Below are 72089 nucleotides of genomic sequence, written 5' to 3' on the forward strand. Positions count from 1 at the left end.
CTGAAAGGTCCTTCCCAGACGGTGTTGTTGGGGCACACCGTCTCGGTCCCACAACCTTTGTCCTGTGTGGTTCTGCAGGGTTCAGAATTGTCCCCCATGTTGTTTAGCATCTACATGAAGCTGCTGAGAAAGATCATCCAGAGTTTTGGAGTTCAATGCCATCTGTATGCAGATGACGTCCAACTCTATTACTCCTTTCCACTTGCTGCTAAGGAGGCTGTTCAGGTCCTGAACTGGTGCCTGGCAGCTATGATGATCTGGATGAAGGCAAACAAACTGAAATTGAATCCAGGCAATTGTTTAATAGTTTTATGGTGTTATATGTTTTTACATATTTTATTGTTTTATATATATGATTTATTGTATTTTTATGTGTTGTATGTGCGGCATTGAATACTGCCATGTTGTGAGCCACTCCAAGTTCCCTTCAGGGTGAGGGGAGCAGGAGATAAATATAGAAAATAAATAAATCAATAAATAAATGTGAAATGTGATGCTGGAAAAGTATTCTACAGTTACAATGGATTGCAAAAAAGGACAAATGAATGGGACTCAGAGTTAATCAGCCAGAAAAAAGCACAATATAATGTTTTGCTGGATGTAACAAGGACTAACCAAATTTCAACATCCAACTGATCTGATGGCATAATCTTTCTCTGGCCATTTTGTTAAAAAAAAAGTTACATGTCAGATGGCTGAAACACAGGGAAAATGTTTACATCTTTAAGTGACAATGTCAAAAATATCTGTCTTGTGGGTCTAGTGTTTTACAACAAAGCATAACTCTGGCAAATTAAAATGTCTTGTCTGACTATATGAGGATTAAACAATAACAATGAATATCCACACACAGGCCAAAATAAAGATTATAGCAAACCAGATCTTACTCATATTGCCTTGGATTTCAGCCCAGTATCTGTTCCCAACCCATTGATTGATGCCTTAGATAAAATATTTTAGCTATAAACACACAGACGTTTGCCCTTTTATGGAGCCGTGAGTATTGACACTCACCTGTTTGTGAAATGAGTTAACTGTAAATTTCTCTCCCAGGCTCCCTGCTCTTGGCGTTCCTTGGAACTTGCTTATCTATTCATCCCAAGACATGGCACTTTGAGCTCATCCCATGCCTCACCCCTCTGCAGTAGATCAAGTTAAATACTCTATGCTCATTACTGCACTAAACTTTCCATTGATTTTGCTAAAAAGCAAACGGTAATTACTTTCCAGACAAAGATGGCTACCCATTAGTGGAAAGTTATAAATAACAATGCATAAATAAGACTGTGGCAGAAGACAAGAATTATTCCAGCAGAGAACATAACTATAGGCATTAAATGGAGGGAAGACAGAAGAGTATAAGTCAGGGTTCAGCTCTTGATTGTGATATAAAATAGATAAACATCTTACTAAGAAATTAAAGGCAGAAGGCCATGATTTGTTTTTTACCAAACAGAAATCCAAGTGTCAGCTGCAAGAACCTCATGCCCTCCAACTGTCTTGCTTTGGTAGGGACAACCCCAATTAATCCCCTGCCATCCTACTTTTTCAGCTACTTTTAAAATGTTTCTATTCCTCTCTCCTCTTCCCATTTTCTCCCTTGTCCTAGGTTTACTTCAATACGTGCATAATCCAACTCAGCAGGCAGAACATTTTCTCATGCAACAACAAAATAAGCAAAGGTTTACATCTTTGCCAAAAACAGAAACCACAAATCTGTTGTCAATGCTCCTGAGCATCAAGTAGGGAAGCCACATATATGCAGAAGCTTTTGTGAATTTCAGTCCCATTGGCAGACTTACTAACAATCTGGAACTGCTTCTCAGCCCATTGAACTTTTGAAAGCTGTTTATTCATTTCCAGCCTATGTAATAACAAGCCCAAAGAGAAATGTCATTTAGCTGGGTTTTGAAGCAGGACACAAGTTTTTGATCACTTGCCAACAGAACCTCTAAGAAGATGCATAGAAAAAAATACATTACTCTGTCCCAAATGCACAAGAGCTTGGAAATAATTACAGTATCTGTAATTTCTTTTCCCAGCAATGAAGGTATAACTTGTTCATTAGAGCTGACTATTGGGAAGAGCTGCCAATCCAAAACCAATGTGGCATTCCACTTCGAGCGAATGGAAGTCATTTGGCTAACATACTTCCAAATCTAGGATTGTTCTCTGTAATGTAGAACATATAATCACTCTAAGCCATGCTGGGAGACTTCAGTGTATAATGTGTATGTGTGTGTTTATGTTCAAGTCACCTCCATGCATTTTTGTAAACCTTGCTAAGGCAAAGAATACTCAGAGGTGGTTTTACCTGGTGTGAAAATTGGGATTTGACAGGTTTGGCACTTAAATGTAATAGAGTGTGAACAGAACCTTAGAAACATTTGCAGTCATTGAGAAACTGTTATTTTAAGAGGTTGGAAAAGCACAAGGTGAGAAACTGGTCATGTATCACCCATCTTGTCAGCCACTGTCCAATGATGAGCATCTGTAATCCTTGAGCAATCAAGTGTTGCTCACAGGAGTTGGAAGAGACATAATATGCTAGAAAAACAATGTAGGGAGAAGTGGGAGAGAATAAAAAGTGATAATTCTACCTTGCACAAAGGTGTCTGGATCTTATGGAAAAAATGAAAAACAAATGTCTGCTGTCTATTGCATTAACACACGGTCTTATAGCGTAATGTTTTCTGTATTATCAGAAGACCCCTAAGATGTTTCACCTGTGGACTTTATGGGTCATATTCCATGTACAAGCAGTGGTTGATGAAAAGATGAAGGAGAGGGAAACTGCGGTGGGTCTGGGGGTCTCTTGTGATACCCAAAGTCAAGCAAAATTTTAAAAAAAGAAAACCAGCACTAACCATGACTCACTCCTTGTTTTGAAAAATGTGATTTTTTTTATAGTTGCAAGATTCAAAACTGAAGACTTCTCTATAGCTATGAAGAAGAAAGCATTTCAGCAAATGTTGTTTGTTACTTGATTGTGAGACAAGCAATACTAGCAATTTCGTCTTCTGCATAATCATAGGAGCCCTCTCCAGTTATCATTCTGGAAAATCTATGATGTAAAAATCAAGGGGGTCCCAACAACCTATTAAAAAGGCAGATTATTTCTCCTGCAGTACAGAAAATATAATGGTGTTGGACTGCATGGCCCATGTGGTCTCTTCCAATTCTATGATTCTATGATTCTATTCTTGCCCCCAAAAGTGGTCCATGGAATCTGGAAGGGTTAGGGAACCACAAAAATAGCCTAGGGGCTGTACACAAATCAAGGGCCAGACTTTACTCATTGCTAGTTATGGACTACTATCTGCAACAAAGAAATGCTCAGTGTCAATATTTTCTAATTGGCTATATCTAAATATCTTAATGGCACTAGATCCTCCTACCTGATCTTAAAAACCATTCGGGGTCACTCAGGTTAAGACCTGAATGGGAAACTGCCAATGAATGTCAAGTGCTGTTGATTACATTCCAGAGGAAGGAACTGTTAAAACTATATCTGAAGATTCTTTGCCTAAGAAAACTTGATGAAATTTGTGGGATCTCCATAAATTGACAGTCACCATTCAATAACTGACACATAGTACTCTATCTAATACTTCCAGATAGAGTGCTTTGTGGGTGTCCATCAAGCTGTACTCACCAAGTAAAGACGCACTCGTATATAAAAGCGAGTGTGTACACCTCTAGGTTTACAAAAAGGTGACATGTGAGAAAATCCAATGAGGATTGCTCAGTATACATGGGATGTAAACTAGCTACCTCATCAGATGGGCTACTTGATCTGTCATACACCAATTTTCTGCCCTTTCAGAATGGAGCCCATTACATAAAGGCCAGGCTCCGTCCAGAAAGGAGAGAGCAAACAGCGTAAATCACTGCTGTGACAACACAGGAGCCTTCCCATGTCGCCTTACCAGCAATGGGGGGGAAGCCAGATGGTGACACTCTCCTTCTCCCCCATGGGATGGGGATAAAGGCAAGTCGTGTGATGTGGGGCGAGGAGCGATAGGTCCTTCACACCCCCTGCTGGGAGCCCACAGATTTGCCACAATGACTGGCGAATCCATGGGCTTTTGTGATAAGGTCCTGAGAGTTGAGGAGGGTGGGTTGAGAAAAATAAGTGATAGAGAGAGGAAATGGAATGGTGGGATTGGGGTCCTAAATGGATGTGCTCTATACTGTAACCTCTGGTGCAGGTACCATTGGTCCCAAATACCTAAAGGCAAGTGTGATTAACCTCTTTTCTTCTCAGGTTCAAATCCCGGGAGCGAAATGAACGCCTGCTGTTAGCCCCAGCTCCTGCCAACCTAGCAGTTCGAAAACATACCAATGTGAGTAGATCAATAGGTACTGCTTCGGCGGGAAGGTAACGGCGCTCCATACAGTCATGCCGGCCACATGACCTGGAGATGTCTATGGACAACGCCGGCTCTTCGGCTTAGAAATGGAGATGAGCATCAACCCCCTGAGTCAGTCACGACTGGACTTAACGTCAGGGGAAACCTTTACCTTTACCTTTTACCTTTCTTCTCTCTCTTGGTGATGCAAAATAGCCACCTTCTATGGCTACACTACACAAGCACCCAGCCTGATGGTTGCTGTACCCGCTTATGCTTTTTTAAAAGCAATTAAAATAATTTTAATAATCAAAATGATGAAAAGCCCTTTAAATAAGGAGGAACCAGCAAATAAGAGCATGCCTTCCTAAGGAATATGGATGACCTCACCAAAGGTTTTTATGGAATGGTCTTGGCTAATCCTCCAAAAGAGTTTCTCCAATTTGGATCCCTCCAGATGGACTCCAGATCACACAATCTCTTCCCATTGGTCATATTAACTGGGACTGATAAGGGCTGTAGTCCAAAACATCTGGAGGGCACCAGGTCAGGGAATGCTATTATGGTTAGCAAATTGCAGGCCAGCAATACATCCCCAGAGAGGAAGTTTTAGAAGTTGCAAAAGCAAATTGTAGTCAAGGGCGGTGACTTTTGCTCCGCATTAGGGAGCAGAAATATCTACTTGGCGTTGTCCCAAATGGAGAGGCCCAAATGGGGTTTCCATGAAGCCTGCAGGCTTACGGCAGCCCCTGGTCAAAAGCAGTCCTCTTAAATATCTACAGTAAATGCTACAGAACAAAACACCCATTTATTATTTGGCCAATGATTACTCCACTGAAGATGAATCTCCAACTTAATTTCTGAAGAGTAATCCCACCTGAATGCAATGGGACTTACTTCCAAATAGGAATGCACTCTATGTTCAATCAGAAACATAGCCCACTGGTGTTAATGGAAGCTACTGACCTGCAAATGTGCACAGCATTGGTGCCTTAGGTTTCATGTGCTGTTAAAATATAAAAATAAAATTGAGCACTGGGTAGGAGGTGGAGGTTAGTTAGGCAGGAAATAGTCTACATTTCATATATCTATATATAAAATATATGAGAGGCATAGGGGAGATAGATTGACTATCTACAGCCATTTAGTACTTGGTTGATTAATTCGCTAGTTAATGAGTTAAAAGCTGCACATTCAATCTGCTAAAATGTAATTGTTCAGCAAACCCAATTTTAAAATGATTTACACCCTTTGCAATATGTATCTGAGCTCCAATGCATTTAGATTAAGTTCCTGCTCATTTCCGGAAATCCATATTAAATTATCTTTATGTTCACTACCCGTTTTTAATCATCATGCGGCCCTGTCATTTCTATATTAATGCTCACATGGAGTTTGATGAGACTTAACTTTCAGATAAATGCCTTTCTCTCTTCTTCCTTTTGGTAGGTCTTGTGCAGAAATACGTCCAGATAGAGACTGCCCAGATCAGCTGGAGCTTTTTGCTATAGAACACTTCCACCCTAACTTGACAGCAAATTAATATTTTGTAAAAGGGAGTTTTGTTACTAGTTTCATTCTTTAGATCATATGTTGTGTATTTATGTTTACCATTTGTATTATTTTAAATTGTTGTATGGTTCTGTTTATTATGTGTATTGTATTGTATTGTTTTATCAAGTTGGAAACCGCCCTGAGTCCCCTGAGAAGATAGGGCGGTATATAAAGTTTATTATTTATTATTATTATTATTATTATTTATAATATGAAGGATAATGCTCTTCTATCGCCAAAATTCCCATGCAAAAACCTTATTTAGACATTTGGGAGCACATTCAAGTAGGTGGACTCTGGGCTGGAAATCGTTGCCTCCAAAATTCATCTTATTGTAAGGGCGTATCCACACTGTAGAATTAATGCAGTTTGACACTACTCTAACTGCCATGGTTCACCTCTATTTCATATGTGAATAAGGTAGACATATGAACACATGATTGGTTTCTGCCCTAAAATGTGTCCTAGAAAATATACATGGATATCAATACTGTATGCGGAATCCTGTTTATATCTTACTCACATGTAAATTCCCCTAGATAAGAAGTTAAACATTTTTGTCTAAAGGATAAGATTTACATTCGGTAATAATAATAATAATAATAATAATAATAATAATAATAATAATAATAATAATAATAATGATTATGCAAAAGGCCACCTTACTGGGATCTGCGCGCATCATCCGAAAATACATCACACAGTCCTAAACGCTTGGGAAGTGTTTGACTTGTGATTTTGTGATATGAAATCCAGCATATTTTTCTTGTTTGCTGTGTCATGCTATGTTGTTGCGTCAATAATAATAATAATAATAATAATAATAAACTTTATTTATACCCCACCACAGTCGGGGTGGCTCACAAAGCACTCAAGGTGCAAGATGCAAAATAGAAAAAGTGTAAAAACAATAACATAAAGCAATAAGCAGCCAACATAAAACATCACAACTTCACATTCCCCCCTGATTAAAACCGTGAAATACAGCCATTGCTGCAGGTAAAAACAACAACAATTGATCTCAGTCTTGTAAAGTGCTTGTTAAAGAATCTGAAGGTCCTCCTATATATTCGTAAAGAATCTAAACATGGTCAAAGGTGAGAGTGCAATTGTGCATGTGGTGCAAGTTCACATGCTGATGCATATTTTATTTGCGTATTTTTCATTTGCACCATTGGGTTACTCATTCAGTTGTGCATTTTGTTATGCAGATGGCTATGCATACAGTTATGTTGCCACGTCAGTTTACATTTGTGTCCACCCAGTGGATGTCTAGCAGTGCAATCTACACTGTAGAATAAATCCAGTTTGGCAACACTTTAATTGTCACAGCTCAATGCTATGGAATCCTGGGATTTGTAATTTGAGCAGGATTCTACTGCAGAGAAGCCTAAAGAACTTGTAAAACTACCAGTATTTTTAATGTAATATTGCAGGATATGGATCCCGCCCAACTTTAGAAATCTTTTGGTCTTTCAAACTGGAATGGGTTACAATATGTTTTTATTTAAAGATGCCAGTTATTGGCATCCTGATCCCTTTAATTTTCTACAAGGTAAATGGAGTAAAACATTTTCAGCCCTCCTGAAAATCCAGCACAATGTCTGATCTCCATTAATGTGAAAGAATCTCACTCTGGTTTGCATTACAGCCCTTAATTCACAACCCTATAATTTCTATTAAAGCGCCCCCACCCTGCCTGCCGCCTTTGCTGCCGCCACTTCCCATTTCACTTGTTAATCTTTTTTAGTTAAAGGTTTCCCATCTCCCTTTCTTTTCATACAAAGTGTCCTTTCAACGGGATGTCTCGGTCTGAAGAATGACAGGCCAAAGGGGCAACCGACGTAATAAGGCTTTGATTTCTTACAAGTAGCCCAGCGCAACCAAATGCAACCATGCCTATGAAACACGATCCTTTAAAAGGGGGAAAGGACAGCAAAAGTACTGAATTAGAGAAAGATGTATCAAATGTGTGCGTTCCTCTGTGTTTGTGTGTGATGTGTCTGCGCAGCGCTATTGCAAAAAGGAATTCAGTTTGCACTCTGAAGAAATGTGACTTTGAAATGTAATGAGTTCCAGTTGCTATTCCACTAACCCTAACATTAACTGGGGTAGTGGAATGACATCTGCAACTTTACAGTAATTGCAATAATGAGATGTCATTGTAACAGCAATATCTGAAGCGTCTCTCCAACTTTCTCAATGTTCCCAGTAAATAATTTGTGACTGTGTAGCAACCCTTGGTCCCCCATATCCATGGATTCCACCATCCATGATTTGAAAATATTCCCCAGCCCCCCAAATTTTCCCAAAACAAACCATTTTGTCATTGTATATAAGGGGAACCATTTTACTACCCTTTTGTCTGTAATGGGACTTTAGTCATGGATATTGGTATCCATGGATGTCCTTGCACCAGACTGAGCAAATACCAAATTTCACTGTATGTAAAAACTTCAAAATCATAAAAACCACATGTAAACATACCCAAGAACAAACTTACAGAACCTATCTTGCTTGTAACTTGGGGATTGACTATATAAATCCTTGACGTATCCATGGGTCATATCAAAATCCATAAGTTTGGCTCCAAAACCATAAATATGTCAATTGAAACAACTTGTTTTTACCCGCAGCTATGACAGCATTTTATGCATTTTAGTGTTTTACATTGTAATTATTAATTATGTATGAGTGTGGTTGTAATTCTGTGATTTTTATCATTTCAGATTTATGTATTATCTATACGTGGTACTTGGCTGTATTTTGTTGGCCACCCTGAGTCCCTTCGGAGAGATGGTGGCAGGGTAGAAATAAAATGTATTATTATTTATTATTATTATTATTATTATTATTATTATAAGTATGGAAGCAACTTATACATGACTATAGACCAGGAATGGGTAAACCTCATCCTTTCAGGTATTTTGGAGTTCAACTCCCACAATTGAACTTATTTATTATTATTATTATTATTATTATTATTATTATTATTATTATTATTGTATGACACAGCAAACAAGATAGATATGCTGGATTTCGTTTCACAAAACCACAAGTCGAACACTTCCCAAGTGTCTAGGACTGTGTGATGTATTTTCGGATGATGCGCGCAGATCCCAGTAGGGTGGCCTTTTGCAGTTGGCAGATCATAATTTTGTCAATGTCGATTGTTTCCAAATGCCGGCTGAGATCTTTTGGCACGGCACCCAGTGTGCCCATCACCACCGGGACCACCTGCACTGGTTTCTGCCAGAGTCTTTGAAGTTCAATCTTGAGGTCCTGATAGAGGCTGAGTTTTTCCTGTTGTTTTTTGTCAATGCGACTGTCACCTGGGATGGCAACATCAATAATACAAACCTTTTTCTTTTCCACAAGTGTGATGTCTGGTGTGTTGTGTTCCATAACTTTGTCAGTCTGGATTCGGAAGTCCCACAGTATCTTTGCGTGCTCATTTTCCAGTACTTTTGCAGGTTTGTGATCCCACCAGTTCTTTACTGCTGGGGGATGGTACTTGAGTTATAAGTTCCAATGAATCATTTGGGCCACATAGTTGTGGCTCTGTTTGTAGTCTGTCTGTGCGATTTTCTTACAGCAGCTGAGGATATGATCAGTTATTATTATTATTATTATTATTATTATTATTATTATTATTATTATTATCATCATCATCATCTATTTATTTACCATATTTGTACTCCACCCTTCTCAACCCTGAGGGGGACTCAGAGCAGTCTCACATATCGGCAACAATTCAATACCTTAAAATAATATACAATTGGTAAACATCGACATTAAAAACCAGAGAACTAATACATCTAAAATCAGTTACCTCAATTATTAAAATCACATAATCCAAAATTGTAATCCAGGGCCATTCCAAATGTTATTACACAGATTCTATGTTCATTTATTGTACTGCAGTTATTCTCCAAAAGCTTATTCCCATAGTCATGTTTTAACTTTCTTTCTGAAGCCTAGAAGAGAAGGAGCTGATCAAATATCACTGGGGAGGGAGTTCCACGGCTGAGGGGCAACCACTGACAAGGCGCTGTCTCTCATACCCACCTGCAAAGGAGGTGGGACCGAGAGCAGGGTCTCCACAGAAGATCTTAAGCTCCACGATGGTTCAGCTGGGCCGGAACTATTTAGGGCTTTATTCGCTAAAGCCAGCACTTTGAATTGTGCTCAGTAGCATACTGGCAGCCAGTAGAGCTGACATAACAGGGGAGTTGTATGCTTCCTGTACACTGCTCCAGTGAGAAACCTGGCTACCACCTGTCGGATCACTTGAAGCTTCTGAACAGTTTTCAAAGGCAACCCCACGTAGAGCACATTGCAGTAGTCTATTCCATGAGGCTGTTAGGAATTGTGGGAGTTGAAGTCCAAAACATCTGGAGGGCCAAAGTTTGCCCATGCCTGGTATAGACAGTAGTGAGACCACATACATAATTTTATGTAACCATAAAATTACCATAACTAAGATAGTTACATATAAAGTTATACTACAAAAGGGTTGTAATTAGCCCTCATGATTATCTCATAATTCTACTTGAGGCCAAAATAAGGAATTCATTATAAGCAATTCATTGTTTGCAACTAGTTAATTCCAACTGCTGGGTGCCACACTGTACGTTCAGAGAGGATTTTGCAAAAAGATCAAGCTTCTCGTGGCAAACATAATAAGGCAATAAATATGTCTGCAACTGCTTGTGGGTTGCATTATCAATATTTTTCTGCTTAAAATATTGATTAATTCCACATGCAAAGAGCGCAGCAGGCTTTCTTCTCACCGGCCGAGGTTTTTTTAGGAGTCCATTGATCCGCTTATGTTGTTGATAGAACAGGATTTCTGTTGTTCAAAGGAAATGAACTTCAAACACTGGGTTGCCTTGGATATCAGAGAAACAAGAAGGGGGGGAAAGGAGGTGCATTCGGGGCAATCTCTTCATGTTAGCATTTACAGGAGGGAAGTGGCAAAGAAAGGAGAAGCCTGGCTTTGTGTGAGCAATTTGTTTAGTGCTGGAGATAGCATGCTCCTAACTTTGCATATGTAAACATGCAAACAAGACAATGAAATTATCAACCCTTTGGTTACTAGGAGTGGAGGAATTGGCCTTTTTTCCTTTTAAAATCACAAATTCTTAGTGTATTTTTTTAAAAAGCCATATGAATGAAATTTCAATTTTGACACATGGAGTGTAGCTGCATCCATGTCTAGCTGCTGGGTGTCTCACTATCAACTTGATGGCCATTGTGTAAACAAAGGTTGGGGTTGGAGAGGACTTAGTCAGAGCCCAACATGACTCTTATGCAATTCTCAATCACTTGCACCAGCCAAATTCAGGAAGTGCCTTTATGGACATTATCATGTCTTTTTTATCAGCCTAAGATAAAAATTAAAGCCTTTCAGGGTGGAAAAGGATAGATGGTAACTCTAATCCGATACCACAAACATAGAGATCCAACAAACAGATTTTTAATCTCCAAAGTCTGAAAACCAGTGTCAACTGGTGGATTCTATGTCAGTGGGGCCATACAGTTGTAGTCCTCCAAACTTGAAAGGAGCTATCTAAGGTGCTGAATTCTATCTTGAAGTTTGAGTCCGCTTTTTGGATAGTTCATTTAAAGTTCAAACGAAAACCTGGAGCATATTAACTGCTTCACTGACACGGAAACAAGTGGCTGCCACTGATTTAAAGCCTTCAGTCTCCCTCAGTGACTGAATCTATCAACATTATTTATTTAATTATTTTTACAGGCAAAATGAAAAGTACAGGCAGTTCCCAAGTTACAAACAAGATAGGTTCTGTAGGTTTGTTTAATTTGTTTGTAAGTCGGAATAAGTGCATTGTTTAAGTGTAACTCCAGCCATATATATGCTTTGGATAGCATAAGATAAAGGTAAAGGTTTTCCCCTGACATTAAGGCTAGTCATGTCCGACTCTGGGGGTTGGTACTCATCTCCATTTCTAGGCTGAATTGCTGGTGTTGTTCATAGACACCCCCTAGGTCATGAGGCCAGCATGACTGCAAGGAGTGCCGTTACCTGCCTGCGGAAGCCGTACCTATGGATCTACTCACATTTGCATGTTTTCGAACTGCTAGGTTGGCAGAAGCTGGGGCTAATAGCGGGAGCTCACTCCGCTCCCTGGATTCAAACCGCCAACCTTTCGGTCAGCAAGTTCAGCAGCTCAGCTGTTTAACCCGCTGCGCCACCACAGGTTCCTTTGGATAGCATAGAAAAGGGTTAATACCCCTGTGGTTTTGTTTTGCTGTCTCTGCCGCTCTTCATAAGATTTCACCTTATTTTCTGTCTCTGTCAAGTGTTTGTAACTCAGGGACTGCCTGTAGTATCATTTATTTTTATAGCACCAACAAAAGTACATGACATTTTTTTACTAAACCTTCAGAGTTTTCAGATTCTAGGTTCTGTACATTGAATGTACGAAGAACCTGAGTAATTTGCATAAGAACTTAACAACAACAAACATTGCTGCAATGCTCCACTCAGTTTCATGTGACGGGCTATTTGCCTTCAAAACACACACCAGTTCTGTGCACAATATTTGTAATATCGGTACTATCTTAATTATGATCACTGATTGAAGATAGGTTTAGAATTATTGTTGGATGGGGAAATTCCTACTGGAAAAAAATTGTCAATGAGATGGCTCTTCTCGATTCCTTGAAATAGAGGACACTCCCATCCCCACCACTCTTCCAAGCAGACAAAAAGGGAAAGACTCAAACAACTGTCTGGCCAGAGGTGTACCTGTGGAATTAAAGGGCAGAGGGCAATTCCTCCAAATAATTCTGCCTCCTAATTAAATTTTAATTCAATCTCCAAATTTCTTGCACTGTGGATAGATGCTTTTTTTCATGTCTGGAGTGACTTGAGAAACTGCAAGTCGCTTCTGATGTGAGAGAATTGGCCATCTGCAAGGACGTTGCCCAGGGGATGCCCAAATGTTTTTGATGTTTTACCATCCTTGTGGGAGGCTTTTCTCATGTCCCCACATATGGAGCTGGAGCTGACAGAGGGAGCTCATCCACACTCTTCCCAGGTTCGAACCAGCAACCTTCAGGACTCTGATCCTTGTAGATATTCCCATGTTAATGTAGCCTGCCCTTTTTGTTTGGATGTCCAAATTGTATTTCTAAATGTGTTGTCGAAATGTGTATTTCTAAATGCTCCGCTGATGTTTGAAATCATTACAATGCTAGAAATATTGGGAGTGACATTTTCATGGGAAGGCAAAATCTTACTGCTCTCTATTTGCTCTCACCTAATAGTTGCATCTCTGACTTTGACAAACTAAACCCACTTGAGAAAATCTTGATTCCTCCTGTTGACCAACCCAAGTATGAGCCACAAAATTATAAAAGGGTTGTGGCATTAAATCCACTCCCATCCCCTTTACTTTTCCATAGCTATTTGTGCGCAAACCATTTTGCTGAACTGATTTCCCATCTGTTATTTGAAAGGGTGTCGCAAAATAGCACTAAGATCAGACTCTGAGCGTGGCTCGGAGTTCTCCTTGGGCTGCCAGGAAATGGCTCGAATTCCTGTTTGCGAATGGGAATCCCATCCCTGGAATCGTTAATTCCAGAGCAGCATTAAATCACAGGCTACCATCCCGTCTTTGGACAGCTGTGTCGATTGGTGTGCCCTCCCCCCCTGCTGCTGGGGCACTTTCAGAACTGCTGACGTCTGGACAGCAAGATTCATTGAGACAGTCACAGTGCTGCCGCCTCATTTGTCATCCCGCATTTCAGGTCCGTGGCCTTTTAAGGTTCCTCATCCTTAAATCAGTTTTATTTCCGTTTCCCCAGTCCCTCTCCTGAAGGCTTACAGCGGCCTTTCTGACATGGGAGGGATGATGCGGAAATCTGGAGGAAGGAAGGACCATAGATGTTAACAGGTCAGGGCAACATCTGCGTGGCACAACTTTACAGTATGTAGGGAACATCCAGGTTCCAGGTGCACCCAAGGCCTGAAATTCAGGAATCGTGCTTTAGGTCCATCTCATAAAACAGTTACTTCCTTTGCTTCTGACAAGGGAAGGTGCTTGGATGGACACCGGAGCACTGTCCAGCTATCACAGCTGTATCTTTTATCCTATTGCACCCTATTCTTTGTACATTGTGTTCACTCTCCCTCTCAACCCTTCAACATCTTAGAGTGAGGTCGATATTCCAGATGCTGCAGGTTGTTGAAGGGCCCCAACTCCCATCATCCTACCCTGCATGAACAGGAATGATCAAAGCTGTAGTCTGACCTCTTTTGTGCCATTGTTTTCCAGCTTCCTATTTCTTGCAGAAACAGGACTTGTTGTTAATGCTGGCAAGTTGATTTCAACTAATGGTAAACTATGAATGAGAGGCTCCCAAATTACCCTGTCATCAATAATCCTGCTCAGGTCTAATATGCTATTCCTCTTTTCCTATTGCTTTCTACCTTACCAAACCTTATTATCGTTTTAGTGAGTCATGTCTTCTCATGATATGGCCAAAGCATAACAGGCTTAGAGGGAGAAGTGAGGCTTGATTTGCTCCAAAACCCATTTATTTGACTTTCTAGCAGTCCACGATATCCACAGAACTCTTTTCTAGCCCCACATTTCAAATGAGTTGTTTTTCTTCCTATCAGCTTTCTTCACTGTCCAGATTTTATAACCACATTGAAATCTGAAATACGATGGCATAAACAATCCTTAGGAGCCCCCGGTTGCACAGTGGGTTAAACCACTGAGCTGCTGAACTTGCTAATCAAAAGGTTGGTGGTTCGAATCCAGGGAGTGGGGTGAGCTCCCGCTGTTAGCCCCAGCTTCTGCCAACCCAGTAGTTCGAAAACATGAAAGTGTGAGTAGATCAATAGGTACCACTCCAACGGGAACAGCACTCCATGCTGGCCACAAGACCTTGGAGGTGTCTATGGACAACTCTGGCTCTTTGGCTTAGAAATGGAGATGAGCACCAAACCCCAGAGTCAGACACGACTGGACTTAATGTCAAGGGAAAATCTTTACCTTTACTTAGACAATCCTAACTTTAGTGTTCGATTATATATCTTTACACTTCAAGATACTATCTTATTCCTTCCTAGTTTCCCTTCTAGATCCTAGTCTTTTTTCAGATTTCTTGACAGCACTCCATTTTAATTAATAATTGAGCCAAGATATGATTTTTTTTTCAAATATTTAATGTCTTCATCTGTAAACCATCTGTGGCCATTATTTTTGTTTTCTTCACATTCATCTGTAAACCTGCCATTATATTTTCTTTCTTGACTTCTTTCAGTAATTATTTCAACTCTTTGCTATTTTCTGCTGGTAGTAGGGTGCCATCTGCATGTCTTGAATTGTTGTTGATGTTCATTCCTCCAATGTTCATGCTTCCGTCCTCTGAGTCGAAACCTGCTTTACATATGATATGTTGAGTGTCAAACAGATGGGATGATATGCATCCTTGTTTGCTAATATTTTGAGTTAAAAAGTGGGACAATAACATCTTACTTATGTATTGATGTATGCATCTATTAATACACTCATATACTACTTGCTAGCAGAAATGTCTCCAGAAACTTCTTTCCATTGAAACAGTTGAATTTATTCTTCTTCTTTCTAAGATATTTTCCCAATGGAGGGGTTAGCATTGTAACTGTCATTGAATTTATCCTCCCTATAACATTTATTCTTGAATATTTTATCCAGAGATATCATTTTTAGGTAAAGGTAAAGGTTTTCCCCTGACATTAAGTCCAGTCGTGTCCAACACTGGGTTTGGTGCTCATCTCCATTTCTAAACCAAAGAGTCGGCATTGTCCATAGACACCTCCAAGGTAATGGGGCCGGCATGACTGCATGGAGTGCTGTTACCTTCCCACTGAGTAGTATTGATCTACCCACATTTGCATGCTTTTGAACTGCTAGGTTGGCAGAAGCTGGGGCTAACAGCGGGAGCTCAAATTACATTTTAATAAACAAACAACAGAAACAGAAATTGAATTATAGTTTCTAGTATATCTCAAATGAGTACAGGATGCCAGCCCATCTTTGATCAAACAAATACCCCCCAGAGCTACATATCCCATCATCCACAGGCAGTTCACATCACATGCTCTCCATACACCCTGCTGTTTCAATAGGGACAAGATTCAAGGGGTCCTCAGAGACAACCATGGGAGGAAAGGTGACCAGAAATATTGTCTGTGCTGCAGCACATGCAATTTCCCAGTTTATTTGTCACGTAGTACCTTGGCTCTCTTCAAGACACCTCGAAGAAAGAGATCATTGAAACTATGGCTGTGTTGGACACCTCTTTTTCCTCTGCATTAATCTTGAACTGCTTTGCCGTTCTTTTTCTTCTTTCTTCTCATCCAAATAGCCTGCTCTAAAAGTTTGTCCTCCATTTCAATACATCCTCTCTTAGAAGAGCCACCCAATAAAATTCCACTCTGAAGAGAAAGAAGCATAAATCAGAGGCATTGTGAGCCATTAATATGGGTCTCAGCCAACCAGTACCTTTTAATGATTAGCTATTATGAACTTTGGGGTCCCATTAAGGCAAGTTTTTCTACTCCAATCTGGACCTAATGGGTATTTTCATGGGGTCCCACTCCAACCTACGATACATCTACATTGTACAATTCATGCAGTGTGACATCACTTTATCTGACATGGCTCAATGCTATGTAATCACAGGAGTTGTGGTTTGGTGAAGCACCAGCACTTTGGCAGAGATGACTAAATATCTCACAAAACAACAACTGCCATGATTCGATAGCATTGAGACATGGCAGTTAAACTGGTGTCAAACCTGGTCTTTCTCTCTGTGAGTGAAGGATTGATCGGAAGAGGGGCCCAGGGAATGTGTATGGCCCTCCAGATGTTGCTGGACTCAGACTCCTATTGGCTCTCTCCTTGGCCAGGATGCTAGAAATTGCAGTCCAACAACATGTAGAAGGTCACACAATCCTCATCATGGAATGAGAAAGTATATTGTGCGTCCACCATCACAATCTCAGATCATGTGCTCCCATGTTAAGGAATAGCCGCTTAGTCCATCCTTTGGGTGGTTTTCAAAGACTGCCCTCAAAATGTACTTTGCGCAAGGTGAATCTAATAGGAGTCTGAAACGTGTGAATTATCGCCAGGCCGAACTTGGTAGGAAAGAAATTTCAAGGTTGATGAATCAAGAAAAGCTCTCCCAGTCTATTAAAAAGGAAACGCACCAGTTGGTTTGTATTTTCTCCTTTCTCCCTCTGGAGCCTTGCATCAGGAGCTTTGGAAAGTATCCTCTACCAAGGCATACGATCCCTCCTGCAATTTTCTCCCAAGCAATTAAGTGTTTGTAATAAAGTTTATCATATTACATCCTTATTACAATCCTATGACATTTCTGATGATGGAACGGAGGGCCTTAATATCCCTCATCTGATGGCTGAGTGCTTTTCCAGCCATTTTCAAATTAACTCAAACTCTAAATATTTAATTATCTTGCTGACTTCCAACAACAAGAACAAAAAGCTAGCAGCCTCAACTAAAATAGGTGCCATTGAGTTTTCAGACATAACTTCCGGCCTCCTGAGACAAGTTGTCTGTTGACAGTAGGTGGCTGTTGACTAGGGGAGGCTGCCAGAAGAAAGGAATAACATGTGCATAAAATAAAATGTGCACAAACTGCATATGTTCTTATTTGTGTGTGTATGTGGTTATGAATGCAAATTTGGAAGTAATATGTAATTTAAATAGAAGCACAACACACTTCTTACAATAGCAGGGAAGACTCTGAATCAGTTGTCTGTACTCTGTATGCCTGCCTGTCCAGTCTGCTGTGCTTAGAGTGTAGTCAAAGGCTATCCACTCCAAACCCGTGCCATGCAGGAATACACAGTCAAAGCACTCCTGACAGATGGCCATCCAGCTTCTGTTTAAAAACTTTCAGAGAAGGAAATTCCACACACCACAGCAGCATATTCCACTCTTGAACGGCTCTTACTATCTGTAAGTTCTTTCTAATGTTTAGGTAGAATCTCTTTTTATTGTTTGAATCAATTGCTCTGTCTTTCTAGATTCTGAAGCAGCAGAAAACAAGCTTACTCCATCTTCAACATGTCCTCTTTTCAAATATTTAACCATGGCTATCATGTCACCTCTTAACCTTCTCTTCTTCAGACTAAACATACCCACTCCCAAAAGTACTAGTGGGATATAAGGACAGTGTAGAAGGGCCCTAAGAGTCCTAGATTCCTTGTATTTATACGAAGCCAACTTGAGTTAAGCAACTTCAGGGCCCCTTTTACAGATTGTTACTAATGTTGTGTGCCTTCAAGTCATTTCCAGGTTATGGCATACCTTATCTTTAAACTGGACTAGCAGGACTGCTGACCAATAGGTAAGCTGTTCGAATAGGGGCAAGTGAGTGAGCTCCCTCTGTCAGCTCCAGCTCCCCATGTGGGGACATGAGAGAAGCCTCCTGCATGGATGGTAAAACATCAAGGTGCCTCCTGGGCAATGTTGTTTCAAACAGCCAATTCTCTCACACCAGAAGCAACTTGCAATTTTTCAAGTCACTCCTGACACACAAAAACCCCGCAATATCTACTTTGAACTGGATTATCTGAGTCCACACTGCCAGATAATCCAGTTCAATCTGGATTTTACACAGCTGTGTCAGGGGCCTTAATCCTACTATTATTCACACCTGGAATAGAGCCAATGAATCATGATGACATCTATGAAGCCTAACTATTCTGAAGGAACCAGATCCCATTTGAGCCAACATTTCAGAGATATGTGTTGTCAAAGGCTTTCATGTCTAGAATCACTGGGTATGGCCATGTTCCAGAAGCATTCTCTCCTGACATTTTGCCCACATCTTCAGCAGGCATCCTCAGAGGCTGCGAGGTCTGCTGGAAACTAGGAAAGTGGGGTTTATATATCTGTGGAAAGTTTAAGGTTATAAACTGATATAAATTGAGACACCTGTGATGAAGCAACCTCAGCATGTGGTCAAGATAGCAAATATTAATAAGGAAAAATAGACAAGCTAGGAAGAGCTGCAGTCATTTTCTTTAGCCAGAGTCTACAGAGAAGGGCAAAATCCACCCACCTCATCTCCTCTGCTTTCGTCCTTGCTGAACTGAGTTCATTTCGAACCACTTTTGCACTTTGAACACAGTTTGCACAAACTGATTATGCTGAAGAAAAAGAGGGAAAGGGAAGTTGACAGAATTGGAAATTTCTAAAGAAGCTGAAAAAGTACTATCACAGAAGAGTCATCTAATTGGGACTGTTCCTGCCAAATCAGGACAATTGGAGAGTATATTGATCTTGGAAGCTAAGCAGGATCAGCCCTGGTTAGGACTAGGATGGCAGACCACCAAGGAAAACAAATTGAGGTATGCTGTATTTCAGAAGGAAAGGCAAATTACCTTGAGTATCTGTTGCTCATGAAATTCATGGTCATGCCCTATGTCAACAGGTAATGTAAACTGACTTTGGAAATTCCAGAAAATTGGGGATTTGGGTTTTCTCGGTCCCCAAAATTAACTTTCCTGAGCTCTTGGCTCCTGGTAAATAAGAACAGCGAGAGCCCTCACTCTGTTGGTGACTCAGCTGAGCTTTTACAGGCTATGTAGCATCTTTTTAAATTATCCTGTAATTTAATCCAGACCTTGTTTCTGGCTTCTCAAAATCATTTCACCTGTTTCTTGAGAGTCCCTGCAGACTAAGAGCACAAAAACAGAGATATTCATTTAAGGAAACAATTATATTCATTTTACCTCGGGACACTCTTTGTTGTTATACTCTTATCACTGGTTGAAATGGACCATGGCTTATTTTGTCTCTTGGAGTTTTTTTCTCTCTCTTTCCGAGTTGCAGCGGCCACAAGGCAGGGCAGGGAGAGACATGGTGCTTTTATATTTTAAGAGTTATGCAGAAAAGGATATCTCAAGAAATGTCACTTGTCATGCAACAGGTTTCACCTGTGGAAAGAAAAGAATCATAGAATGACATATTGGACATATCCAAGTGGTGAAAGTAATTAATGAGGAAGAATACACATGGAAGGAGAGGATGCATCTGTTTGTTTTTGCCAGACTCTACTGGGAAGATCAAAGTTTCATTCCGTCATTGCAATCCCACACTGAGTTATCTGAGTGCAAACTACTTTTGATTTGAACCAAGGTCTTAACATGCTACACTGTTATAACAACACACTAATATTCCTCTTCAAGTGCTGTGTAACATCATATGAAATCCTGAGATTTATAGTTTAGGGAGGTAATTAAGAATTCTCAGCCTTGAAGCTCTTGAGCCTCAGTCAACTACAAACACCAGAACACCACAAAATATTGCCATGGCAGTTTTTTTTTCGTGTCAGGAGTGACTTGAGAAACTGCAAGTCACTTCTGGTGTGAAATAATTGGCCGCTTCAAGGATGTTGCCCAAGGGACACCCAAATGTTTGATGTTTTGCCATCCTGTGGAAGGCTTCTCTCAGGTCCCTGCATGGAGAGTTAGAGCTGACAGACAGGAGCTCACCCCGCCTCCTGGATTTGAACCACTGACTTTTTAGTCTGTAGTCCTGCCGGCACAAGGGTTTAACGCAGTGGTTCTCAACCTGTGGGTCCCCAGATGTTTTGGTCTTCAACTCCCAGAAATTCTAACAGCTGGTAAATTGGCTGAGATTTCTGGGAGTTGTAGACCAAAACACCTGGGGACCCAGAGGTTGAGAACCACTTGGTTAACTCATTGCATCACCGTGGGCTCCGCCATGGCAGTAAAAGAAGAATAATTGCATTATCACAATATAGTGTGATTGAAGTAAGAAAACGTGAAAAGGAGGAATTGGGAGATTAAGGAGAACTGGAACTTTTATAAGTATCTGAAAAAGTGAGAGATCAGAGAATTAACTGAGTTTAACTTGGATCCTTTCTGCCAAAGTAGGACAGTTGGAAGCTACAGAATCAGAGCTGAAGGGATCATATGGATAATGTTGTCATGCAAAAATACATGACTAAATACTATTGAAAGCTAGCCAAATATTCTCTAAACAGACCTCCAAAGAGAGATTTACCATCCTCTGAGACAGTCTGTTCCACTCTCAAACACCTCCTGCTATCAACAAGTTCTTCCTACTGTTTGGCTATAATATTCCATCTTTTAATTTCGTGCCATTCCTTTATCTACACAACTAATAAAAGTAGCCTCCAGGGCCTTCCATACGACCCAGAATATCAAGGCAGAAAATCCCACAATATCTGCTTTGAACTGGGTTATCTGAGTCCAAACTGCCACATTCAAAGCGGAAAATGTGAGATTTTATTCTGCTGTGTGGAAGGGGCCTTGGTGTGCGTCATTAACTGCTGACACAGAAATGTAGTGAACACCCTATTCTTGAAACTAAAACTTACTCAAAAACTCCAGACTAGAAATAATTTCTTTTATTAAAAATAATGTTGTGTACTTTGGAAAGTGATTCTCCTCCTGCTCCAACACACACACACACCCCGGGGGCCCTTGTCTCCCCTTTCTGGAGAAATTTCCTTGAAACAGGATTATCTCCATGGAAGTTGGAATTGGTTTGTATTTTGCGCACATGCGATGCGGTTGCCATTTCCATGGACATTTGATGATTTGTGATGCTTGCCCTCCCTCTTTCTTTTTCTTGCACTAAACTATCCTCGTTCTTTGCCTCCTTCACCTTGTTTTGGTCCCTCTGTCCATGCTCATTTCCCATCCTCTTTTTCACACATTCCCCTTCATCAGCTTGGCAGCACTAAAGCTCTAATCAATGTAATAGATTGATTCCCCCCTTTGGAACACAAATGCCCTGGAGCTAAACACCTTGTTCTTTCCCACCAGTCCCAGCGCTGGCCTTTGAAAGAGCGCTCTTCTCCGAGACGCTTCGCATGCGGCAGATTCAGTTACAATAACCCCTCCAGGCTGTTTTGCTTGGCACCAGTCAAGAATTTGGTCCCCTTAAGATACCAAGGAGAAGATATATGAAAAAGGAAATGGGGAAAGACAGCAAAACAACCCGAGCTGTCCCTCAGAAATATCATCCCCATGGCAACTACCCCACTCTGTCTCGGTGGCAGCATCCTTTCTCCCTGGTCCTCCAACATCTCTGTCTATGCTTTATTTTTGCCTTGAAAGGCTAAGTCACTTGAATTAGAGTAGTCCTCTCTTGTGATATAAAGAAGTGTGAAGTAGAAGGAGGATTGTTGACAGAAGGTGAGCTTTATGCTGCAAATTCAAACACAGAGTATGGACAAAAATTGTAGTTTTACTATTTGGACGAGGATGGATAAGAAAATAAGTGCATGGAAGAGATAGAATGGGAATGGAGATGGTTAGGACAGTTCTCTATTGACAAAAAAAATCCCTATACACACTTCAGAATATCTATGATACCCTAAATTCTTATATTTGGAATCCCTCTTGAAGGCATATTTTCTTGCCATTGTTTTGAGAAGGATTATAAAGGAAAAAGGAAGTGTTTTCGTTCACAGGACTAGGGGGTGAATCCTAGGGAGAGGCCTGAGTGGCAAATTTATTTACAGTATTTATATTCCGCCCTTCTCACCCCGAAGGGGACTCAGGGCGAATCACATTACACATATAGGGCAAACATTCAATACCTTTAACATAGAACAAAGACAAGACAAACATAGGCTCTGAGCTGGCCTCGAACTCATGATCTCTTGGTCAGAGTAATTTGCTGCAGCTGGCTGAAGCTGGCTGGCTGCTCACCAGCCTGCACCACAGCCCAGGCTTTTGGCTTTTGGCCCCCATAAAGTGCCTACCCCTGTTCTAGTCATTGCCCCACTTTGGCTTAATGATAAGAAACCTCAAGAAGGGAAGACTAGAGAAGGATCTTGGTTACCAATCTACAGTAAGCCCCTGGGCAGCAGACCAAGGAAGCAATCACATAGGTCACAGGGGGCACATCCAGACAGACCCTTTAATGCGGGACTTCCCACAATAAAAAAGGGAGCTGTCTAGATGACGCCCATGAAAAACAAAAATTAATTTGTCCCTGGTTTGTGGCAAATTAATTTTATAGCACTGTCCACTACTTCCGCTGTCCAGACAGATTTTCTGGACTAATTTTTCTGGAAAACCACGGGCTCTCAAAATCCCTTTTAAAAGTAAAATAACTTACAAGGCCTCCATTAGAGGCCTAGTTATCTATATTACGTCTTAAAGGGCTTTGGGGGGGCTTTTGGGAGGGGTTTACAGAGTCCGGGTGTTCTTGGGAAATTCACTATTTTAAACACGAATGTTCTTGGTATAAATGCATGTATGGAAGCTCCCACAGAGCCTTTCTTGGTCAGAAGTCTTCTTTTTTAGTTCAATTTTAAATTATAGTAACCAGTTCTACATTTGTTATCTACCCACCTATTTATGCAAATCTTTGTTCTCTTCCATTTTTCCTTTCGGGAGATACAGAAGTGGCCAACCTGGAGGCATGATCAGACTAAAAGTTCTGCCAGATTCCTCTTATGAAATGTGAGTTCTCATGTGAGTTCTCCTTGGGAGATGAAGGTGAGATACAAAAATAAAATTGTTGTTGTTGTTGTTGTTGTTACATGATTGTGCTGTGCCTCACCAAACCATAGGTCCTAAGATTCCACAGTATTGAGCCATGGCAGTAAAGATGGTATCAAACTGCATTAATTCTACAGTCTAGAGTTAGCCTTAGTTCTTGATGCCACTTTTGCTGTCAAGGCTCCTGCCACTGTTTTATATTTAACAGGGATGATCCTGATTAGTCCTCTGTCATACCATTTTTTCAGATGCTTTAAAAATGTTCCAGTCTTTTTTCTCCTTTCTGCCTTCATCTTCAATTATACTGGTGCATTAGAATATGGGGAAGTTTTTTTTATCACAACTCCCAGAATCCCTGCTGACCATATTAGCAGGGGAATTCAAGGAACCGCAAGATGAAAAAAACCCATTATTTTTCCATGCTCTGTTATTCGGACAGCCTCTCTGCTGTTGCCTTCTCTATACAATGAGGAATAAACACTTATGCAGCATATACCAAGTTATTCAATATCAGAGTGTTGTGGAGAAAGGAACCCACAAAAGAAAATGTACAGATGCATTTGTATGGCTTGTTAAGAAGTTTCGTTTATGAAAGTATGAGGAAAAGCATAGCAGAAAGTGAAGCCACTCAATCATATAAAATGATTTTCCAGTTGTGTGCCTGCCTGTGCTTGATTTTGGGGATCACTCCCCTTGTATTTGGTTGCTTGGTTTACATCCTGCAGGGTTATTGATGAAGGACATTAGTTTTCACTTTGCTGAAGCTCTGGGAAGAAGACCACTCCTGACCCTTGCTTATCGGAGAAGATTAATGGAGGGAAACATATCCTGCAGCCCTAGTTTGAAGTAAGCATATTGTTCAGTCAAGCACAGTGTTTGGAAGTCAGTTGTTACAAATCACTAGTTACTTGGAATTAATTCTTCTCACTTTAAAGTAAACAAAGGTCTAACTAAAGCACACAACAAGCATAACTTATCAAAGAAGAATTGAACTCCTTTTTGCAACTGTAACTGTAACTTTTAGTAACTGTAACTGTTACTTGGATAATTACAAAATTGTGATCTCAGTGAATAGAAGACAAGAAGTATGTTATTGTTCAAATGATGCCTTTGCTGCTGCTTTATCCTCAGTGTGGGTTTGAGTGGGAGCTGGTCATGAAATACAAAATTAATGCATAAAAATGAAACAAATAAGGGAGAATTGAAAATTCAACAGTGAACTATAACCGTTCGACTGGCCTATATAAAATAGTAAAATTCAGTTTATTGTTATTAAAACCTATCCCAGGTTTTCTTGACAAGTTTTATTCAAGGCCTTTCCACACAACCATATAACCCAGAATATCAAGGCAGAAAATCCCACAATATCTGCTCTGAGCTGATGCACACTGAGGCCCCTTCTACACTGCCATATAAAATCCAGATTATCTGCTTTGAATTGGATTATATGGCATTGTAGACTCATATAATCCAGTTTAAAGCTCTGGTCTCCAGAGCTGTAGTACAACACCCAAACCACTACTGTATAGTTTAGTAAATTGATAATAATAAAAGTATGTATCACAATTCATTTCTTTGTGTGCTCTGAACAAAGGGATTCAATATCACATTATTATGCAGATTTTGCAAGTGTTAGGAGACTGAAGATAATTCTGCATTTACATATTCAATAAAGAGCCATCAAACCTTACAAATTACCATAAGATTGATCACCATTTGACACTTTGACTTTTTTGCTCACTCATTATCCATTGTGGTCATTAAAATGACAAAACGGTAGTGACAAGATCATTTTCTACCAGTGCCCAATGGCCTGTGGCCTTTAGATGTTCAGTAAAAAAGATATAATCAAAAGTGCCATTCTAATTATTTTTCTATGAAGCAAAAACACAGTCATATTGGCAAAGGCTAACTTCAGGTGTCTGTGGCCAAGCTTAACATCATACTTATTAGTTCATTCTAGGTCAAAATGTTGACCTTTAGTTTCTTTCTGATTCCCCAGGAGATCAAATATTATGATGTGAAGTCTCAGTTGATGAACTAAAGTCTTGTCCAGATGGTAGCAGTTTTCCCTACGGCTGTAATGCTAAACTGGTTGTGGGGAAGGACCAGCGAGCAGAAAGAAGCAAGTGCCCTGACAAATCTCTGCCTTAGAAAGCCACACCTATCTTGATCTAGAAGATCCTATCCTGCTATCAATCCAAGTGAGGGGTCAGCCCAGATCACAGAGAAGGTGGTATATAAAAGATCAGAATCAGAATAGTATTTTCCCAGAAAGCTTTTGCTCCCTATCTCTCCCCTGCCCCCACACATGGATATTATTCCTATGTTAGATTTCCAGAAAACCCACAAGCTCCTCAACCTCTCCTCTCAGAGATGGTGGTCAGAGCTCGGAGAAGCGCTGAATCTACTTTAAGACATGCTGGATGCATTATCGTGCAGCGATGCGGTTCTGGTAAATGCAATTTCAATCCATCTCCTTGTGAGCTGAAAAGACATTCTGAATTAACATTCAGAAACAAAGTGTTCCTCAAGGTCAAAAGAACAAATGTGATAATGGGGAGGGGGGCATATTCGGCTGTCACCAGCATATATTCATTAAGGTTCCCAGACAAGGACATCCATTTTCGGAGCGCATCAGCTGTTTTCGAGGGAAAGGTGCTGAAAACTGTAAAAGGTTTGCTGAGGTCCTTTAAAGCTCTTTGATTTGAAGGTGTCTGTATATTTTTACCCTTTTTGTTATTTCTCTTTTCACTGTGATTATATCAAGCATTTAAAAGCTGTGAAGTAATCAAACAACAACGGTAATAGCAGCAACATTGGCTGCGATTCTATATCATTATTTTCATTTTGTAACTTTATATATATTTACATAGCAGAGGTGCTATGGAATGCGCCTACTGAAATTTGAAAATGTTTATCAATGTATTCGCAAGAGTGTCGTGATGCACATTGGAATCTACTGATGTGTATTGACATTGCCTAACCAGTGTCCAGGGGAACATTGGGACTGGCCAATGAGCATTCTCAGTCTGAATATATATTAGACACTTTGCTGGCTCTCCAACCTAGACGCATCATGGCAGCCCCTTGCATTGTGAAATTTCTCAGTTCTAGTTTCTACAGATGCAGGTCCATTTACATCAGTGATTCCCAACCTGTGGTCTGTGGACCACCAGTGGTCTGCAAGGACTAAAATGTGTTCCGCGGCCTCACCATTACTACACCTTGCAACAATAGTGACTTGTCTTGCAAAACCCTCTTATAGTGCCGAGGCTGATTAAATATGGTTTTCTGTGGGTAAGCAGATGGTGACTACTGGGTGCCATATGTTCTGTATCAGAAATTAGAGCGGATGTGGTCTATGCAATGCAATTTTCTGAATCAGCACACCAAATAACAAAACCAACCCAAAAACTGATTTGTAATCCTTTTGGTACTAATGTTGGAGAGGGATCTCTGGTCAAAGTAGTCCATGGTCAAGTGGTCCCTGGTCAAAAAAGGCTGGGAACTTCTGATTTACATCAGCATAAGTCCCAAACTAAGTAGTTGTAGTAGTAGTATTAATTTACACCAGAAACAGTGAACATTTAACCCTCCAGATATTTTGGCTTACAATTTCCGAAGTCCCTCATACAGGTCATGCTGGATTGAGCTGATGGGAGTTGCAGATCCAAATCTCTAGAGAGCTGAAGGTTTTCTGATTCTTATTCCATATTGTAAGTCTCAACTTAAATAAGAAATATTACTATAAAAAGCATATAAGTATGACACTTCTCTTCGCACATCAAGGATCGCTTTTGCAACACCCAATATTACACACTGTTGCAAAGTTTCTTAGCTTAACCTATGTTCCCATCTGCATTAATCTGCTCAGCACTGGTCCTCTCCTGGATTAAAGGCCACAAGGGGAGATCAGTCACTGAATGTTTATTTGCTTGTTCTTGGTTCTTACAATCAAAACACTGGAAAATCAATTGCCCTGCAAAAAAGAGCAGGAGTCATGTGTCCTTCCAGATCAGTGGTTCTCAACTTTCCTAATGCCATGAGCCCTTAATACAGTTCCTCATGTGGTGACCCCTAACCATAAAATGATATTCGTTGATGATTTACAATCGTAATGTAAATTTCTGATATGCAGGATGTATTTTCATTCACTGGACCAAATTTGGCACAAACACCCAATACGCCCAAATTTGAATACTAGTGGGGTTGAGGGGGCGGGATTGATTTTGCCATTTGGGAGTTATATTTGCTGGGATTTATAGTTCACCTACAGTCAGAGCATTCTGAAATCCACCAACGATGGAATTGAACCAGAACTCCCATGACCAACAGAAATACTAGAAGGATTTGGTGGACATTGATCTTGAGTTTGGGAGTTGTAGTTCACCTACGTCCAGAAAGCACTGTGGACCCAAACAATGATGAATCTGGACCAAACTTGGCATGAATACACAATATGCCCAAATGTGAACACTGGTGGAGTTTGGGGAAAATAGACTTTGACATTTGGGAGTTGTAGTTGCTGGGATTTACAGTTCATCTACAATCAAAACGCCCCTTGAACCTCACCAACGAATTTAGCCAAAGGACAGGCAGTGAGATCTTTAGCCTCTCTGCCAAAGGGGTCACCTAAGACTATCAGAAATATGTGTTTGCTGGTGGTCTTTGGCAACCCCTCTGAAGACCCCTTGCGAGCCCCCCCCCCGGGGGTACAGACCCTCAGGTTGAAAAATGCTGCTCCAGATATTCTGGGACTACAAATCTGAGCTGCTCTAGCCAGCATACCTAATAGTGTCCATATTCCTCAGTGTCTATGCCTTTTCATGCTACACAATTATAGCACTATGACTTCACTTTAACTGCCATGGCTACACTTTACAGAATGCTGCAATTTGCAGTTCAGAGGGGCATTTCCATTTTACAATTGTACAGCTCAAGTGCTTCACCGAACTACAAATCCCAGTATTCTATATTGTTATGGTAGTTAAAGTAGAATATAGCACTATAACTGTTTAATATGAAAGGGCCTCTATGCGCACCATTGTTGCTGCCACACATTCCATATGCTTGAAAACTGCATTTAATTTCCCCTTCTCCCCCCCCCCCCCCACCTTCTAATTCTTCTCCATTTTTAATGTTGACATCACCAACCTGGGAGAGGAAGGCAAGAGGGAATAGCAAAAGGCCTGTCCTCTCCTTGCTTCTTCGTCTTCATTTGATTTTGGCAAAGAATATCCCATTGAGGCCAGATTAGAGCAAGAGAATTGGTCTATTTGTTTTAGTGATTAGGAGTGTGTTTGGAGAGTTAGAGATCCCAATAAAAATTCTTCATTAGCCACGTGCTTTGCTCAAGGGACCACTTGCGGTCCTCCAGAAGGCAGGGAGATGATTTTATGTAGGGTTCCCTCCTCCCTTGGAGCAGGTGTTGAAGGCTTGAGAGGCCTTTATGAAGTGTGGCTTTTGCAGTAACGATTGGTGCTTTGGCATTTCAGTGTGCCTCTTTTCCTTCCTCCCTTTCTCCTTGCCAAACAGCCCGGTTCCAAAGACAAAAAATATGGTCCTCTTCTAATATGAAAAAGGTGAAACGGTTATTGTTCCAGGTGGCAGATTCTGGCCTCTTTAGAGGTTGTGAACTTGGAAGTAGTCAGATTAGATCACTACTTCTCCTGTGCATTTTACACTGAAATTAATGAGCAAAATGTGATGTAGAATTGTGTTCCGTGATAATGTGGAAAAAGATATGCCACTGAAAATTGTTCACACGTCAAACTCTCACATTTTCTTCATTCACATTACTTTAGTAACTTTGCTTTTACCATTTCTTTGAATACACAGGGTATATTTCTACATGCTCAACTGTTGTTTTAGGTTATTCCAACACTAAAAGTTGGGAGAAAAAAATCATGGTGGGGGAGAATTCTTATTGGAATGATGATGCCTTCTTCCTACCCACCTCTGTAGCTATGTATCTTGGAAAGAGCATTGCTTAAAATGTATGCTGAGACACTTCTTTGGTGGTTCATTTGGTTGTGTGCCTTTGAGACAATTCTGGCTTATGGGGATTCTAATCATAGCGTTTTCTTGGCAGAATTTCTTCAGAAAGAAATTTGCGTTGGCCGCCTTCTGAGTCAGAGAAATTGTGACTTGTCCAAGGTGACCCATTAGGTTTCCATGGCCAAGCGGACATTCCAACTTTGATCTCCCCGTGTCCTAGTCCAACACCCAAATCATGACACCATCAATACTGCAACATCTGGTAGAGTCACGCTGGGCCCATCCAGACAGGCCATTAAAGTGAGACCTTTACCAGAGGCATCCAAATGTGTCCAGTAAAACCAAATTAATCCGGTACAGAGCAGGGTTTATCTGCTTTGTTCCAAATTAATTAGATACCTCATTAAATCTGGGCCTTCCTGAAAGGCCCTGATCTAATGGGGTATTGGGCCTGTGGGGACTCACCACCTGGAGGTTCCAGGACCAACCAGAACCACCCGGGGGTGAATCCCCATTTGCCATCTCACACCTTTTGGGCTCCTGGAGCCCAAAGGTGTGGGATGGAGGAAAATCGCTCCTCGCCCCCCCCCCTTGCCTTCTCGCGCATCATTTCTAGTACCAGAAGGACTGAAGGATCACCTCAATGGCAGACCAGAAAGTTGTTTTCAATTTTAAGGCTTGTTTTTGTTGTGCTAATCTCTGAGCTGTTAGATTCAATTTAACCCTCTCTGGGGGAGATTCCACCAAAAATGTAGCAGAGTAGCAAAAGCAAAGACTTTCAAATGCAGGAGTTACTTACACGCGGTGAGCAAAGAGTAGTCTTTCAGCTTAGGATGGCAATGGAGTGCAGAGTCTCAGTAAAAGTTCAAAAAGCATTTATTTAGGTAAAAAGAATTCCATCATAGATAGAAAGGCTTGGGAGCTATCTAGTCTACTCTAGACTGATTTCTAAGAAAAATAACAAACATCTAAATAGTTACATCTTGCCAGGAGAGACAACAAGATGCTGTTTGTTAGCTAGAAGAACAAAGGGAGAAGAGAGAACCAAAATGGTTCCAACCTCATGGTCCAGTTTAGTGGGGCCATAAAACATTCTGACCAATGAGAAATTAGTGTCCCTGGAGATTCACATTTCTACTAACTTCAAAGTAAGGGATGTGACGTAAACAGGATAGAGTGAAACGCAGTAAAGCCTATCTAGGCATGTTTTGGAAACAGGGAAATGATTCCCTCAATCTAACTCTATCATCTATCTGACTACATTTAGACTTGAGTAGTCCAGGGTGATTCCCAACAGTTTTGGGGGGCATCAGGGTGGCTGGATGCCATCCTGGTAGTTACAGGGATGGCATTTAGACACCACCACCCCAGGAAAACCTGGGATTTTTGGGGTGGGGAAAGAAATGTGTGCCAAAGTGGGTTTTAAAACCCCATTTTGGCACACATTTCTGTCATGTAGGGAAGCACCCTCACAGAAGTAACAATAGTAGTTCAGCTGCTCATAAAATGTTTGGTTGCTCACAGAAATAAATATGGTAGATGATTTTTTTGTTGAGGAATGGAGATGTTTTGACAAGGTAAAAATCTGTCAAATTGATAAGAGTCAATTGATCATCCAGGAGCAAGCTGAGCAGAACATAGAGGCAGAAAGTTGAAGAAAATAAAACTGGAAGATTAATCTTTCCCTCCTTACAGCTCAACACATCAAAATAAGATTGGATTCGTATTTTATGCCAGGGGTGGACAAAGTGTACCTGTGGGCCACATGCACCCCATCAAAAGTCAAAAATTGTCTGTCCCAAATACCCTCAATGACCCCTTAAGGTATATGGGGGGGGGGGGGGGTGCCCACAATGTGCCCTTTACACACACACACACACACACACACGTCATTTCAAGTCCAGGAAAGGCTTTTTTTTTTTTTTTTTGCTGTGCTTTTAACTGCTGTTACGGCAAAAGTTCCACACATCCCAGAGATCATTTGGAGGGTGACTGAGAAGAAAAAGGAAGGATATTTTATTGTGAGGGTTGGAGATACAGCCCTCCAAGGTCTCCTGTGGGGCTTATGCAGCCCTAGCCCTCCACAGTTGTCCATCCCTGCTATATGTTGAAAGTGTATTGGGTGATTTCTGAACATTTCATGATCCCACATGACGCATACGTACCTTTACTCTGCACAGAAGCCATGGATGAATAATCCTGTGATCATTTGAATCTAATTTGTGCAAATTTCTCCATGCTATGTATTACAAAATAAAATCCCATTGTTGTCCTACCACCCCAGTCCTAAATGGCGTCCTTCATTTTGATTTTCTTCATCTGCATTTTAACTATTTCATCGCCCTTTGTTTATTGCACTTGCCCTGGAATGTGCACATGTGTGCCTTTGCTTATCGACTTATGGTAATTCCATGAATTCCATAAGTAAAGCATTTCTTTATTACAGTATACTTTTCGTATCCTTTCAGACACATAGAAATAAAAGATGATATAGATGGGGCTGGGGCTGACATGCAAGCTTTTGAATTTCACAGGAATTTTTTCATAGCCCCGTTTTACGACTCTTGGGGCCACAGCAGTTGATAGTCAGGGTGTTCAACATTGAGGGAATTCACAGGGAAGGGAACCATTTCTCTCGGCAAAACCTGGCTGCCATCCTCCCATCAGGGTTGAAATTCAACCCTTGTCAGTGATTGATTTGATTCCGGGTTAAATGTTCGTTTTCAAAGACTTCTTGGCTTTAAAAGCATTGTGGGTCCCTGGCTAATAAAGAAAAAGGAGGAGGGGTGAAACACGTGGGGGCTTTTCATGAAAAGGGGAGTAAAAACTGCTTTTGGAGGACCCATTTTCTCTGGAACCCTTTTCTGTGGCATGAATCACCGGATAGTATGAACTCAATTAGTTGAGACAGAAGGCTAGAGATAAATCACGCTCCCATTAGGGAAGCTCATGAGGTTAATTTATGGCTTTCAAGCAGGAGTTGGCTGGCTCCTTCTCTCCTCTATACATTTGCTAGTCAGAGATTGCTTCTCTCTGATTTTTCAAAATCTCCACTCCTTTTGCCAGAGATATAGTGGTGGTTAAGGGCAGACTACCCATTTGGCATGATGGCTGTGCTACTGTTGGCATTTTATTTACTGCTGGATCTTCCGTTGTAAGGTCTCTGGTCAGCCAGAGTTCATACAATGTTGAATCACAATGTATCCCTGGAAGTTTGAAAAATAAATGGTTTAGATGCAAAGCAGAGTCAATAGGTTAGGAAGTAATAGTTGAAACAGTGGTTCTCAACCTTCCTAATGCCACGACCCCTTAATACAGTTCCTCATTTTGTGGTGATCCCCAACCATGAAATTATTTTCGTTGCTACTTCATAACTGTAATTTTGCTACTGTTATTAATCATAATGTAAATATCTGATATGCAGGGTGCATTTTCATTCATTGCACCATACTTGGCAAAAATACCTGATACGCCCAGATCTGAATACTGGTGGGGTCGATTTTGTCATTTGGGAGTTGTAGTTGCTGGGATTTATAGTTCACCTACAATCGAAGAGGATTCTGAACTCAACCAATGATGGAATTGAACCAAACTTGGTATACATGACCAACAGGAAATACTGGAAGGGTTTGGTGGGCATTGACCTTGAGTTTTAGAGTTGTAGTTCACCTACATCCAGAGAGCACTGTGGAGTCAAACAATTATGGATCCGGACCAAACTTGGCAGAAATACACAATATGCCCAAATATGAACACTGATGGAGTTTGGGGAAAGTAGAACTTGAAATTTGGGATTTATAGTTGCTGAGATTTATAATTCACCTACAATCAAAGAGCCCCTTGAGCCCCACCAATGACAGAATTGGGCCAAACCTCCCACACAGAACCCACATGACCAACAGAAAATACTGGAAGGGCTTGGGAGGAGTTGACAGTGATTTAGGGGAGATGTAGTTCACCTACCTCCGGAGAGTACTGTGAACCTAAACGACTATGGGTCTGGCCCAAATTTGGCATAAATACCTGATATGCCTAAAATTGAATACTGGTGGAGTTGGGGGGGTTGATTTTGTCATTTGGGAGTTGTAGTTGCTGGGATTTACAGTTAACCTACAATCAAAGAGCACTCTTTGGCGACCCCTCTGGCACCTCCCTCATGACACCCCCCCCCCCCCCCGGGTCTTGACTAGGTTGAGAAACACTGAGTTAAAACATCAGATTATTAGAAAGTGTCTTTTTTAATAACAAAAGTATGACTTAGTGTAGATGAAAAATGTGGCTCATAATGGAATTTTCATTTCAATTTAATAGGGATGTGTATGGCATAAGCACAACCACTACAGACCAAGAAAACATGAGTCAAAGTGGATTTTTTTTTGCCTGTGTAGACAACACTTTAGTTGCATTGCTATGGTGACATATCAAGAGGTAACGTCATGTGTAATAACTTTTATGGGAAGTCTCCAGTTCACTGGCCGACCATTGGCACCTACTATGTACTTTGCCTCTCACCTACATAGCAGTCAAGGATTTATAAAATGCGTATAATGCAGTTGTTGCTGCTGCTTTTCAAACCTGATTTCTGGCTTCCTTTTGGAGGGATGCTGCTTGGGAAAGCCCTGCTAATCATCCTATGGATCACTCCATCCCCTGTAAAATCACCTTGTGGCCACAACCAGGCTTTTAAAGCACTCAGTTGCTTGGGGAGGGGAGAGAGAGCAGAAGAGGCAGCAGCCATGGAGACAGAACATGTGAGAAACAGAAAAGGAGGGGTGTTATGAAGAGGCAGATAGACAATGGGTCAAAGAGGAACTATGGGATAAAGAGAGGGAAAGGATAAAGGAAAGAAATCACAATGGAACATATGGGAGGACATGGGTGAACTTGAGTGAGAAAGAGAAATCACATGCTAGCACTAGAGCTTGGCAAAGTTACTTTCTGCTTCACAGTTGCCAAAATCCACTACCATCATGGCCAGTAGCCATACAGATTGAGTATTCTGTGAGCTGTAGTCCATAGGGCTAACTGTGCCAAGCTCTGGACTGTGGCTTCAGCCAAGCTCACTTTTTGGCTGCAGTCTTTACAATAGATTTTGGAATCTCTCTTTTTTCCTACTCATCACAGTTTGTCAACAGAGTGTTGGAGTGGATGGTCTTGTCAATAATAGACAGGAATAAGCTGCAATTGCAATTATTGTAATCCACATGCAGAAAACTTATCCTTTGCAGTGATGAGTTGCAGTTGAAGTCACAAGTGGAGTGCTGCAGGATTCTGTCCTGGGCCCGGTTCTATTCAACATCTTTATTAACGACTTAGATGAAAGGTTAAAAGGCATGATCATCAAATTTGCAGATGACACCAAACTGGGAGAGATAGCTAATACTCCAGAAGACAGGAGCAGAATTCAAAATCTTACTTAACAGATTAGAGAGATGGGCCAAAACTAACAAAATGAAGTTCAACAGGGACAAATGCAAGATACTCCACTTAGGCAGAAAAAAATGAAATGCAGATACAGAATGGGGGGTGCCTGACTCGACAGCAGTGTGAAAAAGACCTTGGAGTTCTCAAGGACAACAAGTTAAACATGAGCCAACAATGTGATGTGGCAGCTAAAAAAGCCAATGAGATTTTGGCCGGCATCAGTAGGAGTCTGGAAGTCATGCTACCCCTCTATTCTGTCTTGGTCAGACCACACCTGGAATACTGTGTCCAATTCTGGGCACCCCAGTTTAAGGGAGATGTTGACAAGCTGGAATGTGTCAAGAGGAAGGCAACTAAAATGATCAAGGGTCTGGAGAACAAGCCCAATGAGGAGTGGCTTAAAGAGCTGGGCATGTTTAGTCTGCAGAAGAGAAGGTTGAGAGGAGACATGATAGCCATATATAAATATGTGAGTGAAAGTCATAGGGAGGAGGGAGCAAACTTGTTTTCTGCTGCCCTGGAGACTAGGATGCAGAACAATGGCTTTAAACTACAGGAAAGGAGATTTCACCTGAACATCAGGAAGAACTTCCTAACTGTGGGAGCAGTGGGACTCTCTTCCCCAGAGTGTGGTGGAGGCTCCTTCTTTGGAGGCTTTTAAGCAAAGGCTGGATGGCCTTTGTCAGGGTGCTTTGAATGCGATTTCCTGCTTTTTGGCAGGGGGTTGGACTGGATGACCCCATGAGGTCTCTATTATCCTATGATTCTATGATTCTAAGATACTTGCAAGACAAGGACAGCAAAAGGCTGTCAGCTGGGCAATGATAATCTGCTACACCCAGTAATGAGAAGGCACAACTCACACCCCTAATTATTTCACAACAGAAACTCAACTTGCTGTTGGACTGCAGGCATCTCCTGTCCTTCTGGTTTGCAAGATAAAAGTTCCATGAACTGCATGCTTTTTAGCAAGTCAATAGTGTTTCCTGAAGATGACTGGTGGAGCCATCTTCTTCAATCTAGTGCCTTCTGGGTTCCAATGCCTATCATCCCTAAACCATTGGCTGGAGATGGCAGAACTTGATATCTAATGCATCTATTCTGCAGGGCACCAAGTAAGAGAAGACCTACACTTTTATAAGAATCATTTGGAAAGGAGAAAGGGGAGGTGGTGGAAGAGGCTGAACTAGAAGCAGGAAGAAGAAGAAACAGGAGGAAGCAGGAGGTGGTAAAAGAAAAGAAGGAAAAAGAGGAGGAGGGGAAAAGGATTGCATTAAAGGAGGACACATTTTGTATGTTTTCCTCTCTTCTCTCTCTGAAATGAAGGCCCAATAATAATCAAAGCCTCTTAGCAGGAAAGCAACTAGCACTAACATTTGAGCAACCCTGGTGAGAGAGGCCTGCCCTTCATCTCCCCTTCATCCCTGCATCCTGCTTTCACCTGGACATCAACAGCTGCAACCCAGGAGATGCCTCTCTGATTTAAGACCTGTGCACTGACCTTTGGTAACAGCCACTGCATGGAATGTATTTCAAGGCACTCAAACAGCATCCGTCCATGACTGTCCTTTCTTAGTCACCACAATAGCATTTCTTCACCCTCCTATTGCTTATTTTTGTTCTCTTATGATACAACTGAGCCTATTTGCTTCATGGGAGCATGAAGGAGAGAGATTACTGAATTTAGTTTTTATTACTCAAGAGTTAGAGTAAAATAATGTAGTTTGTCTATTTGTGCATTTATATCCTTCTTTATAGCCAAGAATCTCAGAATGGTGAACAATAACGATGTCAACAATTACAAAAATAATATACAGTCAAAAACTTACTGAACTACAGCAAGACTTCAGTAACTACAGAACCCATATCTGAGCTTTCATTTACCCGCTCCTAGCGAGGAGGGAAATGATCTCTCTAAGAATTTGCTAGTTCCTTTAGATTGTTCTATAGTACACTTCTGCCAGAACTGATAAATTTCATGTTTAGGCTTACGTCCCATCTCCAAGATATCTCAATGTATATATAAAAACAGGGATACCAAAATCTGGAGGTAGGGGTTCCAAAATACTTCTAGTTCCAAACATTTTGGATAAGGGATGCTCAATCAGTACTTACAGGTAGTAAACAGTAATATTTTTAAATGATTTCTCAAATCAGGAAGAAGCCCTGACAAGGAGAATCCAAGCGCGCATCCAGACTGGCCTTTAAACTGAGACTGTCTCGGTTTTACCAGAGGCATCCAAATGACACCTCTGGTAAAACCAAATTAATTTGGATCAAACCAAGGTTTCCTGAAATGCCCGGATCTAACAGGGTATTGAACCTGTGGGGACCCACCCCTCCCCCCCCAAGCCCCCCAAAACAACCCTTAATGTTCAAAAAAAATTCCCAACCACCATTACGGTACTCCTTCAATCCTCTTGGCACAAAGAAATGACATGCCAAGAAAACAGGGAGGGGGCACTATTCTTCCTTGCTCACCCCCAGTCTCCTGGTGCATCATTTCTTTGCACCAGGAGGACTGAAAGAGTGCCTTAATGGTAGCTGGGTAAAAATTTTAAATTTTGTTTTGGGGGCTTCAGGCTGCCTGAAGGTTGTTACCGGGATGGCATGTAGTCACCATGCCCAACTGCACAGGAAAACCTGGGCTTGGGGGGGGGGGGGGATGGGAGTTCCAGTAGGCCGTCCACTTTTGTGGGGGTTAGGGGCACAGAAACCCTCAAATGTGGGGAAACTGACAATTTTTAAAACGCTATTTTTTCACCTGAGAGAACATCTCTCTAAAAATCTTTAAGTCCTTCAGCATGACTCTTAGTCAAGTCTTCAAATAATAAAATCCACAAAAGTTACACCTGCAAACGTGAAGGGCCAATTCAAGTCATTTCACCCAATTTTGTTCAAAAAATCTTACAGTATGAATAATCTCAAGCATTTGGCCATATTTAGAAAAAAGTGCGAATATTATTCATATCCGGCAGCATAAACACAGTGTGTTTGCTTATTATTTTTCACAGTCCCAGATTATTATTATTTTTTATCTTACAGCTCAGTCAAGCTGTCCCAAATGGCTTTTTCTGGCTGGAAAACAAGCTGAGGAAGTGTCAGAATGGGAAAGAAATTCATATGAATGGTGATTCCCACCCTCATTTTATTCCATTTGTGATCTGTATACCTATTGATGCAATTATGCATGTTATCTTTTGGTTACTGTCACTGGAAGGCAACTATGTCGGATTCTTCCACTCTCATGAAATTAGTATGTAAGTGAATGCATACATGTATACATTTGAATAATTTACAAAAACAAAATTCAGTGAATAGGGAAAATATGTGAAGCTGTATACATTTAAAATGCATTTATATGCATATATTAGGAAAAGTGGGTACCAAACACACACAAAGGATTCACAATCCTGTATAATATTTGAACACAGGGAGAATGCTAATGTGTTTCTTGGAAATGCAACAAAAATAAAATGGAGAGCTGTCCCCATCCCTAAGGAGGAGACTTGTAATGCTTTTAAAAATGATTTCAGATAAAGGGCTCTGGCCATCCATTGAACAAGACAGATTTTCTGAAGAACTGGTATTGACATGACAATGGAGCAATCAACGTTAATGCTGCAAGGCATGTAACAGGAATTTTAACATTTGCCAACTCAATTTCTGCGGGACAAAGATAGGTACATTTCACAAGAATATGCATTTTGAGCCATGTGGACAAAGAACCTAAGCTAAAAAAAAACAAGGAAGACTTATGGTTGAATTGCAAACTTGACACACAATTGAGCAATGTCAGAATCTCCTAAGAAAATCTAAATAAATTCCATATTTCAGTATAAACTCTCTGAAACCTTCATCAGCTACTACAGAGGATTTTCTGATGAAGCCATTCCACAACGGAAGTGAAACACATGATAAACAGATCATGACAACCAGTAAATCCTAAAGCATTAAACACCCTGAAAATTCAGGTATAGAGGAGGAACAAAGGCTTAAATGACAGATTTAATGAGGTGTCTCCTGTACAAAAACAGATGGGTGGAACAATCAAAAGCAGTGACATCTATGGACTAAACTCAGATTAAAACCTAGCAATTTTGCCACCTCAGTGATAGGGAAGACATCAGCCACCATTAACAGAGATATTAGATATTGATTGTGATACATAGATTTTTTTTTCATGTCAGGAGCAACTTGAGAAACTGCAAGTCGCTTCTGGTGTGAGAGAATTGGCCATCTGCAAGGACGTTGCCCAGGGGATGCCCAAATGTTTTGATGTTTTACCATCCTTATGGGAGGCTTCCCTCATGTCTCCGCATGGGGAGCTGGAGCTGATAGCGGGAGCTCATCCGCACTCTCCCCGGGTTGGATTTGAACCGGCAACCTTCAGGTCAGCAACCCAATCTTCAAGTCAGCAGTTCTGCAGCACAAGGGTTTAACCCACTGTGCCACCAGGGGCTCAGATAGATAGATAGATAGATAGATAGATAGATAGATAGATAGATAGATAGATAGATAGATAATAGACAGATGGACAGTATTGTGGTACCACTTGACACCATGCCTCTTGCTTTGTGAGCAGCCATATTTTAAAGTGATAAGTCAGTTCTTATAAAGGCTATGTGAAAACTGAACTGACGGTCAGAAACCATCACCCAAAGATTGCACATTAGTTGATGAAATGTTCCTTCTTCATGCCCAAGGCATTTGGAGACATCTCAAAACACGTTCTGGTAAAGCTGTACAAAGTAAGTGACAGTGATGTACAAACTGTTTGACAGGGCAGTTACTCTATCAATAAAAGGCCTTGAATAGGACAGGAGAGACAGCACTAACAGGATGCAATCTCTGGCGTAGAAATGAGATGGCCTTCTGATTTTATTGGGACATTAAGGAATGGCAATTTCAAAGAGGCTCTCATTCATCCCATTCTGCACTCAGAATCAATTGGAATACTGCCTCCACCACTTTTGAAGAAAGCAAAGTAGTTGTGAGGGTGCTGTCTGGGCTACAGACTACTCACAGTTGTGTTGTCCAACAGTACGTTGCTGCCTCCAACCACCTAATTGTGGGGCTGGCTCTTCATATTCTCCGAATATTGAATGGAACCTTTAAACAGAAATGTAATGCTTTTTATACTATGGATGCCATGAAAGTCCTTGGAATTCATCCATGAGAAGGATGATTCCGAACTGATTTATCACTCTGCAATGTCATGTAGCTCACTTACGTTGAGAATCTTATGTCCAAGATTCTAGATCACCTACATAGTTAACTAAATAATGTTGCCTGGTCTCACCATCCTGATCCTTCCTTCTTTCACAGGCAGCAGTATTGTGAGCATCAAAGGTCTGTTCTCCTATTGACTGGGATGGAGCAGAGTGACACTGCTACTCCTCTCCTGTCAGCAATTGCTAGTGTTGCAATTCCTTTTCACATCAGAGATCACTGGTGAGAGTGGGTGGAAAGGATGATAGTCTAAGCCAGTTGTTCTCAACCTTTGGGTCCCCAGGTATTTTGGCCTACAACTCCCAGAAATCCCAGCCAGTTTACCAGCTGTTAGAATTTCTGGGAGTTGAAGGCCAATACATCTAGGGACCCATGGGTTGAGAACCACTGGTCTAAGCACTAATCAACAAGATAACACACCTCCATTGCTAACAGCAAATACAGCCTGGTAAGGCAAGATTGGGAGACTTTTACGGTCCTTACATAGTCCCTACACCATTACCATGATCATGAATATGTAAGGAGTATGAATTAGTTACAGGGGCATAATTGTAGATTATGTATTCATCAAAGATACTTTTGCTTAATGTTGCAGGCCATTTTGGCCATTAAAAAAATCTAAGGTCATATTATGCTAATAACTTTATATGAACAAACAAAATGTGGAAGAGAAATCACACTAACATTTGAAAGTCATAGGCCTCTTCCTCAGATTAATATGGTTTACATGAGAAGAAAAATGATAGACTCATTTGATAGGCATCTCTATCGTTCACTTTGATCTAGACAGCCCTGGAGGTGTAGTAATAGTAAAGGAACAACACATTAGAAAATAAATCTGAATATTTCAAAATCTCAGAGAGTGGCCACAATAGCTATGGTGAGTGGGGTCCAATCATATATCTTGCCCAAGGTCCAGCTGTATAGGGTTATTTCTCCACAGCCCTGCCTGCAACAGATATGGTAGAAAGGAGAGACAGAGAGTATTTGAGGGGTAGAGTTGTGTCCACCATGCAACCTATTGGAGGTTCTAGCAGGGGAGCGCAGCTATCGTATACCCGGAACCGAAGACTGGAGACCTCGGTACACTCCTTCTATACCTGGGACGTCGTCCTCTTCCACTGAGCACGCAGCTTCGGGAGGGACGCACATGGAGCGGTGAGGGAGGAAGGGGACACCTGCCTAGCCATCCAGATCAGCCGAATCAACCCTGGCGATCAATGGGGTGACAGATGTCGCAGCCAGATCGCCCTCACATCCATGCAACCTATCATGTACCCTTGCACCTTTCTGACTTCAGTTGTGGTGGAGTCACCAAGGGCCCTTGTACACTGATAAGCAATGTGGGGGCGACCTGGCATCCCAGAGGAACCGGTCCAGAGGAACCAGCCACACTGTCCTTACTGGCCCTAAGTTGGGGGTTAAGCCTGAATCTTGGATCAGGATTTGGTCTTCCCCACAACTTAGCTTTAGCTGGGGCAAGGCCACATTAAGGCAGCCTTACCACATGTTAAACCAGATCAGCCTTGTGCAATGTTTAGTCACTGTAGGACTGATCCAATGACACACCAACCTAAGTGGTCAGTGAAGATGAGCCCCAAATGATGAAGCAAAATTCAACTACTGGTCCAGCTGGCTTCTGTATATCTTGGGTACTATCTTGGTATTAGATTAAAACAAGAACCTACTCTGGATGAGGGGAAATGTTTTTGTGAGCAAGGGAAGACTGAATGGGAGGAGAAAGTCTGTGACAAGATCATCCAAGTGCTCTTGTTGCTGACAGAAAGAACCAAGCCTAGCCTGCCAACATTTTAAGTAGATGGGTTAGCACAATGCTTAGATCTATTATTGTTCAATAAATTACTTTGCCATTCATTCCTTTGGCCATAATTATGATTATATATGTGATTATATATAAGCTGAATTCTTCATTCATAAATTCCCTCAGGCTTCAATATCTTTCAGAGATTCAACGCCTACATACTGATTCAGAGGACACTATGCCAGGAGTCAGGTCAGAGAAAGAGGGGGGATGGGTGAAATTGGCCCAAGATAACAATTTATCTGGCAGTAGAGTGTTGGTTTCAGATAAAAGTCTACTCTTTGTGGTTTCTACATTGCACTATATTTTTATCATGTCAGAGCGACTTGAGAACATACTGCAAGTCGTTTCTGGTGTGAGAGAATTGGCTGTCTACAGAGACGTTGCCCAGCAGACACCCAGATATGATAGCTGGGAGGCTTCTCTCATGTACCTGCAAGCTAGACCTGACAGTTGGGAGTTCACCCCATTTCGTGGATTCGAACAGACAACCTTCAGGTCAACAACTCAACCTTCAGGTCAGCAGTTCAGCCAGCACAAGGCTTTAACCCATTGCACCACCATTGTTCAAACTGAAATAGGAGAATGCACAAAAAGTATAGACTTACTACAAAAGAGACAAAACTTCAATTCCTGAGTATACTAAAGCTATCAATTATTAGAAGAATTAGGGAAAACAAACTTGCACCAGATGCTACCCATTCATTAGCCCAATCTGTGGGCCCAGTCTACTGGGTAGCAGAAAGACAGGGGAAGGTTAAGTGAGGCTGCAGTTCCATTATTTTGTTCCAGTAATGGTGCTAACTTACTTAGGGGGGGAAGCAGGCATTGACAACATTCCAGTGAAAAAAACAAGGCAGATATTTAGCAGTAGAGCCACTGCTGGAGTTTTGGAACATATACCCAACAATGCCAATCCAGATGGTGCCCCTAGGATTCTGCCTGCTGGTACCCCATCCCATGATATTCTGTTATTGCCAGTGTATCTGGAAGCTGTGAAGCTATCCAAGCAATGCTTGGCCCTTATGTTTAGCCCTCATTCAAATTTCCTGAAATGCCCTGGAGTGATATTACATGGGGAAATATTAAAATGCAGATACAGCCAACTAGCCAGTGCTCTTCGGAGAGCCAGGTGTGTTTGTTTTTCTTTAGGGGAAGCACAGGATACGGGTCAACTGTGGGTCTTGCTGGAGTGACATATCCTTAACACTAGCCCAAGGATTCCAGTTACCAGACTTTACTAACCAAAGCAATTCCTTGCCTTAGGATATAGTTCCAAGGGTCACCTATCAGTAGTTACAATAAATTACAATTATAAAACTATTTAAGTTTCCAGTTTTTCAAACACAGTTAAAATAGTTGTTTTATACCTATTTTCAAAAGATAAATTTGAATGCAACAGCATGAGGCATAGTATGACTCAGCTCTTAAAATATTTGATATCATTTTTCCATCACTTACTGAATCTTCATCTCTGTAGCGATAAAATTACAGCAGTACAGGAAAAAGAGGAAATTATATCCAGTCAAGTTGCCCACATAGTTATTGGCATTTTCAAATGGAGAGCTCCTCATGCCTTTGGAAGTTTTTCCTGGTAAGAAAAAGGGTGGCAGAAGCAGTTGGAAAACCATAGGAAGGTTGCAAGAGCTGTATAAAATCTGGTAAGCAGTATGATAGCATGATAGAAGTCTTATCTGCAGCATATCACTGTTATTCAAAATGGTAGTCTGCGGACCTGCTGGCCCATGGGTTCCTAGTTGCTGATCACTGGCAAGTTTCCAAAAAGGAAAGAAATGCCAGAAACCAACAAGCATAAATAAAGTACCAATCCATGGCACATCAGGGGCAGAAGGATTTCCCATCCCTCATATCAGACAAGAGAGCTAGCAAGGTATATTGGTTTGAGTGATAAACTAGTACTCTGGGAGGAGTCCGTGGAAATCTAGCAGAAGACCTTTGGCAAGTCATACCTTTTTAATCTCAATGAAAGGCAATTACAAACCTCATATGAATAAATCTTGCCAAGAAAACTCTGTGATAGGGTGGCCATAAGTCAGATCTGACTTTGAAACACAAGAAAGGTAGAGATTCCACCTAAACATTAGAAAAAACTTCCTGATGATAAGAGATGTTCAGCAGTGAGATATGCTGCCTCGGAATTTGGTGGAGTCTCTTTCTCTGGAGGTTTTTATTGCATGTCTTATCTGTCAGGATTGTGTACCCCTTCATATGAGAATGGGGTTGGACTGGGTTACCCTTTGGGTCTCTACCAACTCCATGAGTCTATAAACAATAATGTATAGGATAGCTAGAAATGCACTGATCTAGAGCCTAGAGAAAGTAATTCCAAATAGAATGTCATTTTCCTAGCAGGTTTCTTCCAAGCTGTGAACCTGCCACGTTTTTCTAACCCCCCTACACAGAAGCCAAAGGCTTATCTCCATTACACAGACCGAGATGACATTGACACAGTGCAGTTATCTGCAGATGACCATCTTTTCTCGCTTTGGACTGAACAGCGGTTTCCCTTCAAAGGCATAAATAACAAAAGATTCACAGTTCCCACTAATGGCTGGTGCGTGGAAGAGATTACAGATCTGCTCGGCCAGAATAGGCCAACCAAGGGTCTGCTTTAACTCTCCCATAGCAGAGGTTGATTCTACTTGGCGCCAAATACTGGGAGTCTGCCAGGACAGGCATTGCAGTGACGAGCGTGCAGCTGTTTTGCTCCTTTTTTCTCTTCTTTCTCTTCTTGTCTTTTCATTATTATTTTTTCAGTTCTCAGACACAGTTGCGTCTGCTGTACAAAGCACTCTATATCTATAACTAATTTCCTCCTTTCTCCTTTTCAAAAGCAGTGGCCTTGGGAACGGCTGATTGGAAGAAGTTAAAGCTATTACGGGTATTCAAGCTTTTGTTTTTACATGCCAAGTGGGCTGGAAAACAGAGAAATAAAATGAATGGCATGTATTTGTACAATATGTTTTAAACACCCAAGCAGCGCCCACATCTATAAACTGCAGGGATGTGTTCCCAGTAGGTTTTATGGAGTTAGAAATGGAAGCACTTTGCAACGCTTTAATGATAAGCAATTGCAGACAGCAGCACATCCAGACTAACACTGATTTTTCTTTCACTCTAGAATATTTTTAGCTTCTTTGAAAGAGGTGATTCTTAGTGCTGATAAACCACCATTCTTCTGCTGTAAGATGACTTTTCATCCCAGCAGAACCAATACACATTTTCTGCTTGTTCATTCCCATGTGTATCATCTACTTTAGGAGTGATATGCTAACAATGATGGGTGGGGATGGTCCAATTTTACTGAGTGCCATTTTAAAAAAATCCAAGCAACAGCTTAAAAATAATAATAATGAATCATTTTCTTATCAGGAAGCTCTTATTTGTTTAAGCAGGTTTGCCTGCGGCTTGCTTGCATTTTCAAAACGAATTGCTTAACTTTGTTTCAGATTAGGGATGTGGACTGGAAGTATGGACTGCGGTGGAAAATGTATTACTAAAATAGCAATACCAGAAAGGTTTCTAATGCTTTTTTCAAATTTAGCCTTTCATTACAGCACTCTAAGTCTTTTATTTAAGGAATATTTTGGGTACACATACACACATGCACCAACTGACAAAATACGGGAATGATGTAGCAGGACCTAAAAAAAAGCAATTAAGGAAAATGAATATGGTGATAAAATTGCACCCACCATAAAAAGATGGATCATTTGCCTGATATGTTACTGCTCATCTCAAAATTCCATTCTTTTAAAATGATTGGAAAATGATGAAGACATGTATTCCTGTCAAGACAGGAAAATGTTAAGAGTTAGAAGAAACCATAAACATCATCTGGTCCAACCTCTGGCCATGCAGAAATATACAACTAAAACCTCAAAGATGGGGTGTTCACCATCCTTTGAGGCAGCCTATTCCTCTATTGAACAGTTTTTATACACGCCATCCCTTCAGATATTGAAAGATGGCTGTCATGTCACCTCTCTGTCTTTTCTCTTCCAAGCTAAACATTCCCAGCTCCATAACTGTTCTTCAACTAAGTTTTGTTTCCAAACCTCTAGTTCCCCACCTCTTGAGACATAACAGTCAATATTCCTCTTGAACCGAGATGCCCAGAACTGGACATAGTACCCTAGATGGGACTTATTCCATGCAAAATTCACACATGGCTTTGTGTGTGCAGAAAATGCTGTGTAAAAACCCCACATGCACATTTTGTGCAGCAAAATCCCTGAACCACAAAAACTTCACAGCTTTCAATTGCATTCTTATAGAGCAGGCAAGGGCAAACTTTGGCCCGTCAGATGTGTTGGACTTCAACTCCGGTAGGCTGTTAGGAATTGTGGGAGTTGAAGTCCAACACCTGGTGGGCCGAAGTTTGCCCAAACCTGTCATAGAGGAAAGTAAATGGAAAAGATTATTTGTTGTTTCCTTGAAGAACAAAACTAATAAGGAATTACTTCCTACTGACTTCAAGACTCATAAGGAGATAGTTTCCTCCTCCATATCCAAGTGAAAACACTAGGTTAGAGGGCCCATAGCAGTGTGTATGTGTGGCACATAGAGCCGTATCAGAGTGAAACAGCTGAACACTTCAGGAGAAAAAGATGGAAGATAGTCACTTCTCTTTCCTAAAGGCCAAGCTTACTGTAAGAGTGCATGTACCCTAGATTTGATGCAGTTTGACACGACTTTAACTGCCATGGTTGAATGCTATGGAATTGTGAGAGCTGTAATTTGACAAGGTCTTTAGCCTTCTTTGCTAAAAGGTTTTGTTGCCTCACCAAACTACAACTTCCATGATTCCATAATACTGAGCTATGGCAGTTAAAGTGGTGACAAGCTGCATTAATTCTACAGTGTAGATGCACCCTATGTCTATATACTTCACCCACTCTAAAATACTATTGATGAAAATTAAGTACTCTGGAATACTTATAACATCTATACTATTGCTCTCAGAAAATACACCTCTCAAAGTTTCTTTTACATATTTAATGCCTGTTGTATGTGGAATTCACTTAGCAGCCAAAAGGCTAGCCTGGTAGAGCTTCCTAAACCACAATGTGTATCAGTACACAGTAAAATAGAAGTTTTATTTATTTATTTTGAAATAAGTCCTTAAGAACGTGAAAGCAGGGTTTAATCCCACAACACTTTGGACTGTTCTTTCCATAAGACAGCTGCAATCCAAATACACTCGGTACAAAATGAGATGTGATACAGGAGATACAGGGATTAACATCTCCTGTTCAGTGGTAGAAAAAAACCAACAACAAGCCAGAAAGAGAAAATAAACTAGGACTGTGCTGGAAGAAGCCTGTAAAAAACTTCCCTTAGTGAACTTGTTGCTTGCTCCATGTGGAAAACATAAGAGATATCCTCTAACTACATTTATGCATCAGGCCTCTGGGGAAAATTGATGAGGTAGGAAATGTAAACCAAGAAATTTGTGTAAGGAGGAAAGAGTTTAAACCTCCCTATGGCACAACAGTGGGAAATCTTTGTCCTCCAGATGTTCTGAACTTTGAGACATTCTCCAGCACAGCCAAGGCTAAATGATTCTGGGAGGTTATCTATTATTGTTTTGGTTACGCTGGGGGTCCTACTCTACTTCTGGGATCACAGTGTAAGCTGTTATTAAATTTTGAACAAAACATTGTAAGTAAGTACATATGAACAAATAGATCATGGGATCGTGGGAGTTGTCGTTTTACAAGATCTTCAACCTTCTCTGTCAAAGAGTGCCGGTGCATCACCAAACTACCATTCCCAGGACTCCATGGAATTAAGCCATGACAAATGTTGTCATACTGTATTATTTCAAAAATGCAGATGCAACCTTAGTTTATGTAGTATAAAAACATGCGCCCATATAGTTCTGACTGACCATTCTTCCCCTCTCATTTATTTCTTCCACATTTCATTTGTGGCACAATGGAGGTAAACCCTTGTTCTGGCAGGACTGCTGACCGACAAGTCAGTGGTTCAAATCCGGGGAGAGCAGGTGAGCTCCTCTGTCAGCTCCAGCTCCCCATGCAGGGACATGAGAGAAGCCTCCCACAAGGATGGTAAAACATCAAAACATCTGGGTGTCCCCTGGGCAACGTCCTTGCAGATGGCCAAATCTCTCACACCAGAAGCAACTTGCACTTTCTCAAGTCGCTCCTGACATGAACAAAAAGTCCACTTAAGAATCTGAAATCATTTTTCTGTTCTGTCGCCAGATAAATGTTATTCAAAAACCTAGATGGAAAAAAAACCTATGCCTTATATGTTTCTGCAGAATTTATTTCCCAGGAGGATTTGGCAATGCGCCAAGGAGATCATTGGATCTTCTGGGAAGATAACAACTTTCTTTATGTCCCTAAGAAATGTTACCAAATAACCCTCTATGCACTCTATATGATCAGAAAGTTGAATTAGGCTTAATAATAAAGACAGAATTCCTCTATTGTATTTTTGAAAAGGTTTTACTATTTTTAAAACACATTTCTGCTACTATTTGGAACACATTCTAAGGACTACATAGCAATCGTGATGGAGAGGGAGGAATATGCTTCTTTTTCACACAGAGAGAGGTTACTATGTAACCCTCTAGTGTTTTTGAAAGGCACTTTATGTCCTAACTGATCTTTGATTGCTTTGCATGTTATGGTAAACAAAAGTACGTCTGCAGAACCTGAACTGCTGAAACAAACGCACTGCTCAATAAGCACCACAAAACATGATTAATTGGAGTGAAAGCAAAGTGGTTTGAGACATGTTTCTGTCTGCCTCTCTCCAGTAGGCCATGGTCATTCAGCAAACATTAAAAAGAAAGGCCATTAAACACAAAACAGAATAGGTAAAGCTGAGTTCAGACACAATTACAAACCATGCTTCGGTATTATGTAAACAAGCACCAAACTTGTGCTGTTCTTCCTTATTTCATCCCCCATAAATTCCAGGTTTTTTTGCTTGACACTTGAAATATTAAGCTGGGAGTTCTTTATATACAAATAATTTGCAAATTGGGACATTTGTCAATTTGAAAAGTCTGTCTCTAAGTAAACCACACAACTAAACTTTCCATAACCAAACCTGTGGGCAAGCCTATCTAAACGTACAAATACCAAAATCGAAAAAGTATTCCACATCTTTATCAATAACTTGGATGACAGAATAGAAGTACATCAAATCTGCAAATGACACCAAATTGGGAGAGATAGCTAATACCCCAGAGGCCAGGATCATATTCCAGACCAACCCTAACAGATTCGAAAGCTGGGCCAAAACTAACCAAATGAATTTTAACAGGGAGAAATGTGTGGTACTACACAGCAGAAAAAATGAAATGGACAGATATAGGATGGCTGACATCTAGGTTGAAAGCAGTACACATAAAAGGGATCTAGGAGTCTTAATAGACTACAAGCTTCACATGAGCCATCAGTGTGGTGTGGCAGCTAATAAAACCAATGTGATTATAGACTGCATCAATAGGAATATAGTGTCAAGATCAAAGGATTTCATAGTCCCACTCCATTCTGCTTTTGTCAGACCTCACCTGGAATACTGTTTCCAGTTCTGGGCACCACAATTCAAGAAGGATATTGACAAGCTGGAAACATGTCCAGAGAAGGGAGACCAAAATGATCAAAGATTTGGAAACCAAGCCCAGTGAGGAGCAGATTAGGAAACTGGGTACTGTATTAGCTTGGGGGGGGAGGCTGAGAGGGACATGAGGACCATGTTTAAATATGTGAAAGAATTTTACATTTAGAAGCGGGCAAGCCTGTTTTCAGCTGCTCTAGAGACTAGGATATGGAGAAAGGGATTCAAACTGCAGGAAAAGAGATTCCACTTAAACAGTAGAAAGATGGTAAGAGCTGTGTTCAGCAATGGAATATGCTGCCTCAGAGGGTGGTGGAGTCTCCTTCTTTGAAAGGTTTTAAACAGATGGTAATCTGTCGGGAATATTTTGATTGTGTGTTCCTGCATGGCAGGGGGTTGGATTGTATGGCCCTTGGGGTCTCTTCCAACTCTTTGATCCTATCAACACTCTGCAGGCCCTCTGCCTAAAATGAAGGCGGGGAGCAAGTAGTGGGTTAGTAAAGGTAGCCCACCACTACACTTGGCATTAAGTCTAGGCATGTTCAACTCTGAGGGTTGGTGCTCATCTCTGTTTCTGAGCCAAAGAGTCGGCATAGTCCATAGATGCCTCCAATGCATGGAGCACCGTTACCTTCCCGCCAGAGCGGTACCTATTGATCTACTCACATTTGCATGTTTTTGAACTGCTAGGTTGGCAGAAGTTGGGGCTAACTGCACTGCTCACTGCACTCCCTGGATTCAAACTGTCGACCTTTCAGTCAGAAAGTTCAGTAGCTCAGTGGTTTAACCCATTGCGCCGTTGGGGGCTCAACAAATAGTGGTCTACAAACCCCATTTATCTGAAAAACAACTACAATAATATTCCACCAATTAAAGAAGAAGAGAATTGATTGTGGCTTTTGATTTCTTTCTTTAAGAAAACACAGATGGCTTTTGCAAGTAGTGATTTAATATAGATCTAAGAATTAAAATTCACAGGGATCGGTGTATATCTGTCTCTGGAAAGAAAGAGATGTGACTTTTTGCTAAAGTCCAGTTTCATTTCTATAAATAGGAATAATGTACATTGGCTGCTAGCTGGCAGTGTTGGGGGTGGGAAAGAGAAAGAAGGAGAAAGAGAAAGAGAGAGAAGGGGGTTATTGCACTACAATGTAATCATAATATTTATTAGTGGCAATAAAATCTCCATTCCAAAACCCAAGGGAACAAATATACCAAAAGCAGAACTTCCGTACTCATATGGCAGCCGCATGAGGTTTTGGGGATGGGGTGGAGGGAGTGTTGGGAAGGACCAATTGTGAATGCTTAGCAGTACAGCTGGGTTCAAGATTCTGCAACAACAATATAGCCTTTCCCGTTTTTTTGCCGTCCTTGGGTTTATTAGGCAGATACAGATATAAATGCAGACAACTAAACTGCTGTGGTGTAAAACCATTTTACCGTGCTTATTGGAGGGATTTGAGCGTCTCCTGCCATCATTCCCATTCTTTCTTGGCCTTTCATGACTCAGGACAACTAAGCTATTGTTGGGAAAGGCCCATAGAAAATACAAATTCTCTCTCTCTCTGTTTAAGACCTCAGAGACCAGCTGCCATCAGAGGCATCAAGACAATTTCAGCCCCTCTTTTCCTGCCTAAAAGCCCATCCATGCAGGAAATGTCCCCCTTGTAAGAAAGATCAGCAGGGGGGCATTTCCCTCCCTCCCAGCCCCTCTTTCCCCCTTCCTCTCCTCCCGCCTACATCCCTTCAAGATGTGAAAAGGTCAACGCCACGGGGTTCTGTCTAGGTCTTAGCAGCCAGGCTGGAGGTGGGAAGGGGGCTGGGGGGCCAACGTTATGCCAAACCCATGCGGTTTACACAGCAGCAGAAACCAAACTCTGGCCTGCTGTAACTTTGCCTGGAAATACACATAAACCGACAGACAGATATATATAAGTGTGTACATTCGTTCCAATAGATTTTTTTTAAAACTGGCAAACGGCGAGCACTTGAGAAGGAGAGCAACAATATTGAAAAGCAATTTGTGGGGAAAACAAGGCATTTTGTGGATACTATGCGAGAAACTTAGAGCTAAAACTCTGGCTGGTTATTGTGAAGCAATGAGAAATCCAGTCCTCCTCACCTCTTCACACCCCTTCCTTACCATCCGCACACACAAAGATGCTCTCTGCTCCAAGAACCGCTGAAATGCCTTTATAGGAAAAAAATCCCATCTGCTTTCTTTGTGTCTCCTTACTTGCCCTGTCTCTCAACCCACCGGCAACACCATAGCTGATTCAAGGAACGTTTCACCTCCTATTCCTCCGCCTTATAGCCAAGACCCCATCTCTTTTTGTCCTCTTAAGCCCCAAATTAATACAGCCATCACAGTGAAGTGGTTTACGGGCTGAACTCTAGGAAACCATGATTTGAATTTCCACTCAGCCATGTACTCCCTCTCTCGGTGATTTTGTACGTTCTCTTTTCCTATTGCCTTCCTTCTACAAAGCACACTTGTCTTTTCCAACAAGTAATTTCAACTCATAAAATACCCAAGGTATGAGAGCTGGTTTAATTGTATAGACCTCTAAGTAGGGTGGAGGCCAAATTTTCTCTAAGATCCATAACTTTGTCTTTTTAAAAGTCCATGATATTTCTGGAACTCTCCACCAGAACGACATTTTGAATGATTTGATTGATTTGTTCTCCATCATCTACAACAGTTGTTCCCAACCCGTGGGCCATGGCCCAGCAGTGGGCCGTGAGAACGAAAATCTGGTCCATGAACCTCCTTCCTTATTCATTTTATTTTATTTCTGCTCCTTTCCACAGAGATGACCAGCTCTAAATTATTAAATATGGTTTTCTGTGGGCGAGCAAATTGTCACTACTGGATACCATATGTTCTGTATCTGAAACTAGAACTGATGTGGTCTATACAATGCAGTTTTGTGAATCAGCACTCCAAATAACCAAACTGAATCTAAAGTTGACCAAAAATTGTTTCATAACCCTTTTGGTACTAATGTTGGAGAGTGGGCCCTGGTCAAAGTGGGCCCTGGTCAAAAAAAGGTTGGGAGCCACTGATCTACAACAATACAAAGCATTATGGCACAGAAAAGTCTAACTTTGGCATTTACTAATACATCTCTAAACTTGAAGGTCATATCAACAGCAATGGCACTTCAGATAATCCTAAAGGAGCCAGTGTGGTATAATGGTATGAGTGTTAAATTAGGATTCTGGTTTCTCCATTTTGCCCTGGAAACCCATTGGATGACCTTGAGCAATTCATACTCTCTCAGCCTCAGTGTGGCGCAATGGGTTAAACCTTTGTGCCGGCAGGACTGCTGATGTGAAGGTTAGGTTGCTGACCTGAAGGTTGCTGGTTCGAATTTGGGGAGAGCGCGGATGAGCTCCCTCTGTCAGCTCCAGTTCCTCATGCGGAGACATGAAAGAAGCCTCTCACAAGGATGGTAAAACATCAAAACATCCGGGCATCTCCCAGGCAACATCCTTACAGATGCCCAATTCTCCCACACCAGAAAAGACTTGCAGTTTCTCACATCACTCCTAAAATGAAAAAAAGCCTCAGAGGAAGGCAACAGTCAAGATAATTGTGTGATATGCTTACCTTAAAACTTGAAAATGGCTTGAAGACATACACAACAAAAAGACCCAGTTTCTAACCTTCACCTTGTTATAAAAAACAGTCTCTGTACATTTGCTCTGCCATATCTTTTACTTGACAAAGTTTTGTAGCTTGGAAACATTACCAGCATGGCCATTGCCTGGCTGATTATACGAGTTGGATTCAGGGTCTGCCTGGTGGAATCAGGGAATGCTAAAATGTAATTTTTAAAATTTCTAGGTAGAAAAATCAACCAGAGGTAAATGCCCTGTAATAAACATTGAATGAAGTCTTTATTTCCAGTCAGTGTTACTTTTGCATGTGCTACATAATTGTTTCCACATTTGTTTGCAATTTTGTATTTCGTAAAATCTATACATTATCATAATCTCATGTCAGCTAAGTATATTTTGATCAAATATTTATATGCATTTTATTATAAAAAGGCATATTTTGTTAAGCTGAACATGGCACTATAAAGTTTGGAGGAGGGTAAGTGTATATTAGTTCTAGAGGTGCAAATCAAACAATTTTCTTGTTTAAATGCAAATAGAATAAAATTCTCCAACATCCCTAATTAAAAATGAATTTAAATATATTTTAGACATATATTTAAAGCCACGTATAAACAAGATAATATTTAAGAACATATTTAAATCATTTCTTTAAAGAATTATTTCAAAAAGTCAGAACACATAAACTTTTTTGGGGGAAATGCACATTTCTGTCAAAGTGTGTATATTTCTAAAATTGTGTTCTGTCAACGGATCGATTTTTAAAAGTAGTGTTGACATGTTTTTGACATGTGAAATATACCACAGCCTTATAAGAAGTGTTAAATCTGACAGATAGCAATGTCCCAATCCACACATCAGGCGCAATTACATTTAGAAAAGTCCCATTAGATCAGATCAAAAGCCAATCAAGGTCAGCATTCAGTTCCCACAGTGGCCACGCAAATGCTCCACAACCAATGATGAATGCAATTTCATCCTCTGTATCCAAGCAATGAATATTCAAAGACATTTTGTCCTTAGTACTATAGCAGAGGGAGTATATTCATAATCATTCAAAGATGTAGCTGGGTCAGTATGGATTGGTTTGCAAACAGATCTCGTAGCACTTTTGAGAGTGAGAGAAAGACATTTGTAGCATGTCTATGAAAGCTTATGCTACCAATTCCTTTCTCAGTCTCAAAGGTGTTACAAGATCTCTTTGTATTTGTAATGATTGCATGTCTTAAAAGCCTGATCCTCCCATGGCTCTCTATTTAATCCATCTGGAGAAGCAGAAAGACCTCTGTACTGCTTGAAAAGCATGGGAAAGTTTACTTTTGGCAAAGTATACCTTGTTGTTTATTCATTCGGTCGCTTTTGACTCTTTGTGACCTTATGGACCAGCCCAGTCACTTCAACGATACCATCCATACATCTTGCCCCTCTTCTTTTTTCTTTCAATTTTCCCCAGCATCATTATCTTCTCCAAGCTTTCCTGTCTTCTCATTATGTGGCCAAAGTACTTCATCTTTCCTCTAATATCCTTCCCTTCAGTGAGCAGTCGGGCATTATTTCCTGGAGTATGGATTGGTTGGATCTTCTTGCAGTCCAAGGCACTCTCAGAATTTTCCTCCAACACCATAATTCAAAAGCATCTATTTTCCTTTGCTCAGCCTTCCTTATGGTCCAGCTCTCACATCCACAGGTTACCACGGGGAATACCATTGCTTTTAACTATGCAGACCTTCATTGCTAGTGTGATGTCTCTACTCTTCATTATTTTATCGAGATTGGTCATAAGTATACCTCCCTACCAGAAATTATATTGAACTTTTCTGCTCTTTAAGTCTGAGCTGTTTATATTCCAGTGTGCTTTAAAATATTTATCTCATTTTTTCTCAAGAGCAGGGATGTTGAAGGGGCGAATCTGGGCACTGCCTCCAAATAAAAACCCTAAACTCTTCAACATGTCACAGATAGGACAAGCATGGTTAAGCAATATCAAAGTGTGGTCAAGATGGCAAGATTTAGTCATAACGAAGAAGACACAACTAGGAGAGGCTGCAGCAGTTTTGCCTGTGCCTACAGGGAAGGGCAAGATTCTGCTCTCTCCTCTCTTCCTGCAGAATTGAGAGCAAACCACTTTTGCACTTTGTACTCAGTTTGCAATAACAAAAGGAAGCTAGGACCAAGGAAGAAAATGGAAAGAGGAGAGAGAAAGCAGAACATTGTAAAAGTAGCTGAAAAGGTTGGTAACAGGAGATTAACTGGAACTCTCAATTACAAATGAGGACAATTGGAGGGCATGACTGCCCACTGCCCATGGAACTGTCTTTCAGTCTTCTAGCATTTTGTTGTGCCTTCAAGTTGTTTCTGACCTATAGTGACCCTAAGGTGAATGTATCACATGTTTTTCTTGATAGTTATTCAGAAGAACTTTCACAGGGAGCAAAACAGTGAAAATTGTACATATTTAAAACTATTAGATGTTCTTTGGGATTTTTGGACAATCTGTACTGCAGAATTATAACTGCCTGGGGCTGGTAGTTTGTTGTGGCTCCAGAGCTTGCTGACAGAGGAGATCAATACATCACAAAACTACAAATCTCAGAATTCCATACCCTTGAGTTAATGTGGTATCAAACTGCTGTAATTCTGCAGTGTGGACATAACCTTTATCTGTTATTTATCTGTGGATTTCTAAATGTGCAACTGAAACTGCAATTTCTAGAATTTTGGGTAACAGAAGGAAATTTTATTTGGCTGAGCAGAATTCATATTTGTGTGGACAATACCCTCATTTTCTCTTTCACACATACCTTTAAATACACCCCGCTCAAGGAAGCCAGGTCACATACAGTACACATGCAAGCAGGATCTCTTCCCCTGTCCCCAAAGCAGGGAGAAGGAGGCCTGTTGTTGGTGTCTCAAGGCACCCCTCCATCCCAGCCCCGGCCAAAACACATTCAATGAACATCTGCCCTCGTTCTGCAGCCGATCTCCAGTCTCGTGCCAGCGGAGATTAAAGTTTACAGCCTGCGCTGGGTCACTGGAGGTGCGTAAAGAGAAATGAGCGTGAAAATAAGAAAAATGTGGCGGGAAACAGCCAGCGGGGAAAGAGGCAACATTTACAGCATGGAAAAGGAGACATTCTACCCCATGCGAAACCTCCTCCATGCTATGCAGGCAGTAAATACTTCCAGGAGGCCTCTGCACATGGCCTGGGGTGAGGAAAGTGCAAGCTGGCCCTTCGCAAGACCAAGTCCGGCAAACAAACAGCAACCTTTTTAGCATTCAGAATGTCTGCCACCATTGAGAGGAAACTATACTCTAGGCAGGGGAAGCTGAGGTCATAAAGTCCAACCTTTCTATGTTTAGTTTGGAGATCCTGTACCAAATTCCTTCTGTAAGAACTACCTAGCCACTGGCAGCCTTTTCATGATAACTGTTTCTAGTTTGGTGCCTTAGGAGGGAGTCATTATTTCAGCTTTAATTGTTTCCATCTTGTATGCAAAGTGGAGGGTCTAAATACCTTAAAGGCACCAGATCCCTTCTGATCTTGGGTGCTAAGCAAGGTTGGCCCTGTTTAGTACTTGGATGGCAGACAGCCAACAAAGACCAGGAGCTGCAGACTGTATTTTGGAGGAAGGAACTGGCAAAATCATTCCTGAGTAGTCCTTGCCTAAGAAAACCCTATGAAATTCCTAGGGTTGCTGTAAGTCCACAGGTGACTTGAAGGCAGAAACACACATATATGCATGAAAAACTAATTTGTTGTGAGGACTTTTGTTCTCCCATTTCCTTTAAAAGATTTGTTCAATATCAGCTTCTCTCCCCTGCTCCCAGTTGTTATTGCTTGCCACCAAGACAATTTATGGCTACTCTGTAAATAGTAGACCTCTGAGGAACTTTGTTATTTAGAAACTTGCTCAGATTTCTAAATTGCAATGCTCTTCTACCTCCCCATTTTGCAGCTATAGTCCTCATTAGGCCTCTTGTCATTTCACTGGGCTGTGACCTCCTTGTGCAATCTCTTGTCTTTCCCTTTATTGTTTTGTTTTACAAATAGTCATGTCATTTCATGATATGCCCAAACTACGATAGCCTTTGTTTCATTTTCTTGCCTTCTCGTGAGAATTTGTTTCTGATTTGCTTTGGGACACTTTCATCTGGCTTTTAGTGGTCCATGGCAATTGTATGACTCCCCTTGAGCACCACATTTCAAATAAAGTGATACTTTTCTTATTAGCTTTTATCACTGCCCATACTTTGCCTCTGATATTTAATAATACGTTTTACACTTGTGTATCCTATCAAGTTGTGACAGCACATTAACTCTAACAACCTCATCCAATGGGCTAAAATTTGACAGTGTACACCAGTTATTCTTCAGTTTTGCCACGTAGCCCGCTAGCTCCCATCCCATGATGTACATCTGCTTCTGGAGGGGCTCCATGGCAAAACTGGAACTGACATATGCTGCAGCTGTGACAACAAGGGAAGAGATCGATAGGGGGAAGTCAGATGGCAGACACTTTTCCCCATGGAATGAGTTAAGTGGGAAGCTGGGCAATGTGGGGTGTGGGGTGACGGATTCCCCACACCAGGCACCAGTGGATTCACCGCGATCTAAGGTGATTCTAGCAATCCTAAATGAGTTGTACTGTGAAGAATGAATTTGATGACATCCTTAATGAGTTGTTGGAGCCTGCAGTGGTGCAGCGGGTTAAACAGCTGAGCTGCTGAACTTGCTGACCGAAAGGTTGGTGGTTCAAATCCGGGGAGCGGAGTGTGCTCCCACTGTTAGTCCCAGCTTCTGCCAACCTAGCAGTTTGAAAACATGCAAATGTGAGTAGATCAATAGGTACCACTCTGGTGGGAAGGTAATGGCGCTCCCTGCAGTCATGCCAGCCACATGACCTTGGAGGCGTGTATGGACAATGCCGGCTCTTCGGCTTAGAAATGGAGATGAGCACCAACCCCCAGAGTCAGACACGACTGGACTTAACGTCAGGGGGAAACCTTTGCCTTTACTTTAAATGAGTTGTACTGTGAAGAAGGAAGTAAATGGTAAATCACTCCCTAATATCCTTTTCTTTTAAAATTTGATAAGACTATTCAAAATCTTGCTCACATACAAGTATAGACACCTCACATGTATGTTCAAATCTCACATATATCTTCATACACCAATGTTAAAAATGCAGCATGTGGCTGGATTATTCCAGATTTGACAAAACTTACTTTTTGAATACCATTTCTAGAATTCCCTATCCAGCATTGCGGCTTAGGCATTGTGGAAGTGGTAGTCCTGAAAAATAAGTTATCCAAGATCTGGATTTCCATTGCATTATTTTTATGTTTTTGATTAATTTGTATAAGAAGAAGTGAATGTTATAAATCAACTAATAAATATACCAGTACTTAATATCTTACTTCAGGGTAGAACTCCCAGAAGAAGTGACTTGCTTATAAGAATCTGAGGGAGCTACTTTGGAAGCAAGCAGTTTTTACTAACTTTGAAATTAAATCCTTTGGGGGTGCAAGAGTAAAGTGTGTGCCTTTACTGTTCATTTGGAAAAATAATGTGTTTTGGCTATGAGAACTTTGGGACGCACTGAGACTCGTATGTTCTCTATGGCTTGGAAAAACACATTTTCAAAAAAGAAATCAATGATTTGCCTTAGAGGAGTGGGGGATCAAAGGTCTCGCCATCTGTCAGTTTCTTTGGCAGGGACCACAGTGCCCAATTGAATTAAATTATGTAAGGGTTTGTTCTATAGCTCAGAGGAGGAAGAAAGAGAAAAGGGCCTCCGACTGGAAGAAACGGCTGTGATAAATGTGATCTCTGGAAAGGGATCGGTCACAGTTTGGCTGGTGTACTGGGAGACTGGAACATCCCATTTACTTTCCCAGGGGCAGGAAAGTCAAGCCCAAGCCAGAATTCATTACACCAGCTGTTTTCAGACCAAATAGGCCAGAAACATTCATCTAGGGTAGGCATTTCTCCGCACTCTTCAGAAATAAAGATATCTATTTCAGAATGTACAACTGGTTTTATATAGCCTTGTTTTGCCATTTTAAAATAAGAAAATTACTTAACTGTTGTGGAGGCCCCGGTGGTGCAGTGGGTTAAATCAAAAAGTCATTGGTTTGAATCCGGGTAGCGGAGTGAGCTCCCGCTGTCAGCTCCAGCTTCTGCCAACCTAGCAGTTCGAAAACATGGAATTGTGAGTAGATCAATAGGTACCACTCCGGTGGGAATGTAATGGCGTTCCATGCAGTTATGCAGGCCACATGGCCTTGGAAGTGTCTACAGACAACGCCAGCTTTTTGGTTTAGAAATGAGATGAGCACCAACCCCTAGAGTTGGACAACACTAGACTAGTCAGGGAAAAACCTTTACCTTACTTAACTGTCTTTTATTTTATGTAGCCTTCCTCAGAGCAAACATGTGAAACAAGCCACTGTTTATGGCCATTTTACATATGGGAGACACAAGGTTGAATAAATGAATTCATAAACAGGATTGGCCAGAAGGGAGGAGTAAATGAGGTTTTCTGGAATCAATGATATTATCCTTCACTATCTCTGGAGGATTCCTTGGAGGTTCCAGATAATAACAATAACAATAACAATAATAATAATAATAATAAGGCCACCCTACTGGGATCGGCGCGCATCATCCGAAAATACACAGTCACACAGTCCTAGACACTTGGGAAGTGTTCGACTTGTGATTTTGTGAAACGAAATCCACCATATCTATCTTGTTTGCTGTGTCATACAATAAAATAATAACCTTTATTTATATATCGCTCCATCTCAAGAAGACTCATGGAGGTTTCCAGCATGTACAAAACAGTCAGTTGTCAAAACAACATACAATGTATGAACAAACAAACATAATAAAAACGATATCATAAAACAGCAGCAAAAACAGTTCAATCTAAAATGAACACAGTTACAGTGCCAATCAACATGAAAGAATCCAATACAATAATCAGGGCCGCGAGGTAGACATAATCAATTAAAAGATAGGTACGGTACTTTAGTGTATCATAGGACCCAGGGGTGGATAGTGTGTAGAGCAAGGTCAGCATGTTGAATAGCCAACTAATGTTGATCAAAGACGTTCCAGAACCACCAGGTTTTCAATTCCTTACGAAAAGAGGGCAATGTAGGGCTTGCCTAATCTCTTTGGGGAGGGCATTCCAGAATGGGGGGGCCACCATGGAATAGGCCCGCTCTCTTGTCCCCACCAGCCATGCTTGGGATGGTGGTGGGAGCAAGAAAAGGGCCTCCTTGGCAGATCTTAAGGCCCATGCCGGTTCATAGGGGGAGATGCGATCATGGAGATAGGCAGGGCCCTAGTGTATAGGGCTTTATAGGTCAATACCTGCACCTTGAATTGGGCCTGGCAGCTTATTGGTAGCCAGTGGAGCTGTTTCAATAGGGGTGTTGTGTTCTCCCTATAGCCAGCACCTGTTAGGAGCCTGACTGCCACAGATAATGTCACATTGTTGGACACCCAGCTATAGAAAAATAATAAGACAACTTTTCCATACCCTTGACTCCTTCTCTCCATGCAGCAGGTAAGAAGTGGGTTGGGAAGGTGTGATAGTAAAGGATCATAGTTTTGCCTGGTAGCAGTTTATACTATACTGTTGGTGTAAAAAAAAAATCATCTCTTTGCTGCTTGGTTTCCGTGACCCTAATAAACTCCATTTTGACGGCAACTGATGTCTTACCAATGGCCTGTATAGTTTTACTGAGTTCTGTCATTTATGTTTTTTCTAGAAATACTATAACTGTAATATTATTTGCCCATTGCCCAGGGCCAGACGACATTATGGTTGTCGAAGGCTTTCATGGCCGGGATCACAGGGTTGTTGTATGTTTTCCATACAACCCGGAAAACATACAACAACCCTGACATTATGGCTACATACAGTACCAGATCTTGAGAACATCCTCTTAAACAACAAACAAACTCTGCTACAGTCTATGTCAGTCACATGGACCTCAGATAAGTATTACCATGTATGCATTAGATATTGCTCATGCACACTTTGTTTTTGTCTGTGTAACTTTAAAGTTGAAATAAACTTTATCTATCTGGGCCAGTAGGTTGGACTGAAAGCACAGACTGGGAATTGTTGGTTGTTGTCTGTTTGCCTTCCTAATCAGTTTCAGGGCTCATCCTAGCTCATGCCCCTGGGAAGACACAGTAGGGCTGGTATTTCAGCTTCACCATACAATCGTACATCTTAGTTCTCCAATATCTTGGCCATAAATAGAAGTATTTCATGTTGTAATATTTTGCTGCAGATCTTACTTACGACACTCAGAATCAGCTGCCTTGCAGTACCCAATTTCATCCCTCCATTGACTAAAGCACTCAGATTCAAACATGTGTTCTCTTTCTCCCTTTTGCCTATGATGTTTTTCTCAATGTATTTTATTTGGGCCAGACCTCATGCCTGTAACTTATCAAGTAATGTAATAATCAAAGAGAGAGTGTTCCAGAGTACATGCTGTGTTTGTCTCACACCACTAAATAACCACAGTATCGTCTTATATACACACACATCTGGAATTGGAGATCAGTTCTTCCGGATCACATAAAGTCCTGAAATCACTCTCACTCTCTTTATCCATGTTTTGACTCCAAAGTCTTGGTCAATTCATACCCACAATTGCTCAGGCAACTAATGCTTACAAACTTACTTCTAAAAATCATTAATTACTGTTCCAAAAGCCCTGAAAGTAATTAATTGCCATGATAGCTCTGATTTTTTAAAAAATACTATTTATTTTCCCATCATCCAAGAGTAACTAAATAGATAATTCTAGTTTCCTTTCAAAAATCTGAATATTACAGGCCACTGGCCTGTGGAACAAACACCTCAGTGATGAAGCTAGACCGGGCATGGGCAAATTTCAGCTCTCCAGGTGTTTTGGACTTCAACTCCCACAATTCCTAACAGCCTCAGGCCCTTGGGAATTGTGGGAGTTGAAGTCCAAATCACCTGGAGGGCTGAAGTTTGCCCATGCTTGAGCCAGACACAATGTGTAGTTATAAAAAGTAAACAAGGAGCCGTATGTGCACTGTAAAAGGAATAATCCCCCCCTATTGCGTTATAACCTAGTAATGGCAAAAATAACAAATTACAGGTAACTTGTTTTTTATAACTAATTATTTCCAAACTGCAGTTTGCTTATATGATCTGTTCTTGCTGTAATCTATTAGATTCCATTCCAATCGGGGGAAAGTAGTTAGACCCCATTATTGCTTCAATCCTAAAATAATTTTGTTTCCCATCATTTAAGGATGAATAAAATAGCTACTACAGTTTGTGTAAGCCTTATCCAAAAAGTTTGGGACCAGAAGTGTTTTAGATATCAGATTTTTTCAGTTTTTGGAATACACATAACATATATAATTAAATTATGTATGTTATGTGTATTCCAAAAACTAAAAAAATAGGAGCTGTAATGGCGCAGCGGGTTAAACCACTGAGTTGCTGAACTTGTTGATCGGAAGGTCAGTGGTTCGAATCCATGGGATGGGGTGAGCTCCCGTTGTTAGCCCCAGCTGCTGCCAATCTAACGGTTCAAACACATGCGAATGTGAGTAGATAAATAGGTACCGCTCTAGCAGGAAGGTAACAGCACTCCATGCAGTCATTCTGGCCACATGACCTAAGAGGTGTCTGAGGACAATGACAGCTCTTCAGCATAGAAATGGAGATGAGCACCAACCCCCAGAGTTGGAATCTACTAGATCAGTGGTTCTCAGCCTGTGGGTCCCTAGGTGTCCCACAAATCCCAGCTAGTTTACCAGCTGTTGGGATTTCTGGGAGTTGAAGGCCAAAACATCTGGGGATCCACAGGTTGAGAACCACCACACTGGATGTAAGGTCAAGGGGAAACCTTTACCTTTACTTTACATAATGAAATACCTTAGAGATGGGACCCAAATCTAATGATTAAATTCATTTATGTTTCATATATACATAGCCTGAAGGTAATTTTATGCTATGTTTCTAATAATGTTTTGCACATTGTGTACATTGAACTATCAGAAACCAAAAGTGTCACTATTGCAGACACCCACTGGGACAATTTTTGGATTGTGGAGTGTTTTGAATTTCCAGATAAGGGCTGCTCAACTGGTATTATTAATCAAAATATTACAAGTCATGGCCCTGCAAAATTTAAGACACTGAAGTGTGAAGACCACTGTGAGTACATTCTTAATACAAGCCCAAACCTAGTTTTAGTTGTTGTTTTAATATCCCCAAATCCACTAATGTTTGAACCAGCCATCACTTACAAAAGGGCACAATGGTGCTGGCTGACTGTTGTGTTCTCAGCTAAAGAAATCTCTCCTTCAGCTCCTCTCTCTCCTCGCAAATTGATTCCTTACGCATTTGAAAGATACCCCTCCCTCTGCATCCCTAAGGCTGTAGCATCTAAAGGTTATGGGACGAAAATTGATGGCACTTCTTCTGACTCCTGAAAGGCCCGTACCACCACTACAGCTGTAGCCTACACAGGAAGGAGACCTTCCCCCAGAACAGTCCCCCTCATTAGTTCTCCCATTAGTGTGGCAGATTGCTCAATTAGCAACCTCTTGAAAACCCCGTCTCCCTCACTAATGCACAGCCCCCTGAGGAAGAGCCCTGTCACGCTGTATTCCTCTAACCAGGCCATAATAAATCCCACGCAGGCAGCTGGTCTCTTCCAGATCTCGTATCTTCCTGGTGGCTTCTGACACTGTCCACCTTTTCCTTTACATTACCAAGTGCCGAAAAGGACAGTTCTGTCATGGTTGGAATTTAGTCTGCAAAGATATTTCTTATCCTCCTTTCATCTCCTCAAATCTTTTGTCTAGCTGATTTTCCAACAGAGACCTGGGAGCAAAAAATGCCTCTGGTTCAGAGTCAATCTATAGATATACAGCATCCTGGATGAGATAGTCTTGGACTGATTTTTGTGATATTTCTTTTATGAATTTCTATTTAGGAAATAAAGAACACATAGAAAAAATATCAGAAATAATACAAAAAACAGATTTGATTATATATATATATATATATATATATATATATATATATATATATACACACACACACACACACACACACACACACACACACACACACACACATATATATATATATATATATATATATATATATATATATATATATATATATGGGCCTCTGGTGGCACAGTGTGTTAAAGAGCTGAGCTGCTGAACTTGCAGACCTCAAATCCCGGGAGCGGAATGAGCGCCCGCTATTAGTCCCAGCTCCTGCCAACCTAGCAGTTCGAAAACATGCCAATGTGAGTAGATCAATAGGTACCGCTCCGGCGGGAAGGTAATGGCGCTCCATGCAGTCATGCCAGACACATGACCTTGGAGGTGTCTATGGACAACGCCGGCTCTTCGGCTTAGAAATGGAGATGAGCACCAACCCCCGGAGTCGGTCACAACTGGACTTAACGTCAGGGGAAAACCTTTACCTATATATATATATATATATATATATATATATGCTAAAACGAAACAGGTAATTGGGTCTGTTTCTATACTGTCAAATAATGCAGTTTGAACTACATTATGAAGTCAGTGTAGAACCATATAATGCAGTAGTTCAAGCTGCATTATATGGTTCTACACTAGTGTTTCTCAATCTGGGGGTTGGGACCCCTGGTGGGTGGGGGGTCATGAAGGGGTGTCAGAAGGATCCATCAGGAATCACATATTAATTCACAGTGCTCTCTGGAGGTAGGTGAGCTTCCTCTTCCCTAAATCACTGTTAAGGTAAAGGTAAAGGTTTCCTCTGACGTTAAGTCCAGTCATGTCTGATTCTGGGGGTTGGTGCTCATCTCCATTTCTAAGCCGAAGAGCCGGCATTGTCCATAGACAACTCAAAAGTCATGTGGCTGGCATGACTGCATGGACCGCCGTTACCTTCCCGCTGGAGCAGTACCTATTGATCTACTCACATTGGCATGTTTTCGAACTGCTAGGTTGGCAGAAGCTGGAGCTAACAGCGGGCGCTCACTCTGCTCCCAGGATTTGAACCTGCAACCTTTCAGTCTGCAAGTTCAGCAGCTCAGTGCTTTAACACACTTCGCCACCGGGGCTCCGAAATCACTGTTAATTCCTCCCAAATCCCTCCAGTATTTTCTGTTGGTCATTGGGATTCTGTGTGGGAAGTTTGGCCCAATTCTATTGTTGGTGGGATTCAAGGGGCTCTTTGATTGTAGGTGAACTATAAATCCCAGCAAGTACAACTCCCAAATGTCAAGGTCTATTTTCCCCAAACTCCACCAGTGTTCAAATTTTGGCATATTGAGTATTTGTGCCAAGTTTGGTCCAGATCCATCATTGTCTGGAATCCACAGTGCTCTCTGGATGTAGGTGAACTACAACTCCAAAACTCAAAGTCAATGCCCACCAAACCTTTCCAGCATTTTATGTTGGGCATGGGAGTTTTGTGTGCCAAGTGTGGTTCAATTCTATCATTGGTGAAATTCAGAATGCTCTTTGAGCATAGCTGAACTATAAATCCCAGCAACTACAACTCCCAAATGACAAAATCAACCCCACCAGTATTCAGATCTGAGCATATCAGGTATTTGTGCCAAATTTGGTCCAGTGAATGAAAAACACCCTGCATATCAGATATTTACATTACGATTCATAACAGTAGCAAAATTACAGTTATGAAGCAGCAACAAAAATAATTTTATGGTTGCGGGTCACCACAACACGAGGAACTGTATTAAGGGGTTGTGGCATTAGGAAGGTTGAGAACCACTATTCTACACTGACTATACACTGCAGTTCAAGCTGCATTATTTGGTTCAAACGTCTAATGTGCATGAGATGCTCCTGCATGTCCAGGGTATGTTTGTATGTGTGCACTTACATACACATGCACACATGGCATTCTGCCCACCCACCATCTCTGCAGACCTTTCATTGTGAACCTCTATGGTACATCCACACAAATGGCTAGATAAACTGAAGAAGTCAGTGAGGACACTGTGCAACTGAGATCCCCATCTACACTGTTATATAATGCAGTTTCAAAATTAATTATATGGCAGTGTAGATGAGGTCAAAGATGCAGTGCAAATGTACAAATGAATAACAGGGCCAGACTTTGCATGATTGTCTCAAGCAGACTTTTTGATATGTCATGAAAAGGCACAAATACTATTTATTTAACTTTGTATTCTTTTACTGTTTGGAATTGTGAGCAGTGTCAATGTGATTTTCTGTGTTATGAACCAAAATAATATGACTGGTTTGGAGTACTATGTCTGCACTCTGAGTCAAAGAGTAGCAGATGCCACTTTCTACTTTGCTTCTGGTAAGGTCTTGGGTTTGCATTGCCGGAAAGGCACAAAAACTTAAACATTGTGCTTCTACTTTTTTATATAGACTATTGCTCATTGAACTTTTTATGCTTTTCTTTAAAAAGTAACCTTTCCAAGCTCAGCAGATGGGGTTTAAAAGCTCATTTTTTCCTTGGGGCTCAGGAAATGTAACAGCAACACAAGCAGAAAAATCAACAGAACACAGTATTTTTTTAAAAAAAAAAAATCTTTATGCTTCATATTTTATCTATTGAATTGAATTGTTCAGCTTTAATTTGAATCAGCTATCTCAGAGGTTCTACCGGTCTGAAGGGCAAAACTTTTTTTAAAAAATGTATTTTGGGGTAAAATAAATAAATAGCATACAATTAAATTGGGGGGAAATTATGCATGCCTCACTCTGGCTTTTGCATACCCTCCAGTAGTTTACAAAATGAAAATGCCCCTCACCCTTAGTATATTTTCAAAACCGTACTCTTTCATAAAGGCTCACATAACCAGCATCCCTTCCCGCTCAAGTTCCATTATGACAAATTCCCCCAAGAGCATCTCTTCCTGCTACACATAAGGTTGCCAACTTCTTTTTAAACTGGTTTTGCTGCTGTAGCTGATCTGTAGCAATTAGCTAGTGAAATTTTCCATTCCATGGACATAAACAATACCAGCTGCTAAGGACATTAAATCAAGTCACCAAAATATGTGTGCATGTGTATGTGTTATAATTTATAGTAAGGTTTCCCCATTTTGGTTCTGTTCATCATCCAGAACTGGGAATGTTATTTTTTTTTCCAAGTAATTGTTCACAGTTATTGTTACAAGAATACCCACCATTAGTTTGTCACTATTGTGGCTATGATTTGTTTTAAAAAACATTTACAACTAATTCTCAAAGAAACTAAAAGAGTTCCTTTTAGTTCCTTTTCTAAGACGGATGCTATAAGCATCTCATATGTGAAAGGAAACACACTCTCCTTTTGATCTCATCACCATTGTCTCAATGTCTGCAACAGAACAAATACACAAACCAGCACTTGATCCATATAAATCCATAACCAGAGAGAGATAATGCTATCGATCATGTTTCCAAGCACCACAGACATATTATAACCATACATTTGAATGGATTGTGTCATGCATATGGCATTGAACCACTGATGGGAGGCAATGGTACTTTAACTTCAGAAGGAAAGCTTTTATTCCAAGGCAACCTGGAAATCACATTCATTTTGGAAGGAGCAGGGATGTGGAGGAAAGTTTGGCCTAACCTCAATTGGCCCAGTCTGACTCAACTGCATATTTGTTACTAAAACATTTGAAAGAAATAGCTGAAGATTAGTTTTTCCGAAATAACTGTACCACAGATCATACAAAAATATTAATTTATTGTTCCAAGAGTAGCATTTTAAGCAAAGTGGTACCTTTGTGAGAGAGTAGGAGGAAAAGGAGAGTAAGTATATCCATGGATTCAATTATCCACAAATTGAAAATTTCCTCCCAAAATTCCAAAAAAGCAAATTTCTTTTCTGGAAGCCTTCAAACAGGTGAGACAGCTACTTACTTGGAATGCTTTAGCTGGAGATTCTCCATTGAGCAGGGAATTGGATTTGGTGGCCCATGAGGCCTCTTTCAACTTTATGGGTCTAGCCATTACTCCCTCCTCCATCTCCACCACATAAGTGGCGCCATGGGTTTTTGGATTTGCCTGAGTTATTTTACTTAGGCGATCCCCCATAGCCCGAGGATGATGGTCCTCCAAGTAGTGTCTTGGAGGTGGATGCGTAGGTGGCTGTGGAGATCTAGTCTTGACCCGCATGTTCTTCTGCAGCGAAGACATCGGTTCCCAGGTGGAAGGCGGTCCTCGTCAGGGATGACTTAATGTGCCTTTCTCTTGCCATGTTTCTCCCTTAAGCCCTCAATTCACGACTCTTCAAATTCTGCAGCACTGCTGGTCACAGCTGATCTCCAGTTAGAGCGTTCAAGGGCCAGGGCTTCCCAGTTCTCAGTATCTATCCCACAGTTTTTAAGGTTGGCTTTGATGGGCATCTTTAAAATTCTTTTCCTGTCCACCAACATTATGTTTCCTGCTCTTGAGTTGGGAGTATCATAACTGCTTTAGGAGACAGTGGTCGGGTATTCAAACAACACGGCCAGTCCAGTGGAGTTGATGGCATAAGGGCATCACTTCAATTCTGGTGGTCTTTGCTTCTTCCAGCACACTGACATTTGTCCACCTGTCTTCCCAAGAGATTTGCAGGATTTTTCGGAGGCAACATTGATGGAATCTTTCCAGGAGTTGTGTGTGATGTCTGTAGACAGTCCGTTTCGCAGACGTATAACAGGGTTGGGAGAACAATAGCTTTATAAACAAGTACCTTGGTGTCCCAATGGATGTCCCAATCCTCAAACACTCTCTGTTTCATTTGGAACCTGAGTATACAACTTTAGACAGAATTGCTTCTCCTGCCTGATTCAAAAACAGAACATACACACACATAAAGAATGAATATGTCACTAACAAGATTCCAGTTATTGCATTTTAAAAAGTACTTAATTTCTATACTTAGGAGAAATTTGGTGTGTGGATTAGTGACTTTCTCCATGCTGTTTTCCCAGTGAAAATTGCCCTCCTAAAGCTATATCTTGCCATTGAAGCTGGACAGAGCACTTCAGCACAAGTGTACCTGAAGTGTAATTTAACAGAGTCAGGGATCTAAACATAAAGAATATTGCGGTGGTAAATTGGAGAATATATTTAAAGTGGCTCTTGATATCTGCAGGGGATTTATTCCAAGGCTCCCTATGGATACCAAAATCAATGGATGCTAAAGACCTGTTATATACAATGGTTTAGCAAAATCACATCCCTTATATAAAATGGTTTGCTTTGTGGATTTATTTTTTTAACTCTCTTCAGGCTGTAGATGATGGGATCCTTGGGTGCAGAATTCATGGATGTGGAGAGCCAATCGTATCTATACGTACACAGATTCCTCACAAGATACAACCAGAGAATCAAAAGCTGTAAGATAATTTTATACAACCTTTGATTCTCTGGTTATATCTTGACAGACTTTTAGCCTATATGTATTTGTTCCTTTTTCATATTTTCCTATTTCACATTTCATTAAAGATGGGAACTAGATTGTTAGGGGTTTGTCTGGGAGAAAGCTATAAATGAGCAGAAATGTTTTGTTACCTACTAATCCGATCTGGCTGGATAGGACCCACTGGGATAATCTTGTCTCTACTCACTGACAAAAAATCATGTTGGAGGGATTACGCCGAATGCATTGTGGGGTTAATGTATCTTTTAAGATGGAGCTCTTCACGTCTGGCTACAATAAAACTTCAAAGCTCCCTTTGGTGCCCAGTCATTAGCTGGGCTGTTTTTTCATCTTTGTTTCATCACTTGCTCATTATTCCTGACTCTCCCTGTTGACATTTTCTTCAGATCAGCTGCTTGTAGAAGGGGCTGCTGGAGAATGAAAGATGCCCTTGGTTTTTGGTTGCTGGTTTTGTCTTTTCAAGAGGGTTTGGGGCATGAACTTTGCAGCTCCTAAAGTAGAATTGGAAACACAACCCTGGACCCAGCACACAATTCACTGACATAAGATGGCACAAGAGGACAAAAGAGCTAAACACGGGGTGCTTTGGACACAGCTAGACTTATGCAACAGAGACTGCTGAGATTGCAAGTGCCAACTTTTAAGGAAATAACAATAACCAGAAAATCACTTTTTGAGAAAGAGTTAAATCCAGCAACCGTCCCAAATCAGGCAATTCCTTAACAATGGTGACTGAAGGTTTCAGTGTCAATAGAATAATTACTATGTATTTGAGTCAGACCTTTACATGGGTTGTCCAAGGTGCTGCAGTCTGTTCCTAAAATAGGTTTAACACCCTAGAAAGCTCATTTAAAGTCAAATCTATGCTCTGCTGTGGATTCATTGTGCTGGTGACATGCAAGCCATCACCTGCCACAGTTCTCAAATGGCCAGAAGTCTTCTCTACCACCGATACCATCTAAACCAGTGAATCACAAACTTTAGTCTTCTAAATGTTTTGGATTTCAATTCTCAGAAATCCCAGTTCCCTTCTCCAGTGAACTGAAGTCCAAAACACCTGGAAGACCAGATTTTGGAAAACACTGTTCTAGACGCTTGTATTTCCAGAGATCTAGTCCAATTGACTAAAACCAGTAGTGTTTTTACAGATTAAAACCAGGCTACAATCCTAAAAACACTATGTCTCCCTGAACACATTAGGACTTCCAACACAAATAAAAATATTAGGCTTTTGGTAGATCAAATGATAGGTTACTTAAACCAGCATTCTGTTATCCTGATAGATAATGTATAGCCATTGTGGCTAATAATCTTCTTCCCCATGCATTCATTCTAATCCATTCAAAGCCATCCAAGTTCCTGATCATTTTGATATCTTGTGGCAGTGAATTTCATAGTTGGATGTGTACCATAAAGAGGTACTTTAGGGGCATGGGAGGTAGTTAATGAGATCAAGATTTGGTCTAGTCCACCACAAGGTCTCAACGTGTTGACTATATGCCTGCAAATCTCAAACATTTTCTGCTAAGGGAATACAACCCTAGGCTTCAAAAATATTGCTCCATCCTAGTATATTGTTTCCATTTATGCATGGAATACTTTACCATGTTGCCAAGTGAAAAGCAAGATCCCAACTTGTTGAGAGGTTTAGTAAGCGCTGCGAATAAGAAATAATGGCACAGTTCCAGCCTCTCATTTACCCTCTGTAACCTAACGCAGTGCTGGTGTGTGCAAAGAAAACTGGACACACAGAGCACTGGGGACATAGAAGCAACCATAGATTTTTCTGTTCAACAGCTTTGGCCAAAGGGCCGCCTCCATGAACAGAGATATTTTGAAATTCTCAACTTGTCTGATTGCCAGTTGTTGGAAGGGCGTAGAATTGGGAGCTCGCCTAAGGCACTGAAATGACTAATTATGGCAACAAAACAATAACTGCAAATGATTCCTACATTGGGAGGGAGCTGCAAACCGCTACACTCTGAGGACCCAAATCATTGGTTATTTGTTTGCCAGTTGGCAAATACAAAAAATAAAACTGTTAAAAAATAAAACATAAGAAGCTGAAAATAGAAAACAAACCCCCGTGGCAAACAAAAAGGAGCATTTTATTTCTTTGTACTTTCAAATGCCATTTTAACCACAATGTGAAGGAAAAAAACAATAAAACAGCCAGGTTTCTACAGAAAATGCTCCAGAAAGAAACATTCCTAAAACTTGATTATTTGAGAAAAACACCATTAAGAAATAATTGTGATGTTGAATATTTTGCTGACCACCCACATCTGACCAAATCTTGGAAATATTACTCTTTTGGATGAGAACTCCCAGAAGGTTCATGAAATTGTTGTCCAGAAAATTAATTTATCTACCCACTATTATTTTCCAGTGGCCCTTGGCTAATGATTAATTTGTTGCTGTTGTTTGACATGGCAAAGAAGCCTTCA

This window comes from Anolis carolinensis, chromosome 6, assembly GCF_035594765.1.
Source record: "Anolis carolinensis isolate JA03-04 chromosome 6, rAnoCar3.1.pri, whole genome shotgun sequence".
Lineage (NCBI taxonomy): Eukaryota > Metazoa > Chordata > Lepidosauria > Squamata > Dactyloidae > Anolis > Anolis carolinensis.